This window comes from Nothoprocta perdicaria, unplaced genomic scaffold (genome assembly GCF_003342845.1).
Source record: "Nothoprocta perdicaria isolate Ctin4 unplaced genomic scaffold, notPer1 scaffold_30, whole genome shotgun sequence".
NCBI lineage: Eukaryota > Metazoa > Chordata > Aves > Tinamiformes > Tinamidae > Nothoprocta > Nothoprocta perdicaria.
In genome coordinates, this window is record NW_020455533.1 from 3175951 (window position 1) to 3248039 (window position 72089).

The following is a 72089-nucleotide window of genomic DNA, read 5'->3' on the forward strand; positions in this document are numbered from 1 at the left end:
ATTGAAAGAGGATGACAAAAGGCCCTTCTAGTTGTCACGTTCGAAATTTAGCTATTGGCGAAAAGGGAAAATACCTTAAATATGCAGTCAATAATATATTACTGCTCCAATTAAAATCAAGAAAAAGACAATAGGGAGCTTGGGTCTGAGATCGGTGTCAGCACCCTGCTCTTCTGCCATGAAGAGGTCTGCAGGTTGATGCTGATGTTTCGGGGTTAACTTATAATTACTTAGATGTTGTCTCGTGCCAATTTTCCCAGTGCATGCACCTGAGAAGTCAAGAGGAGCCCTTGGTTAAAACGAAGTTCAGTGGCCTTCAGGCTGACACTGGCAATGACATCACTATATTTAAGAGGCTTCAAGGATACATCTAGCTATAAGACCAGACTCCGTGGTTGGCTTGGGCTGTCCAGCTCTCAGGCTATACACTCTAGTGCCCCCCATCCTGGAAGTCCTGCCAATGGATTTGCCTCCAACTAACGGAAGTCTGAGCAGTAAAATTGTGGTTGTTGTCACTCCAGCTGCTGACAAACACCACCAAGGTGCAGCTTGGAGACAGGCCAGCCCACCTAAATTTAAATCCAGCCTCTGGGGCTCCAGGGACCCTAATAATAAAAGAGCCTTTCTGGGTTTAGCAATGTCATTTTGACATTTTTGCCTGACTTGGGTTAGAGGAAGCCTGAGGATAACTTTATCACAAAGTAGCAGATGGCAGTTAATGATGGAGATCAAACTCTAGGTTGAGGGTGAATAAAATGTGGTATTTCCTAATAATGATTTATGAGGTAAAATGCATTTCATCTGGAGATGCTTCAAACAGAGCAGCTCAAATTTGAGCTGGAGAGAGAGAGTAAAGACCATTGCCAGCAAACTGGGCTCTGCCTCCAAAGCCCTCTCAGGCCTTGAGAAAGGAATGGTATTAGCATACCTGGAAGCACCAAGAGGAATATTTACTTATTTTTACATTTAGCCACAAAACCTGCCAATGCTGGAAATACCCCTTGCAGTTACACTCTTTGCACATGTTGATATGTGCATTAGCCTGCTTTGATTTATTGGAGGATGTGTAGCTGCATGCAAATACAATATTTTCAGCATCACCTGCCGGCACTTAAGCCAGAGAATCTCACGAGCTGTTCAGTTTTGGTGCCATTTCACAGTGAATGTGACTAAATAAAGGAAAGCTATCATTAGAAGTCTTTGTGTCCCCCTATTCCTTTTCAGAAAAGTATATGAAGGGATTCGGTCCAGCCTACCCGCAGACAATCAAAAGCCAAGAATCAAATCTAAACTAGTTATCTAACTTTCCTCAGCAGAAGATGAGAGTCAGTTCAGCTAATTTATTTTAGGACAGGACAAACTGCCCTTTGGAGAGACCTATTTCTTACTGTTGACTGTATCAGACTAGCTGCCTAAGCTTGTTGATGGCTACAGTAGAATTATCTCCAAGCCAAAACACAACCTAGCCCAGCAAAATTTTAGATCATTGCTCTCTGCATCCTTTATCATCCACTACTAAATGTAAAATTTCTTTTCCATTGGCTATATACTTTGTGGAAAGACTTAAATAGGCCCACTAGTGCTTGGAGTTCATGTTGGCAGAACAGTTTATTCCCTTAGTGATCCAACCCAAATATTCTCCATCAGCAACATCAGTGCTGTGGAATCAGATCAAAACCCATCCCAGGTATCTGAATGCTGAGATAACCAATGTGGGCATGGTTATCTCACCCGAGCTCATCTCCCCAACAGTGTCTAGGTACCTCATCTCACTGGTTGTCACTTTCCTGTTTTTGTGCTTAATTAAAAAACAAACAAAAAAAGAAACCAAAAAGAAAAAACTGCTGCTCTTTCACAGTAGCCTGTTGTCTTCTGCTTGGGACAAGATCAGGCAGATAGTGCTAATTACAAGACTCTGATTTTTCAGACTAATGCTCTGAAAGGAGCATCTTCTTAATTACATTGCTGTGCACCATTTTAATGGAAAAGCACTTTCCATGATTATGCACTTTATACATACTTTCAGGTGCCCTTTTTTTTTTTTAAATAAGTTTACAACTTAACATTAGCATAATTAATAGCTTAGCATTAGTTTAATAGATGACATTAGCTTCTGACTTACATAAAGTCTGTGCTTGCTTTCTAGAAAGCCTCAGGATCAAGCTCTCTAGCTTTGAAGATGGAAATGTCCCCCCACCAAGAGTACTCACCTAGACGTCTTGCTTGGTGTCTCTGTGCCACCACGAGAAGGGATTTCTGTCACCGACAAAGGTCCCTTTTGCTTTACACCTTGCCATTACTTTCTGTACTGTTGCAAAGCTGGAAAATTGATGCCTTTATCTACTTATTTGCTTCTCTTAATCTAATATAATGTAACCGCTGAATACATTTGAGAACCTGATGATGTGTCTTTGGATCCTTCTGTGGGAGCAGAGTTATCTGCGTGTTTACTGCACTTGCTTTATAGTACACTTCTTTATGCATGACTGATTAATAGGCCCCAAGCTATACTCAACCTGCTACCCGTAGGAAATTGTTCTTTCTGTTGTCGCTGTCATTTTCTTTAAAATATCAAGCTGGTTTATAATTAAAGAGGCCCTTGAAGGTCTTGTTTCAATAAACAATCATTTCTTCCACAGGGTGAAGTTCTCGTGCTAATAAACAATTTAAGAGCAGAGACTATTTTTCTTGTCGCCACATTTAACCTTTCCTGGGAAATCCACCGGAGCAAACCTTGCAATGTGATGCTGACTAAACGCACCGGCTCAAAACTTGAGCACGTTCATTAACCTAGTACTAGGTCTGTTTAAATCTGCATATTGTGAAAGTTACAGAGGATTAATTGCTCACAGTTGTGTTTAGACATTTTTGTATGTCACACAGAAGATGGCTGAAGAGTAACTTATCTCCAGCAGCTTTATCCTTAATTACCTTTCTGTCTGATAAGTCCAAATTTGGGATTCAATGCACAGTGAAAATCTTCTGTATTAATTAGAGATTGTAACTTTGTTATACAATGTGTTTTCTGTGATAAACGGCTTTTCTTCGAATATTGAATGTTTTGGGAAAGGGCATTATCTTTGACAGTTTTGCAGTACTGCCAGGAAGTTATTCCAGATTTTCAAAATTGAAAAATTTATTCAAATGACATTTGGAGTTTTTTTTTCTTGTTGTTGTGACACATTAATTTTCTGGGAAAAAAATGTTTGGTAATTCATTTGAGTGGGGTATTTTTAATGCACTTTAATAAAGTTTTCAGCTTAAAGCAATAAAGAATCACAAAAATATTTGTACAAAACAAGAAATGGATCTGTTTCAGATCCTGCAACTGTTCCTATGAAACAGCTTTTTAATCACTGTTTTAATGAGCTATGTTTTGGCAGCAAGCTTAAATTTCTAAATATTTCATCGTAATATTTCTTTGGTTTGGGCAAGTTTGAACAGCAAGGTGTTTTATTTTTCTTTTCCTGTACTATAACCCAATGCAATTCTAGACAGATTCTCTCTAGTTGATCCCAGATGTCATAGTTCTTCTGAGCCATTGGAAGTATAAAAATTTACATGAGGTATGAATCTGCCCCAAAGACATCACTTATTTCCACATTCAAGCACTTTCTCTGAGAAAATTATATTAGCTATTATTATCCTCACATCTGTCGCATCTCAAATGCCTTCAGATACTGACCTAACTTCCCCCATGAATGCCACACGCTTGCTATTTTCTGCCTCTAATTATACTAATTGTTGATGTAATTCCCTTTTATAAAATGTTGTGCTTGCTGCATTTCCACTTTCTTGTATTACATTAAATAACCCACAGACCTACGGCCTACTTCAATCTTCACATGGCAATCTACACATGTGCTTTCCAGTCACATCAACGAAGCACAATTCTATCTATACTAGCAAGCATTGAAAAAGTCCTTCAAAGATCACGCATTCACGGTCAACCTCTACCAAAATTTCTTTTGTCGCATCCTCTTTGCCCTTTGGTTCTCTCAATTTTACAGCAGCCTGTTCAATTTGTTCGGGTTCTGTCCTTTTGGTGGATTTAGACAGGACGTTTCGTGCTTCTCACTGCCTCGGAGATGCTAGTTTGAGTTCCTAATGAAGTCAAAACATTCTCACAAACAGCCCCAAGGCTTTGGGAATGTCTTTGAGATGGGAATTTAGGAGAGTGATGAGAATTAACTTGCCCGGAGGCCCGTGATGCTGCTGCCTAGTGACACAGGTACCACGTACGGGTGACCACAGGGGAGCGCAGACCACAGCTCTGTGCTGGAAAACCTGCCCCACGCTCCCCATTTCTCCTACTTTATTTCATTCCCCTCTCAGTCCAAGCTCATCACACAAATATGCCAATAGATTTGCCCTAATTTAGATAAAAGCTTATCTACTCGCTTCTCTGGCCCTCCTTGTAACAACTCTAGGAGAGCAGCTTTTCTTTAAATTCTCCAGTCTATAAACCAGAATTTGGAAGAATTTGCAATACTATAGTACACACAGCAGCTCTCTAAGCAGTCAGTATATGATTTTAACACTTGTTGCACACAGGTGGATAACAGGGTTTGTTGCCTTTTGGTCTCCCCTCAGATCTGCACAGTGCTGGTTCTCCTCTCCTTACCTCCAGCAACACCCAGTTTCCATTATATTTCTGCATTATGCACAACTCTCATCATTTTTTTTTTGCGAATCAGCAATATTATAACTTTTATCTATCTGTCTCTAGCGAGAAGACACTACAGAACTTCCTCCAGGGCTCAGGTTGCTGACATGATATGAAACTCTTTGGCACTATACCAGTAACATGATAACCAAGTTTCATTCCTTCTAATGTTTTTCTCTTTGCGGCTCTGATCTTATATCTGTGTCCATAATCTGACATCCTGCCATTCTGCCATCAATCCCTGAACTTCTCCTCTTGGATCTGCAAGTCGGTTTCCTGCTTTCCTTCTCACCAGAGGGATTTGGCAGAACTGGATGTGTGCAAGAAAAGGTGCCCCATACAAGTTGGGGTTGTATGGTGCCCCATACAAGGTTTGGCAAAACAAAGTATATCCCAAATAGTTGCTCAACAGTGGTAGAACAAAGCAGAATTTCAGTGGGGAATTCACTAGAACGCATCAGAGTTACGAACAGACCAGCTACAGAATCGTTTTCATCCTCAGAGCTACAAGAGAGCCAAATCACTTATCACAGACTGTTAAATTACGTAAGAGATGAGGCTTTAAAAAATGAGATTTTTCTGGTCTCTCGTCTGATGTTGAGTACATTGGCAGCCAGCTTCCTACCAGAATATTAGAGGAGATTTGTAACAGCATCCTGCCAAGGACGGGTTGTACCAGCTGTCCAGTGTGAAGCTACAAGGAATTTTTATTTCTGTGGCTAAACTACAGTTCAAGAACATGGGGATTTCATGTACATTCCCTGCCAGGAGCCTCAGCAGGATTCCAAACGGCTCCTGTCTCCAGGCAGACTGGGCAGCTGAGCACTATGACAGATAACTATCATTTCTGGTTAAGTCTGTATATATATGTATGAACGCATATATAGAGACACGCACATATATAATGTATATACATGAAACATACCTGATAGCCTGGAAGAAGGAATCCCCAATATTTGCATTTTTTTGTGACTTCATGCAGTAAATCTTCCCTTTTCTGTTTAAAAAAATAAGAGATGGGAGAAAGAATCTGAGCCACCTTAGAGCTATGAATGACCTAAACAGATATTGAAGGTTTAAATCAGGACATCTTCTGGCTCCTTGACACCTCACGGTTTTTAACATCTTTGCCCCACTCCGCCCCAACCCTTTTATTTCTCACCCTTGTTCTCAGTTTCTTTGTTATGCCTTAATTATAGTCCCTCTAAGCCTGGACATAACTGTCTATTCTGCTCTGGCTGGCCCTTGAATACTTACAAGGGAAAAAGAGGCAGCAGCCTTTTCTGTACTCTCTTAAATGCTAATATCAGAGAAGGGCTGCATCAAATGCCAGTCATGTCCCAGCAGCAACTCTGAACCAGAAACAGGGCTGATTTTGATCCCATCAGCAAGCTGGTTTTCAAAGAGGAAGGGAGGCCCCCAGAAGACGGAGGAGGACACACAACCCCTAATTCCATAAACAGAAACAGAGGAGGAGACAGAAACCAGAGATCAGCCCCTTTTAACTTTGGTGCCCCAAGAAACACTGAGCAAATTATTAGAGAATCAATTTGTAAATGCCTGGGGGATAAATAAGCAACAAGAAATAACTGACGGGGATTTTTCAAGAACATATCATGTCTAACTTCCATCTCTAACAAGGTAAGTGGCCCAGTGGAGAAAGCAGTCGTTGTCACATGCACCAGTTTAGCAAAGCTGCAGATGAGTAATTCTCACATTGCTGCATGCACTAGTAAAGACCTGTTAGGAGGTTGTACACTTATAAAACACAAAAATAGGACAAATTGGGAGAGGTATGCACTTGGGAGCAAAGTGAGGTTGGTTATAGACCATAAATACATATAATGCAGTAGTTTTTATGTCTCAGGTCAGTGCTCTGGCTTGATCTAGAGACTTTTCCTCCATAACCTGTGACTAGCTCTGAAACACACAGCCTGTGCTCAGGGAATCTTCTCGGTGGGAATTTAAGTGCTTGCTGGCAGCACTTGAGGATTTGATCACCATGTCGACTATGCCAAATTTTATCGTCATGCTATCCTGCCGACTCCACCAAATCTTACTGTCATGCTAGTTCATTAAAGGAGACAGTAAAATAATCCAGAGGGGCGTTAGTTAGTTGATTTTTTACTCACCAGCACAAGATAAACATCCACCATTAACTACTGCAATTGTTATAATGATGGGTTTATCCATTAGGAATTAGCAACTGGCAATTAGGAAAATAAAGATATAAAATAATAAAATGCAAAATGCTATAGCTTTTTTAATTACTTTACCCTGTGCGTACAGGGGCCTCCCAGTCTTGCAAGGAGATGAATACGCTAGTGATTCCACACCCTGAAGATACAGGGGATTCTCAACCTCATGAGGAGTCATCTTAGCCCAGTGCCCAAGGCTAAGGGGAGCGGATGGATACTCACGGTCCAGATCCCTATCCCTGCTCAACTCATCACTGTTAGACTCTGTCCTTTACACTTTCCACACGTACAAAGGAGTACATATGGCGTGAGGATGGTCATCCTCACAAGGTCCTTCCACTATCACAGAATGGTTAAGGTTGGAAGGGACCTCTAGAGATCATCTAGTCCAATCCCTGTGCTCCAGCAGGGACACCCAGAGCATGTGGCACAGGGTGGCAGCCAAGCAGGTTTTGAAGACCTCCAGAGAAGGAGACTCCACAACATCCCTGGGCAGCCTGTGCCAGGGCTCTGTCATCCTCTTCAGGCAAGTTTGATCCCTTGTCAGGTGCTTAGCAAACGTATTAGTTTTTTAGTAAGACGAGTATTTATTTGCAAATGTTAGCAAAGTGGAACTGCGCTGCATCCACAAGACTTGAGAACACCCAAATTCTCACTGTCACTTTTCTCATAGGCTTTTCTGCCATCCATCCATCTGGCATATCAGCTCGTGCACCTCAACAGTGCTGTTAAGTTTTTACTCGCCCATCACAAAAAACAGAAATTCTGAAGATCCAAAGCTCTGGATTTTGCCCCAGGAAGGGTCAGTAGTGGAGAATGTGGCATCTGCTTATTTAGTACTTGATCACTTCTGCTTGTGAAATACTTTTCCTTCTGTGCCTAGAAAGATGGTTTTTCCCTCTGAGACAACTGGAGCATCTAATTATAGAGGCTTCTTGGGAGGGATACTTTTTCAATTAATCATACATAGATTAATTAGCTTGCTCAGTAAGGTATGCTGTGACACATACAGTCCCCACTCTATCACAGTGTTTCCCACTGTTGTCTTATATATAGATTATAAACCATTTGAGGCAGGGCCAACCTCAAGATCCTGTGTTGGTATATTTGCCCTGGGGGAATACTGCCCATAACCAGCACATTAAGCTGATACTACAGCGCAAACAGCAAAATAACTACAGTAATTTACCTATTGGAAGGCTCTAATGGCATTAGAAAGAGTTGCTGATCAAATACAACACTGATGAAACCAAATGAAGCATTTTTTCCAATCAACTTGCTTCTGTAACCCTTGCACGCCAAGCTCGGTGTTGAAGTATTTAGTTCCCACCTCCAAAAACTAAGATGCTAAGTATTGCTGTCATGGTAACAGGAGAAATCACTCAATCTTATTAAAGTTCCTCAAAGTATTCCTGAGTTTTAACTGAATATGGCTGTTGAGCTGCGAGAGGAATTTGACCCGCGGCATGGTGTGATGCCAGCAGATTTATTCATTCATTTTCAGAGTGTAGCAGGTTTGGAGATTTGTAAGGCTTCTATTCTCCATTAAAATGCAACTTAATGTGCCCGTGTGATGCTTTTCGCTTAACTTATGCTGAGATAGCTTGGAGTGCATCTAAAATGTTACATAATCATTTCAAAGTTCTAATTCGAATCCTTATCCATGGCATTTAGTAAATGGCATTTTTGTTCATGTAATTCACATTCTCCCCAACTAAGTAGTCATTCTAGAGAAAGCAAGTTAATCTTAAATAAAAAAAATCAGATTCTTAGTATGGGTATGTCCGACTTTGCTGGATGTTTTTATCACTTTATGCACACGGGGCGAGCCTGTGAAATATAACTGAAATGTCAAATGAAATGTATGGCAAAGCGATTAGGAAGAAACTTTCAGCATTTGTTACAGATTAATATGTTAATTACAGCACGTATTGTGGGAAAAGATTAAGTATCACCAAAGTAAATTTATTTTTAACCAGCTTTATTCCTCACACTTCATAAATTAACCAGCAGAATGCATAATGGAGAAGAATCCAGACACAGATATTGCTGGAAATTATGCAAAACTCCAAAGCATACAAAGTTGCAATACTGATAATGTCTTTGCTTTAAAATAAGCACTTCATCAAAGAGAATTATGCTTGCTCTGAAATGCCTGTTTTCATAGACTACTTCCAGGTATCTCTAGAATGTTTTGCCACAGTTACACCACCAAAATGGATCAATATTTTAAACTCTATTTTTGTCATGTAACATATTAAGAAAGACTAAATATTGATCCAGCACACAGCAGTACAAAAAGCCCTATCTGACATTAAAAAAATTGTTGAGAGAAACAGCAGCACTTGTAAAAACAATGTAAGCCAACACTATAACACAACACTTTCAAAATAACAACACATGTCATGAAATGTTGATGGCCACCCAAACTGCTTGCTTATTCTTTAATTTGTATCTAGACACAAGCTGATGGGAAAAAATGGTGTGTAAAATCATGGCCATATGAAGATATGAAGTATGTTTATTTTCAAAAACTTGTCTTTTTAGTAGCTCTGTATCTTATCTTCATTTTCAAAATACAGTCCACATGCTGTATATCATGAGCATCTCCATGCTTATTGGGATAAACCAGGATATATCAGAAATATAAAACTCATGTAGTTTATATAGCAGTTAATGGCATTTACATTAAGCCTAATGTTATACAGTGTTTAACTTACATTCTAGGCAAATATCTTCCAGAGTATGACAAATAATTTCCTCCTGTTGTAAAGCATTACTATTTTTATAGTAAAGAAGAAAGTAATACGCTGAATCAGAGATCCACTTGTCAAGAGTTATCCTATGCTGATTGATACGTATAAGCATTCAGATTAACAAAATAACAGCCAGTTCCAAGCTCCTCAATACCATGACTGGCAGTTTTGGTTCCCTAGTAGAAAACAATGCCTCTCTCATTTTGTGGGCTTAAAGACTATTTGCAACCTTTTTGTGGCAAATTAGTCATTAGATCCCCCGCAACAGATTAATTATATTTAATTTTTGGGACAGGCTTGTAATCAAAATTTACAGCTTTGATGTCTGGAGGCATACTGAGATGATGAGATCAGACAGGAACATCATTTTCACACTATTTGAGGCTCTGTTTCCTAGCAAAACATCAGAGCAATCAAAATCAGTAATCTGAGTTCTAAATATTTACTAGTCTCAATCTCTCTCTTTGGTGCTCTCCCTCTCGATAGATAAATAAGGCTTTCCATATGTGAGGGAGGTATCTTGTAGATAATTTGATTAATGTTGTTTATGGTTTGTTAGATGTCTCAGCTGAATCAGGATCCATTTGCTCTCTGTGAAGTTTTAGCACATATAATGACATGCCACAATTTTTTTTAACAAAATAAAAAAGCTGTTAATTTATCCCCTTTTACAAAATAAGGTGAAGAGACCAAAGGAAATTCTACCTCACCAATGTCCGCATAACCTCCCATGGAAGGTGTAGAAAATAGAGCTAGGCATTGGGGTAAGTTGTGATACCAACAGTAAACAACACTACTAGGTGCAATCACAATATATCATGGCACTGATAGATCTGGTGAGAGATGACATCTGGTTTAATGCTATATTCAAAGAGAAGAGTCCCATCAACTTCAAAAGTTTTGGTTTAGGCTCATGGAAGCCCTGCCAATGGCACTCCCATTGGGAAATGCTCTCCCCGTTGCTCTACTTCTCCCCAAATAGCCTTTTCATAACACACTGCTCTGAAGAATGACCAAAATCCTCATCAGACATCTGCAAAGCTGACAACCAAACCAACTTTTGGCTGCTTCAGCTGCAGCCTCTGGAGCTCCAAATTGCTGAATAACTCTTGACATATCCGGAAGGCCATTAAAAATCAATCCCCTTAGCTTACTGCAGGCTTATCAGGAGTTATTCATTCTGAAAGTCTATAAACCTAATGGCTCTCTCAGACAAAGCTAGTCTCTGCTATGCCTGTAGGAATTGAGACGTATGATGGTCATTCTCCACAGCTGGCCCTTTCATAAAGCGTTATGAGAAAATCCAAGTTGTTCTATGTGAAACATAAGTGAGGGCAAGCAGGTTGTTAAGAGGCAGGATTGCCATAACCGGTTGGAAGAGAAACCGTTGTTTCCTCATTAGGACTTATTTGCAGTTTTCATTTTAGATTGGTTTAAGGAGCCCTTAACTGATATTCCTTTCCCTTTAAAGCTGGCAAAACTAACACACAACCTCCATAAGTTGCTTATATTCTCACAGCTTTTTAATCGAAATGCAACTCCCACAGTACCTCATTAGTTCATTGACTATTGCATTAGTTTAATTTACTGAAGGGCTGTTTTTGCAACCTGCCTCACACATTTACCCCACTAAACATGTGCAGATTATCAGATAACTGCTCAATTAAACTATTGTTCAAACAGTATATTTCATTATATTAATGAGATAACATGCTACTTGGTGTATATTAACAAACATGACTTGCTTCACAGAAAGGTGTTTTTGGAAAGGTGTTTTGACTGTGACAGTCACACACTTCAGCCTGTTGAAGTCAATGGAGAACCTCTCATCAACTTCAATGGCCTTTGGATAAACTTTTAAATGAGGTGAGATTTCTTCAAGACTACATTTTTTAAGAGAAGTTTATTAAAGAATAGACTCATGTTAACCTGGTGACCTTTGTCTGGTTTCCTGTATCCAACGGTCTATAGCACACAAGTTTCAAAGCAGAACTCATCAAAACTGCAGAATTTTGTCCTGATTCATGCCCAGGGTTATATTTGAAACTTAGCACCACTTTGTAGGTTTTAATGAACTTTTTGCTTCAAAGGCCAACTCGGGCTGACTCACTCATTACGTGCTTCAGCTAGAATATCTTACAGAGAGCTATTGTTGGCAGTAAGGAAAGCTCACTTTCCTGCAGAAGAGTAGGAAAGTGGTAAGGAGTACAACTTACATTGTGGCAGATTTTTTTTTATTCTCTGATGGTTGAATTCTCTCAGCCTCACTCATACTGAACAGTGGCTTAATTTGAATGTAGTCAAGTGATTCAGCTTGGAAACATTTCCAAGTATATTATTCTATATAATTACTGTATTGCAGCGAGGTCAAGAAGACTCATCATAAACAGCTCCCCAGTACACGAATGCTAGTCCTACTGAGTTTACTAGAAGATGACAGCTGAACATGGAGATTAAATGCACAGAGCCATTGCACAACATGCAGTCTCACTGCACTCCTCTTCCACGTCAAACTGAGCTTGCCCACCTTGACGACAACCACATCAGATATCAGGTCGTCATCTTACTGCTAAGTCAGAGCAAAAAGCCCATGCCTTCCAGCTTGATGGTAGTGGTTTTGGCACATCCACATCATGTAGTATCTGGGAGGAAATTTATCCCTATGAGCATAATTAGCTCCTTGCTGCTTCGCTCCTGCTTGGGCTACAAGACTAGACTGTATTTAACCACCAACTAATAGCATGCCCTAAAACTTGGACACTCATTAGGCACTCTCATTTAAGCTGACATGGTTTAATCAGCTGTCTTTTTCAAATGGTACTGCACTAAATCAGTGCAAAAATCCCCATGTAAATACCTATTAGTTCCAGGAAGTTCCACACACCAATTATGAAATAGGTACATCATCTTCACTGTATCCTCATAATTACTTATCACTTGCAGTAGATGTAAGATACAAGGAAATACAATAAATTACCTCACTGTGTCTTCATCCAATTTCTCAACAAAGCAAACTCAGAGCCTAGACTTTTGCTTTCCAGATATTCTTACTCAATCCAGCACAAGTCATAGGACATTTTAAACAAACAAAAGCAAAAGCTAACAAAACCAAACATTCATCTTTGGTAGAACAAAGAAAAATCCAATATTCCAAAATATTTTGACAAATCTTAAAAGATATAAAATATTCAGAATCTTTCATTCAATATCATTTAAATCTGAATGGTATTTTAGGAAAAACAAAGAGAATTTACCAGTCTGAAGAAGAGACCCTGTGCAGCAATCACTATCCTATCACTACACTGCTTCAGTGACTTCTCTCAGACTAATTTTCCCTGTTGCCAGATGACTTGTGTTACTGCAGCAGTTGATTTAAGATCCTCTTGATTCTACAGTTTTGTTAGATCACTGAAAATTAATTACTCAAATTACCATGTAGATTAAAGAGATCAAAATAGAATTTTGCTAGCAAAATGGAAGAGAAACCGTAATCATCCACTGCAGTTGACCAAATGAAATAAGGTCTGAGCGTAGCAGCTACCGTCTTTCTTTTGGTGAAAGAAAAAGCCCTCCAGGTCATTTTCAACAGAAGCTGTCCCACTAAAGATAAGGATGCTATCTGCATGGATAGAATTAGCAGGATTTGTCTCCCAAATGACAGCCTCATTAAACAACTTTTCCTTGAGGGGCAGCATAGTAGAGTTTTATCAGCAAACCTATGAATGGGCATAGCTGATTTGGCAGATTGATGTAATTGAACATCGTGATATTCTAGCTACAAAAAACCTCTCTTCTGTACTAACAGCACAGAAGCTACAAATCACTTCTCCCTTCAAGCATCATGACTAGAGGCAGGCACATATCTTTTTCATCCATAGGAGATCTGCGACAGCTTCAGAGCCTTAGAGGTTACAGATGTATATGGCGGCTTAGGGAACCATGTGTCCCCAAGGTTACTGCTTCAGTAAACCTCTTTGGCTGAATAAATTTGTTTAATGTACTGCCAGCCCAAAATTATTATACAATCATTGCAGATTTTCTTTGCCCTGTGATGATCCATGAGTCCACCTGAAGGCAGATAATTAAGAATCTAAATTAGAATTTTTATTTCTGGCAGTTAATTTCAGTACGAGTTGATAGAGGATGTGGTGCAGAGCTACACGTATCTGTCCTTGTGAGTGAGCTAGCAGAAAATCCCTAACTGAATTTTTAAGGATGGCATAGCTGGATCTTTTACAGGACCTCATGAACACTGTTTTCATTTCTCTTTCTGTTAGAACTGCTAAAAAAAACAGAAACAAACAAAAACCACACACAGAAGAAAATTCCGCTTTAGTGGTAACCCTCATAACAGTGCAATTATTACTCCTGAGTATGCGTCCGCTCACGCTCATGTTACTGTTGTTCACCTTGGCCTTCCTCTTTATTAAATCTACCCACTTCAGACCACTTTTAGACTATGAGTTCTCTGAATCGCTTATTACATATTTGTCCAGCATATAGCACAACGGAGACCTGACTTGTTTGTTCTCTTCAGAATTGCAGTGTAGATAGTAAAAGTAATAAATAAGGAATTAAATATCTCCAAGCGGGACCACAATGCACAATCTGAGATATAGGTAATATATGTCTTCCTAGATAGGAAGGCCCACAAAGTAACGGATAACAGTGCATGGAAATCATTGACAAATGTCAGCAAAGGTATTTTCTGTGAATAAGAAAAATCCCAAGTTTTTTTCCTTTGCTATGTGAATAAAGATGATATTTTAACCATGATAATACTAAGAATTAATTTAAACAAAACTCTGAAGCAAGAATATGACTTTTTTAGAAATGCTTCTTTATGAAAATGAATTGTAATCACGAGAGGACAAATGCATCGATATTGATGAATCGAAAATAAACTTAAATAATGATACAGAAACATTCATATGGAATCCTCCTACTTTATTATTATTATTATTATTTTTGCCTTGGAATGGCAATTTGTCTTTGAACACTCTCTACATCCACAGACTTAATCAGTGGTTCCCGGGGAAAACAAAGGATAAAACTGTGGCCAAAGCTTCTTCAGATTTAGAAAGCATAAAAACAAAATTCTTCAATTTAAACCTAAAGATGCTTGAGAGTCTTTTCAAAAAGAAACCAAGAATCAACCGATGAAAGCCAAGGAGAGCTTGCGAACTTGCACCTTCTGCTGCAGTGCAGCCAGCCCCATTTGGATGATGGCATGTGGGGACCTTGGAGCTCTAGGGTGAAGTGTCTTGACTTCACTGCAGTCACACATTCCCGTCAAAACACAAGCAAACATTTTCTGGAGAAAATGTGGGAAATGCAAAAACAGCCTTCATGTATGACTTTTGAGGAAACCTAGGAGCCTATCCATTGAGTGCTCTTTTCTTAATATTCACTCCTGGCAACTCCAATACTTTACTCTTGATCTGACCCACAGTGTATTTTAGAGATCTGGGGATGCATTTTACAGCCTACAAAGCAAAGGCTGCTCTGGAATCAGGCCTCTGATAAGCAAAGGTAGAGAAATTCCCAAATGGAAACCCACCTCAGCTTCATACTTAACTCTAATTACATTCTTTCTCAGATATAGGCTTGCTTAGATTTTCACCACAGGTAATATAATCTGTTAACTGCCGATTAATTTCTTTTTAATCAAAATGTTTAAGCTTTGGCATCAAGTTTTAAGGTTAATGGATCCCTGAAAATTTCTTCAAGCCATTTAAAAAAGAGCACTGTGCTCAAGGTTTTAAATATTTAATTTTACATATTGTTAGCATCCCAGGTTCCCTACTCGCATTCATTTAATTTAAAAGATCACTGTCACTGCAGCTCAGAACTAGTAGAGATAAAAATCTAGTGGAAATAAAAACGTAAGCAAAGGTTTGATACTAATCCAAATGGACCAAATCTAGGCAGTTTGACACCGTAACACCAAAATTCCCAGGGAATTTGGATAGCACCTTCAGAAAGAGCAACATGAAGCACTTGGATATATCTTATAACAATCTGTACAGCAGAAAGCAAGGACTTGCTTATTGTAGCTTAACAACTATGAAGTACACAGTCAGACACATTATTAAAACAATCATAGAATAGCTGGCATTGAAAAGGCTCTCTGAAAATCACCTGGATCCAAACCCCTGTGCTCAAGCAAGATCAACTAGAACAAGATTGTGCTCAGTTGGGTTTGGAATATCTCCAAGGGTCCAATCTCCAGTAACTCCAAGACCGCAGCATCCCTCTTGCAAGCTGCTCTAGTGTTCAACCACCACATCCAGCCATCAGAACTGCTCCACAAAGCACAGTCCTTCAGTGGAAAGGAGAAACTACATCCCATTTTCATGGTTTCTTAAGATGTAGCTTTACTATGTTGGGAAGCTTAATGACAGTTTCCTAATATGTGTATGCCCAGTTTCCACAGACAAATAACTGCACAAGCTACAGAAACTGTGAGTCTGATCTACAGTTTCATGACAAGAAAGAGATATTCTTGTGTACTTTCCCAAACAGATATTCCTTTCTTACATCTTGCCTTCTACTACCGTATCAGTTCCTCTAAATAATACTAGGGAAAGGTAAAGAAGTAGAATCAACACACAAGTCAGCTGAGTGGGACTACAAATCTCATTGCAAAGATGAACAGAGACACAGGAGTACATGGAGAGTAACTAAATTAACACCATTTTGCAGTAATTTTTTTCTCAAAAGAACCTTATTAAAGTTCTTAGCCAGGAACTATGTTGCATTGAAACAGGAATAGAGATGCCAGAGAAAAATAACATATATTGCTCTGTTCTGCAGGTGATAGGCACCTGGCCAGAAGGATTAAAAGTCTAATAACCAGAACAAAGGAGACTTTCTTAGTGCTGCTGCTGCGATCTGAAAGACAATGACTATTCCACCTTTCTAAATACTTTTCTCTCAACTCTTTCCAGTTGGAATCAGGAACAAAACAGCCAAATTCCTTGGACACTGAATGTGTCGATACATTCTAGTTCATTGCAGCATGTCACTCATCCTCACTACTGAGGGCTTTCTGAAGACACATCTCGCACAAAGCAGGCAACAGTAGAAACCTTGGAAGAAAGCTGGAAGTTTCTCACAGGCCAGATCCAGCCCAGATCCAAGATTTGCTGATAGTCATCAAAACATTCAGATGCTTTCTGAAGCTTATCTGAGCCAAGCAGAACCTCAAGCCCTTCAGAGGCTTATCTGGCATGGGTTTCAACAGACTTCAGACAGTCATTGTATTGAATTTGGAAAGTGTTTTTCTTTGCTGTGTTTGGAATGGTAGCCAATGGAGTAGGAAGACTGCACTTCTGTTCCATATCACTCACGCTCACATGTTTGCGTTTTAGCTTGATCTTCTGCAATGGACTCTGTGCAGATGCAAAAATTAGGTGTGACATGGGGAATACACCCAAAGGAAACGGAGGCTACTAGAAAAAATTATTAGAATACCAGGGATGGGATTTCACTGTTAAAGGCTAAATAACGTTAATTTACTAGAAAGTGATCCAACCTTCACAGTCAGTGCCTCAGCTCCGCAGGCAGCACATCTGTTTGCTGTGGGAAGGTCTTGGCTTTGGGAAGGACTTGGCATTCCTCCTAGCGTGGTCAGCACGGGGTCTAGAAAGTGATGCTTCGCTTGATGTGGCAAGCTACAGGGTGGTAAGGATAATGATGTCTGAAACACCCAGAAAATAAACAAATAAATTCAACCCTTCTTTCTCCTTGTGACAAAGTCTAACTTGCTAAATTTACTTTTTTTTTTTTTTTAAGATTTATCAATTTTATCTTGCCTTTTTTCTTAATCTTAGAATAAGATATACAAGAATATGTGATTTTTATATCTTTATTCCACCAAATACCCTTTAAGTAACAGAGTCATCCATCAGTTTCAGTCAAAACTGACAGAAAGAAGTCTCCAAAGATAAAATTACTATAAGTGTTGTGAAAAGATGAGGCAGATAGGAAATGGGGAGTCTAGAAACATTCCTGAGAAAAAGGCTGCAATGGGAACCAAACCTTTACCGGGCACTACTTTATCTACTCTCAAGTCTTATCTCCAACGAAAGGCAAACTGATAGGAACTTTTCCCATTTGAAGCACCATTTGAAGCATCCAGTTGTCTGCTCCATGTGGACTTTGATGTCAGATCAGGGCGTATGAACATACTGCAGCCTTCAGGAAAAAATGAAGAAAAAAAATGCTCTGCTAGATCAAAGACAGGCACCACAGAAAGACCAGTCTCATTAGCTCCTCTGCACATAGGGCTACTTATTGTATTTCAGTTATTCCGACCAAGCATTTCCAAACAGTTATACGAGCAGTAGACTGCAGAACAGCAGCTCTGCCAGCGCATCTCCTCCCAGAGCAAACAGCACTGAGGTGACATCTGCAATGAACTGCGAGGATGAATTCCCATTTATCAAAGGCTGCCAGAGGAAACCTTACCTTAAAGAGATGATAGGTTTTGATTTTATGCAACTTTTTTTTTGTCACATGCAAGCCCCCAGCCTCTCATAAGCTTTCTTAAACCCATTGAATTCTGATTGATCTTTCATAATGCCAGTTTGGTACTATTGCCATACTCCCACCTCATCTCAACATACAGAAGCTGATACAAAAGCCTTAACACAAAACAGAGGAGTTTCATTGCAAAAACTAGTAGGTACACAGCTGGCAGCGGCCAACAGTATGTGGTAGAATAGCCACTGGTTTTGAGCTTAAGTATTCTGGCTACTAGTGGTAGTTTATGCTATAGGGCATAAGCTACGCTATAAGGGAAGCTTTAAGAAAAACAAACAAAAAACAAGAACAACAAACACACACTAGAAATACTCACATAATGTCCTAGTCATACCAGTCATGCCACAGGCTGCAAGGATGCAGCTTAGCAGATCACTGCACTTCTTTCTCTCTCCTATTGCTGCTCAAACGTGCCCCTCTTCATTTCCTGCCTTATACAAAGCAGTCTGGTGGCCATATGGGAACCAGCTGATATTTCTGATAGAGACTCTGTGACACCAAACTAGATCATAGCACAGCAATTGAAAGAGTAAGCTTAAAAAAAAAAAAAAAAAAAAAAAAGATTTCTTTTTTTCCATAGCCATCCTCATTCTTAAATCAGCCCTTCTGAAGTGATAAAAGGAATGTGGCCTTGGAGCAGAAGCAGAGCATGTCCCCATTGCAAAGGCTGGCAGGCCGGTTTGAAATCCCCCTGTGCGAGGCTGACCAGCTGTTCCAGCACAAAACCCTCCATCAGTGAGGCTCGTCTTGGAGCAGAGCCAAACACCAACACTGCGATACAGCAGCCTCTCCTCTATTTCTATCAATGCCAAAATAAATGAGAGAAAAGTTACATAATGAGGAATAAAAATAGATTTTTCTTTTAATGTTCTCTTGCACTGTGGGAGACTGAAGCCCATGTTCAGAAGGCAAAACTACAACTCTCTGCACTTCTTTAGTGAAGGGAGGTAAGAGAGGAATAAATACAGCAGGGCGAACGAGTTCTTCTCTGGAGTGTGGGCAGCTCTCCCTTCTCAGTAGTATGTCTAGCAAAGCTTGACTTGAAGACATGAAGCCAACCACTGCAGTCACTGCCCCCCGCTGACTTAGCAGATATAATGAAATATTGCCCTTACTGTGTGGCCTGTCCTGCAGCTGAATAATGCCTGGTGGGTCTGGGAGGGAATGTCCTCCTGAGTGTGCATGCTGAAAGAGAGCAAACTGCTGTGCAAGTGCACGGAGGACTGAGATGCTGAAGTCCAGACCAAGTTCAGACAGCCCCCAGCCTGCATCTATACCGCCATCCACCACCCCATTGCAGTGTTGTTGTATCACAAGGAAGACTAGGAGAGTAAAAGCTTGAGCCTGGTTATAGAGCAAGAGATAATGAATAGACTGGGCCTGACAATATAAGTAAACAAGCAACATGACTGTAAATACCTAGCTAAAGCAATAGGGCATACTCAAGTGAGTAAAGCACACGCGACACCTATTCGCCTGGGCTATCCAGATATTCAGAAAGCTTAAACAACATCTCCTCTCTTTTTTTCCTCTCTTTTTAGTCTAATTTTGCAAGACTGAGAAGCCTCCCTGGAATCTTATACTGATAAAAAATTACCAGCAGCACAACTGTATCTGTACCTGTAGAAGACTGGCCAAATAAGAGTACAGCAAGCACCACTGTTTGCCCTCATTCCAGGCAGACCACAGGAAACAATTTCTTCATAGCCACTATTTACAAGACCAGTATATGAAACAGGACCCAGGTCTTTACAGGCTTTTCAGGTCACTATCCATTCCCAAAGTCCAGCCAAGGAAAGAACATTTTATTTTTCACACGACCCGTCACCCACTCCTCTGGCATGGCACATGCATTACTCTGGCAAGAAGCTGATAGGAAATTTGTACACCGGTGCGTGAAATGAAAAAGAAACAAGGCTGAAAATCATCCAGCAAAATAGGAGTCAACTCAAGGGCTCTTTGGATACACATGAAGATGGGTTTGATGCCTTCACTTATGGAGGAACACAGAGCACATGCAATTAAAACTTGCACAAGTGAGTGTATGCCAATCATCCCCAAAGTAAAACTGTCACTATTCTGTCCATATCTTTAAAAGAGAACAAAACATGCATTTTGACCATGACCTCCTCGTCTTCCTGCTCAGAGCTTCTGCAAGGTTGACTGCATGAGCCGCTCTCATTGCAGGTGCTCTGAAGCATAGCACTGGTTTTAAAGGTTACAGGAATTTTTACATGATGCAGTTAAAACATAACCACTCTCCATCCTGCTTTGGGAATAATTGTGATTGAGAGGGAAAACAGGGGGAACTGAGGCTACAAAGAGGTGAAAAGAAAACACAAAATGCTGTAGAAGGCCTTGGAGTCCTGAAAGAAATTCTCTAACAACTTTTTAAAACCAATTTTTTTTCTCACAGGGTATGTACTGGACTCTTTGTTGGCCTGTATATGACAAAACAGTCCATTTCAGTCTGATAATCTATTTTATCATTTATGTCTCCTGCTTATTAAAACCCATCACTTCATTTATCATAGTCTGTGCAGCGTGCTTCGCCTTTTTCATTTCTTCTACTTAGGTTTGCTCTGTTTGCGTGCATCTGAACAGTTAGGGTTGTCAAAATTGGTTTTAAAAAGGGTCATGTTCAGAAATAAAACCAGAAAAAAAAAAATCTGGATATTGAGAAGCTTTACCACCTCTGTGCCACCACCCCAAGGCAATTTATCCATCTTCCTGTCTATCCCAGCTCCTGAAATACATGAAGCACAGCCTAGAATTGCATTTTAGCAGCAGGTTGGAGTAATAGATGCTACTAGGAATAGTGACATTCCTGATGCGTGATGTGCTGTGCACCACGGGGAGCTGAAATCTCACTTTGTATGCCTTATGGCAAGGCGTAAATTCCCGATTTTATGTGCTGATGTAAAAATCTGTTTAACAAATCCATTGGAGCAGACTGCCTGGATCAATGTTATGACAGGCACAGAGAATCCCAGTGGCATTCCTATGAGAAAATATCTGAACATCTTGATTCAGAGCTATGTATTAATTTAATATGTTCATGCAAACACATGTTAGAATGAAGGAATTCCTGCTTCCATCTGCAGAAACTCAGTGTTTGGTATAGCTGTGCTATCTGCTGCAGCTACATGAGCTCAGCTGGAGTTGGTAAAAGGGTATTTACTGTTCCCATCACAGCAGCTCTGAACACATTTTGTGGACACCTAATCACCTGCATTCATCCCCCAACCAACTCAAAACGCTCTATAGAGTTGATGTGTGTGTACTGGCAGATTACACCACATTTTTTAAGCATTCACCGGTTCCTTCAGTGGCATTCGTCATTCTTCTTGGATACTCAGAGAAACAAGGAGGAAATATAGATGAAATGTGTTGGTAGTTTTGAAAAACAAGTAAGCAGGAATCACCCTGAACCATAACTATATACCATGCTAGAATTTTCTCATCAAACATACCAAAAAGCCCTAGAAAACATATTTCACTACAGAGACTTGAAATACACACAGAACTGCTTGCACCACAAAGGGTCTTTGGTCTAAAGGTTTTAGAACAGATAAGGAAAGCACGAGGAATGGGCAACCATAACAACTACACACACTGAATATGCATATTATCTTGCTACTTGGCAGAGGATGTTATTAAAAAGTAGTTAGCTACAGCCCAAATATTCAGACCTCATTCCATAAATTTTACAATTGCTTTGTGTGCACCGACTTGAACTGACAGCTGATAATCTAAAGCACTCAAGGATATTGCAAAAATCATCAGCTCTGAGATATTCAGAGGAACTGTACATAGTATTAATTATTAATCAGTCAACAACCAGGCAGCAGAAACAGGCTACATGCATAAGAACCAGAGCTACTTACATTAGCTCAGTATTACAGGGGTTGCAGAAAGATGATGCGAGTTGCAGGACTGTCTCAAGTGTATTTAATTCACAGACACTCCGCATACATATTCCTTTTTGCATTTGCTGCAGTGGAAAAAAAACAATACAGTCTTTGAATGTTCAACTTTTCTCAGCTAAGAAAAATCTTGAAAGCCCTGGATTTATCGTGGATTTAGTTCTCAGGAAAGAGGCTCTGAGAGAACTTTCCTCTTTGTCACAAATCCTACAAAGACACGACCTTGCCGTTTACAAAGCCACGGAGCACCTGAGAAGGAGAGCTACCCTCTGTGCAGAAGGGGCTATGAAAATGTAATGGAACAGGCTTTGCCAAGGTGAGAGTGCACGAGCTAAGAGTATTTCCTTGGAATAAATCATCGAGACCAAGAACAATGCAAAGTTAAAAGCATGAGTTTTCTCAACCATGTGAAAGTCGGGCAGTTTTTTGTGCTTGAGAGAGCATGCACATTATTCAAATGTTTTATTCAAAGGTATTATCACCAGGAGATTATCCATCTAAGAAAACACTGTTCCTCGTGTCAGATGTCATTCGGTTCAGGCCATAAAATATCAAGCGAGGCTAAGACTCAACATAGAAATTAATGTACAATCCAGTGATAATTACGTGCTGATGGCTTGCAATGAAATCAGTTGCTACTCTACTATCTTGGCATTGCCAATGAAACAAAACGCTCTTCCCAACACGTCAGCCTAAAGGCCTATCGGGTCCTTCGCCTGTCAAGAACTGAAGCCTTAGATTAATTGTCACAATGTTAATCTAACTCTTTGGCCAATTACACTGCTGCTTGAATGATTATGGCTCTGATGATTGTATAATTGCGCTGCAGAAGCCCCAAATTCCCCAACTGCAAGTTCTCAAACACTCCAAAAGGAGAGAGGTAGAAAACCATTTAGTATGGCATTAACACAGTGCATCAGAGTCAGAAAGTTCTTAGCCAGCAGATCCATTTCAGAGGCAAAGATGGATAGCTGTGTGCACCAATTTCTTTCTCTTTGCTGCCTGCAGCTCTAACAGCCTTATGCATTCGTGCAGCTTGCTTAACCACACCTGCCAGTCTACCAAAGAGAACAGGACAACTACTGTTGCCTGTATTTCATACTAATGTATTCCTGCTCTTTTTGCAACATCCTTCATTGAAGTGTACTACCATAAGTCCTTTTAGATGTAATTAATATTTTTATCAAATTATAAGATGTTAATCAAACATGAATTTACCTGTCTTATAAAATAAGAGATTATATTTTCCTGTTCAGGAATGCAAATTCTACATATAAACAACATAGGCAATGTTAAAAAAAAAAAAAAAAAATCAACACCTATCCATTTACCAGAAAATAAATTACTTGCATCCCTAGAGAGTGTTTAATCTCAATTATTGCTCAAAGAAACCATGCACCAATAACAGGCAAACTGAGAGCAGCTTCCTTTCCAAATAGCTCTGCTCCTGCAAACAAGTACTTTGATAAATAACAAACTAGACCCTCAACAACATAGCCCCAGACCTACTCATTGGAATGGGAAATGCTCCAAAGTGTTCAGCTCCTTGCATTCATACTACTGCATTACCAAAGTGGTACCTTAGTTAGCACCAAATGGGAACAATGCAGACATATTTATTGTGACCACTAGAACTTAAAAGCGTTGGTATTTGTTTGATAGCTGAATTCCGAACATGCAAAGTTCCATATGCTCCTGTATACATTCAGATGCATTTAGAAAGTCAAAATTAGGCAGGATCAAGACATGCCAAGTGAACAGCTACTGCATCCACTTCAGTGTGTACTAAAGTGGGAAAAGCAGAAGAATTTTGGACAACTGTCTAACAAGTAAATCACTCATCAGCTCTCAAAAAAGAGAAACAAGATTCTATATACTCTTTACAAAAAAGAAAATTGCCTCCACCAGACCTACAGCCCAGAAGTTCATCAATCACTTGACCAACTGTTTTGAGACCTTTAGAGATCATCTAGTTCAACGCTTGTGCTCAATCAGGGCCACCTAAAGCACACTGCACCAGAAAACGGTGTAAAAATCTCATTCGTGCTTTGGTGGAGTCCCTCATTCACTCAAAGCCAAGAAAGCACTTCATGGCACTGTAGCACTGTGTCCAGCTGGCCGACAAACCTTGGAGCTTTGGCCAACTAGCAGGATAGAAAAGATGCTGTCAGTGCTTTAGTAGGTCACCACAGCTTTAGAAGGACATTTCACTTCAGATTCCCCATGATATATATTTAGCCTGGCAGTATCTGATAGCGTTGGTTACTTTATTCTGTATATTTGTTCAACAGGATAGAAAAGGAGAACACTCCCTACAACCAAAGGAGAAAATTAGTAGTGACTCAGAACTCGCGCCAGGTCCATAATGACTGTACACAGATGTTAGCAAAGTGAACTTGAAAAAAAATATGATAAAGGCTGAACAATCAGCCATCCCCTATTGGGTGGAAATATTCGAAGGAGCTAGTTGAGTGGGAACATGTGCAAAATGAATGAATCGTGCACAGACCCCAGATGCAAGGGAACATCTGTGATGATGATGCTGGCATTGAGAACTACTTGCATATTCATGCTATCGTTATCATTCCCGCTTCTGTATGGCTCCTCATTGTGAAAAAGAGTTACAACTCTCGTGTATTTACAGTCAGTGGCTTTGAGATCATTGGGGCATCCAGTTAACAGCAGAATTGACGTTTTTGGTCAAAGCAAACTAGTTACAATGCAAGTGGGCAGCATGCCTAGCAGAACCAGCACTGCATCCTACACAAACCTCCTGGTGGCCATCTTGGTCACCGTTAGCAATCATCTTCCATCCAAGTTGCTGTAGACAATAAAAAAATCAGGTTTAAATACATGTTTGCCTCTAGAAGCTCCATAAGCTAGCACTAGCTTCACTTCTTCAAAGCTACGAGTGCTTGTAAATGGACTCAAGGTCATTTACACCCATGCCCAAGGCTCCTGATGCTGGCATAGGAGAAAAGCAGCTATGCAGATACAAATCAAACTCTTCATCCTTGCAGCTGTAGCGTGGCTTTGAAGCAAATCAGCATCAAGTGTCCTTAAGAGGATGAAGATGTTCAGCACTACACAAGGTCATGTCCCCAGATGGGGAGCTCCAGGAAGGGGGCATCTTGTCCTAATAGCTGACTATTGAAGACCCCACCACAAATAAGTACAATCAAATTAGGAAAAAAATATCAAGCAAAAACAGATACGCGGTGTGGAAAGACAACAGATTATGAAAACGCTTGGATAGCTTGAGTTAAAACAAACTCCTCGAATCTCCCAGCTCTCTTATATATGTAACTATCACTTCTCTATAGCTTCTCACCTCCTACAGTTTAATAATACTTGCACAAATTGCTCAGAGCACCAGATATTTGTATAGCAAAAATAAACATCAGAATGTATACCATTCCCACTGTTTGTATCTCTGCTACTATTTGCATTCATTATATTCACATTTGGTTATGAAGGTGGCGGGGAGGATGGTTCTACGTTCACCAGATCAAAAAACAAATACCAAATAAGCAGCTTTTCTATGACCCCATCTCCCACAGGTATATGCCATCCCTTGCCAACACTACAGTTAAGAGCTTCAACTTCCATACATCCTTCCTCTGGAATTCTGTATTCTGGAAATTCCATTAGGAGCTTTTGACCAGCAAACTCACCACTGCAATAGTTACTGCATCTTGTAGCTAAACATTTCCTTGCTCTGGCCATAATGTTTTGACCTATATAAAGCAGTCAAGAGGATGCATTAATGATGTGCAGAGGAAATGCAGAATAAACGCAAGCCTTTTAAAAATAAGTAGTCTAAATAAAACAGTGGTATTATCCTGTCCGATAAGAAACAGTGAGCTGATTAAAGGAGTCTGTGATTAAGGAGGGAAAGCAGCTGCCTAATTTTTATAAAACAACCTCTTACCCCCCAAACTCAAGAAACAAAAAACACACATTACACACATCCTTTCCTTTCTCCTAAAACCAATTTACTCCAATTTGCAAGAGTATATAGCCAGTGCCTTACGTGACGATGAGCATATAAATTCCAATTTGTTACACTGGGGCACAGACTGGAGCGTAAACAGAACCATATTAGGCAGGTAACACAGATATTAACATAGCCTTAAGCCAGCTTACAGAATTCAGCCTTTTTTTTTTTTTTTTTTTTTTTGTGTGTGTGTGTGTGTGTGTGTATTTGACAGTACTCCTGAAATCCAGAATAACCCTGATTGAGAGGAAAACGTAACGTTATCCTCCTTTGCTGCAGTGCCTTGGAGAGCCCACCAGCCTCACACTGCACTGCTTCTTTCTCCCCCCGTCCGCTCTTATCGATCTGTTGTTTCTTCTTCTGCACATAGACAGGGAGCTTTTGAGGCCAGAGATCTTTATGTTCAGCGTGGTACCCACAGCTCAACCTGTGGGGCTCCAAGGCACAGCGATGATACAAATAGCTATGTCTACTATGCTGCTAATGGCCTGGGGACACTCATTTTAAATCCTTCCTTTAAATAAGATTTTCTTATCAAGTTTTACAACATCCCATGCAATATAATATAGCGCTTGTTAACCTACATCTTAAAAGATTTCCCAGAATATTTTAAACCCATTATTAATACGGTCAGTTAGGGAACAGGGCTGCCTTTACTGACCAGCACAGCAGAAGCACAAGCTTAAATAAAACTTGTGGTTTTACAGGGGATTCTCTCTTCTGAAAAGAGATGCTGCTGTGTCCAAGAAGACAGTAAAAAGGGAGTTGAAAGGTGACAGACTCCAACGCCTGATCAGACTAAACCACTCCCAATTTGTCTCAACACATCTCCAAAGCTGCAGCTTGTCAAAGTCACCTGAATAATCGTGGTATAATTCCAAACTATTTCCCTCCCTAAAAAATGGAAAATCTTTAGCACACAACTAATACTGCTGGCAGTGACACAGCACATCCATTCGCCCTCGCGCACCGGAGGAGGTCTAATAACTAATATGCCCAATGGGCTCAAATAATTTAAAGCCCTTATTTGTTCTCAGGAGTAACTCGTTCTGGCTAAAGGTTTCACCAGTTCCCCCATAAATTAAAAGCCTAAACGTAAAGGGAGGGAGGAGGTGAGCTGAGGAGGAGGCATGAGGAAGAGAAATTCCATGCGGACTGGGTGGTTGACAGCTTATTAGGGCAGCTTCCCCTGAAGGGAAGGTGCTGTTTTGCAGTCATATTGAAGTATTAAATTTTGATAACTCTTTAATCACTTCAGTTTAATGAGAGAGGCTGCAGGTGGAAGGGGAATCTATCACACCAGCTCCAGTCCTGCAGTGAACATTGGACATGGCACAGAAGGTTGCAGCTCTGCTCCTACAACTGCAGCTCACAGAAAAGAGTTAGTTGCCATGCAAAAATGTTTGATTTCCCCAAAGAAGCCTCTTTACATGAGCAAGAGACATCCCTCGCTTCCCAAGGGAGAAAAAAAAAAATGCTGCGATGTGCCTGGATTCCAACTTACGCTTTTTTAATTTTAAAATCTGCTATAAAAGATGATTTCAGAAAAGCGTTTGTTGCAAGTGTCAGTGCAGACCTTTGGTGGATACAGTGCTTAGTTTTTAATTTTCATTTAATAAACTTTAGCTATTAAAAATCCAAATCCCCTGTGATTTCCATAACCTCCCAGGCAGTGTTTTTATTACTGGGTTCTTATATTTTATCCAACAAAATCTCCAAACATCTTTATTTGTAAACAAATTGTTTCATGCAATTCAGATGAGCTGAAAGTGAGATAGATGAATAGCCAGAATCAGTAGATCCCATGATCCAGTCTTAAAATTCAGGCATCGCATTGCTCGTACAGGTACCCACACTGACCAGAAATCTGAGGCAGTGATGCCCCAAGGAAAGGGAGAGATATTTTTACATTTTACATATTTTACAGTATTTTGCAATCTGCAATAGTGGCAGAAATTGCTTATGCTGCTCCAGTAGAGCTGCTTGCACAAGCCCAAAGCACCAGCCCATTTCTAGGGCAGTCAGTCGCCGTTGCAAGAGGATATTGCTCATTTGCTTCTGCTCACATTAGAGCCCAGTAAGCTCATTCTGTGCAGAAAACTTCCCATCAAGACAATATTACAAGGACTGTAGCTGCTGCCTTTCCCCAGTACCAATTTGCTTCTTGGGGAGCATGGATTTGTAATGCAATACTTGATGCTGGGAAAGTGCATTCTTTGGAGACCACATCCACATGGTCAAAAGCCCTTCTACCACTTCCCACTGCTGCCAAGGCCTCAACTCCTCATTTATTCATTTGATAGATTCGTTATGTCCCAGGCATCATTTGCTGTGTTCCAAAATACCGAAAAGGTATCATAAAATTTTAAAAACTGAGTAATTGCCTTCTCCTTTGTGCTGCCACATAGAATGGTTAGCAGTCTGTCAACCATAAATCACAATATGATCGTATCTCTCTGCTGTGTAAGGAAATTATATAATGAAATTTAAGGTCTCACAGTTTGCTCTTTCTAATAATAACACTTAACCTCTTATCAATAGCCTTTTGAAAGTAGGCATGTATTTACAAGAACAATATTATGGTGGCTAAACCATAATTTCAAGACCATTACTACTAAAATACCCACACGCAGGGAGAGAATTAGGATCCTGCATTACTTGCTACCTGGTGGTTCTGATCTGCCCATCAAAACTACCCCAAACTTACTGTACAATAATTATCTAGTAACATCTCCTTCCAAAGTCCTTCCATCTCCTCGTCCCACCAGGGAAGGTTAGGACACCAGTTCAAGGGCTCTCACCCTATTCAAGAAAATGAGGGAATTAAACCTAGAATGGTTCCTGACACTAAGGAGAAGAGTCATGGTGAGCTTCATCCCATCTTTCCCAAGCCTCATTGCAAAAGCAAAGCCCCAAAAAGAACAAGACAAACAGAATATCCATTTCCTTTCATATTTAAAAATGAAAATATACACCTGGAACTTGACTACACTTTTTTTCCTTTTTCTCACAATCTCTTCCTGCTTCTGATTGCTTTTACAGCCCCAGTATCATGCTTGGATACTGCTGGTTGAGTGAATACAATTCACTTTAAGAAGTCATTAGAAGTAATTTTAACCATCTGACCTTCAGTCTTTCCTTGCTTGTAGCAAATCTACTGATTTCTCAGTGGCAAAGCTTGTTCTTTTGTTTTATTTCAATCACCCAAAAGAAAAACCTTTCTTCACTTAAAGTCAAATTTCCAAAGTCACTCTTGTGTGCAAAATGATCCTTTTTTTATCCTGTCTTATCTATATCATTTCTTTTTCTCCCCTTATCCCGCCTTGACGCAACCAGACAAATTCAGTTTCTTTCCCTTTCTGTGCAAAGCGTTGCAAACAACAGTTCTAAAACCAATTAGAAATCAGGGCTGTCATTTGCAATCCACTGACTGAAAAGGAAAAAAAAATGAAAAAGGAAGCAACCCCACACTGCCACGCTGTAATGACTCCTATTTTAACACTGATGACTTCTTCTGGAGAGAGCTTGAAGTGCCTTTTAGAATACATATGCTCTCTTGCTTTTATTTTGCACAGAATTGGTTTTAAAACGGTTGAAGCCTCTTGGGTTCTCAAGAAAGAGCAATTCGCTTTCTTTCCCTCTTCTCACAAATAGGAGGCCGTTTGGTGTTGTTTTTCTATGAAATTCTGCCTAATAACAGCAATCCTTCCCCCCACTTTCCTGCTGTTAAGGCCACCCTTCTCTCCTCCCTTTTGTGTATTTCTCAAGATTGAGAATCTTTTACCTTTCTACCCCTAGACAAATTAGTTCCAGGCTTTGCAAAGACTATCCAGCTCCCCACTTAGACTCAGAGACAGGTAGTGAGACAGGATACACCTCCACCCAACTTCCCACCAGTTGGAATTAGGCATGCTGCTAATAAGAGGGCTCTATATAAATCCAATGCCTGGATTCAAACCCACCACTTCCCCATGGCTTGATCCTCTCTTTGCATCTAAACCCAAGCACTTCCAAAGTAGCTGTTTCAACACCAGCAATAACCATTCCTTTCAGCTGGCCATCTATCAAGGATGAGTACGATCAAAACTGGTCCTCCAGGGAGGAAGAAGTCATCTGAAGTCAGGCTCTCCATCCCACAATGTTTTTAGGGAGGATGAGTCCACCCATGGTTAAGTGGAGCACCTGGATGATGTGATGCCATTTCCCCTCTCTTGTTTGCTTGGAGATGCCAGGATTTAAAGTTCTCAGCCTCTTATCAGGACTCTACATTTGCTGTTGATAGCTTTTAGTAAAAGTTATTATTAAGCAACTTTTCACTTTTATCTCTTATCACTTTCCACTCCAGAAAACCTTATCACTCCTTTCACTAAGTATATGATAATTGGAGCTTTGCAATTACAGGTACAACACACACAGATTTAATGGACCAATTTGACAAGCTAAAAGAATTCTAGTTCCCTTATCTATTAGCGTTTTAATAGTACTTCTTCCTAATTAGTCTGTAGTTATAGTTACCAAAGTAATTGTCAATGACTATAACCGTAAATAAAGCAGATCTGTCGGAGCTGGCCTGATCTCACTATAGATCAGGACCTTCTCCAAGGAATAAAGGAAAGTTGTAAAGTATTAGGGAAATTGCAGACTCGGGACAAATTAACATATCAGTCGTCCTCTCCATTTGTATGATACACATATATGTGTGTGTATATATATATAAATATATATACACACATAGAGGGGTGTGCGTGTGTATATATATATAGTGGGTGTACTTCATTTCTTAAATTTCCCACTTTTTATTCTCATTCCTGTAAAACTGTGTATTTTAAGAAAGGGAAAACAATGCAATGAAATGAACACAAATTAAACAAAAACAAGGAGGGAAAAAAAAAAGAAAAAAAAGAAAAAAAGGACCTGAGGGACAGAAACTTAACACCACAAGTGCATGGTTGTGTCTCCTAAGCAGAGACCTCCCATAACATTCATTTAACAAACTGGAAACTGTCAGGCAGCATTTCTGCTTTGGGGCTGGGTGGAAGAGGTAGGGGTGCCGAACAGCCAAACTGGTTCAAATCCATTTTCAGCTTTCTGGAAAGACCCTATTTATCAAACCACTGCCAAATTCACTAAGTGCAATTTCCTCAGAGCAAACCATGTCCCAGATAAGGCAAACGAGGGGGCACCTTGCACAGGTGGGGAAGCAAAACTGGCACAACTACTGAAGCAACTTTTGCCAGCGGTGCAGAATCCAACTGCCAACAACCATAGAATGATTTAACCAATAATTGTGATTCCGAGGCAGTTAGACATGCTTATTTTCCCTGTCCAAATGTCCCTCTTCCCTTGACCCCTTTCTCTGAAGCAAATATTGCAAGATGATTGTGCTTCTCACTGATAAACCTTTCTCCTCTTCCTGCTCTTTATCCTTTCCAAATTAGACCATTCTAATCATGACCCTACTGAATACATTCAATTATACACAATTATTTGGATATTACTTCTGTTAATAATTTCCTAATGATTTCCATTGCAAATGCTACAGGATGTACAACTTGTGCTATAGCACAGATACTGAACTTGAACCAGACCACCACAAATTTCAATATCTTTTGTCATATCCAACTGGAGACCAGAAGCAAAACTACCTCATTGAAAACAATTCATCTTGACTTGCAAATTCATATTCTACCTTACAATAGAGAATTTACTGAAAATGAGTATTGGAAAGTTCAACCTAAAAAATGTCATCTCCCCCATATTAACAACGCTTTCATAGTTTGATACAGATTATCAAAAATATTCCCATAAACCACTCCAGAAAATGGGATGGTGAATTTTATCATTTTTCTCGCACTTTCAGAAAATAAGCAGCTTCCCATTTAAAAGACGACCATGCTAAAAAAAAAAAAGAAATACAGAAAATGCTATTTTTTTCCTCAAGTATTCTTAATCTTAAGAGCTATCTTCCAAACAACTTTTCCCAACCTAACATAAAAATGCGAAGGAAAGCTTTCCATCCAGCTTCACGCAAACATTCACAGGGAGGACAGCAGACCAAATGCACCATTTCCCAGTGCAGCAGCTTGAGATTTACTTTATTCTTTCGGCATGAAGACCAGCAAGGGTTTACAATCTGCATGTCTGTATTGCTTACGGGCAGTTACAGGCTATACAGATACAAAAGATGGCCCATGCCAAGGATCTAACAAGAAAACAGATGAGTTTAGACAGATAAGGGAAGGGAAGGAGCATCAGCAGTTAACCACCATCAGGTGCTTTCTGACGGCATGGTAGCAAAGTAGAATTTTTAAGGAGATATTTGAAAGAGTGCTGTGATGTGGCTCTGCACAAGAGCAAGGGAGGATTTTCCCAAGGATGCAGGAAAATGAGGAAGAAGCATAAATTTGTGCTATTTGTGCTCTGCTAATATTTAACAGCTGGAATAGAGACCGACATCTGAGCTCTTCAGAAGTTGGAGTTAACTGTCGGTAGCTTGGGCTTTGAGCTATGGGTAAAGACACACAGAGGCACATATGAAGGACCTTAAAAGCAAAGCCAGGAGATTTGATTTGATGTGATAAGGGGGAGGCAAAGGGGGAAAAATAGAGCAATGACGTGGTCCAAGTGCTAGATAAGGAAAAAGATCTCTCCAAAACAATGGGGACAAGTACAAGCAGAAGGGAAGGATATTGAAGTACCTGAGATATGAGCACGGCTGAGCATCAACTGCATAGATGCCTAGGACAGGCTGTGCCTTTGAGACATTACAGAAAAACAAAAGTGAGTTCAGGCTGAGTAAACGAATTCAGAGAAAAAAATTAAAAAAAAAAACCATAACATTTCACTTTTGAAATCAGTACTACAATTTTTTCTTTAACAACCGACAGCTTGTTCCTCCTTAATTTGGCCATTAAGTCACAGTTAGATCTCTAACTGTGGCCTTGAGATGGAGCATCGTGCTCACATGAAAAAGATTTCTCAAACTTAGTTTTCCATTTCAATCCGAAGAATTACGCATAGAGTGCAAGCGAGGCACAGCAAACTCAAGGGAAAGGAGAACATGAGAGCAAATAAAAATAGCATTTGCTGTCTGATGAATATTTCCTTACCACATCACCAAGGAAGAAAGAAGCTGGTAGCTATGTTTTTTTTCGGCCCCAAAGCAAATTCCCATTTGGCGAAGAGGAAAACTCCTTCCTCAATGTTAAAGAGGCAGGAGGCAACACTCCTGCCCAGCAAACAGCAGTGCACAAAAAAGAGTGCACTGCACAAGCTGCACAAGAAGCTCGACGGGATGCTCAAGCCTTTGGCAAAATAATACGACAAGTAATTAGCCACGTAGAGAAATCACCCCATGTTGTACTTTGGGTACTAGCACGTCCCCTGCAGTCACTAATTCTTTCCCTGGTGAGACTAGAGAGAGGGTTTGGGTCCTGTCTTTGCTGAAAGTGTTGCAGTAGGTAATGTGGTTTATCCACATGCAGCCATGTCTAACAGATGCACATGCTTAGAATAAACAATAAAGCCAGAATCCCTCCAATGACCAGCTCTCTGGGGACAGAGTTTCCACTGCCTTAACCCAAATCATCTCTGTCACGCAGGAGGCACTTTCTGGAAAACAAAAACCTGACAAAACACAGACAAAGCACTCGGGGGCCTCTGCGGCAGTGGGCATCTCAATGAAGCCAAAAAACCAAAACATAAGCAACAACAAAATCCACAAACGATAGACAACCCTTGATATTAAGCTTTGAATAGAAACATTTCTCAAAATTTCCAGGAATTTTAATAATTCAACACCTCCCCCTCCAAAAAAAAAAAATTCATAATCTGGTCTGTAATTAACATGCAATGTGCCGAAACACTTTTTATAAGAATTTGAACCTAAAGGCACACCTAGTAATTATCAGAGGTGTTTTTCAAACACGGTAAAAGTTCAAAGAGAATTTTTAAAGCTTGCTCAACACTCCAGGTTTAATTTTTTTCATGTCAGAGCTTCCTTTTGAAATGGATTTGCACTTTTTTTCTCCTCTGAGCTAAAAATCAAACATATAAAATTTCATCTAAAACATTTTAAGTACTTCAAAGACAGCTTATTTAAAAGAAATACAAATTTGAAATGAAACTTTATTTTAAAAGCAAACCATTGTATTATGATAGGACTGCAACCAAACATTTTCACCTTATTGAAATTCCTAATTCCTAAATGAGTCTGTTGAAATCAGTATGCCCCACAAAAGTCTCTAATGCAGGGTAAAACATTTACTTCATTAGAAAATGTTGATAGAGATCAATTGTTATGAAGTTCAAGCATAGCCCTTTTAAGCAATCTGTGGCATTGATAAGCTTTAATCTTAAAAATACTACTCAGCTACAATTAATCTTCAGCCCTATGCAAGAGAAGTCCAAGGGATGACAGGCTCTTGGATTTCGGTATCAAGGACAACATACTCCTCCCTGCAATCTTTCAAACAGGTCCCATGTGTGACTTCAGACTATTCTTCTCAATATCAAAGCTGCAGCTCGCATCCCTCCTCCCCACACTGACCTTTCAAAATCAGTAAAACAGATATACAAACAGCACTGCAAAATGCAATTGTCACTTAAGTGCCTATTGCTCAAGCAGATAACAGGAAGAAGCATTTGGGGAGATGTCACTTGTGTTTTACTGTACGAGTCCCAGGAAGCCTCATCTGGGCATAAGACAAAGTTCTGACCATGTGCAACAAAGCAGAGCTTTGCTGCCAGGTTTTGCATCCAGTAATGATGTTTTGCATCCAGTAATGGCATCCAAGATGTTTCCCATGCAAGGGGAGGTTATTGTCCCTATTGCTCTCTGCTGGTGCTGGCCAACACCAGCCTCCCACCAGCAGCCCTTCTGTGTCCCTTTGCATCTACGAGGACGGTGTCAACCTTTTTTAAGGAGTAAAGGAATGTTTTTTTCCAGGAAATGGTTCTTTTTGTCACCTTCTTTCCTGTCCCCATGATTTATGCTCCCAGACGTGGTTCATGCTGCACGCACACAGCTGCACCACGCTACTTGCCCAAGGCTCCCTTGGGCATGAAGCGAAGTTTGAGGAATGCGTTCAAGTAAACCTGCAAAGTGCATGGTGAGGCCTAAGCACAACCAGAAATAACCAGAGCTATTTCTGAAAGTGACTGATCTTTTTTTTTCCTCTCTTCTCTACACATTGATCTGCAATTATTCTCAGGAAGCAAAGGCCTCACAGGAAGCCTACACACGTTCTTCAACACTCCCGAAGTTCAAACAACAAGTAAAAAAAAGATCCAAACACTTGTTGCCTTGAAATAAAGCAGGAAATGTAATTAAAGACTTCAATTACACTTGGCATTTCTGATTCTCATGCAGGAGGAGGCCACCTTGCCAAAACTGGCAGAGCAAGGCTCCCCAGAGAGAGGCTCTGAGCTACATTTCAGGCCTCTCTATTAATCATTTCATCATCATCAAAACAGCTCTATTTAAGCACCCTGTTTAATGATTAAATGTTACACATTAAGGTCTGAATATTCAAAGAGATCTGGTTCAGACTTTGTTGATGCCTTGTGTGACTTTGTGTGCAGGTTTCCCCTCCAGTTTTGCTGCACTGGGGGCATGGAGTGGTTTGAGTGCCTGGAGGGTTGAATTTTAATGCCAAGAAGAAGCCCTGGAGTAGACAGGATTTAGCCCCCATTCTGAAAACTGGAAAACTAATTAGTCTTTTATCTGTAGTTCAACAAAATAGGTCATGGAATGGAGAACCTGACTTTCATGTGCAGAAAAAATATCATCTGCCTGGTCAAACAGAGAACCTATTTTTAAGCTTTATTTCAAGCGATTAGCAGACAACTTCAGCATGATTACTGACAAGAAACTACTACTACTATATTTTCATCTTTTTTTGTGGGGGGGCGGGGAAGGGGATAATAATACAAATATTTTACTAGAAAAACACAGTGTGTTCAAATCACATTCACCATCATAGATGAAGGAGACTGGACATTAAGACTACAATCACAGAACCCAAATCATTCTTAGAGCTCTTTCCTGAACCTTTTGATGTTCTATCCAGTTAATTCTTCAAAAGCAGTATCTCTTGCTGTAATCTAAATCTACTTTTTGACTATTTAATATCCTTACTTACTAAGCGGGGCAAGGCACCTCATTTTGCAAAGCTTTGCCTTGCAGCAAAGCTGGGTACAGAGTTCGCATGTGCCCAGAACATGCTCGCATGTTGGTGCCAATTACTTTTTGACTAATGCCGCCCACACGGTGCAATGTGATGTTTTCAATGGTGATCTGCTCTGCTAGGGGACAGGATGTGCTTAGTAGGTCAGGACAGTTTTTACTAAAGACACCCTGCTAATGGGTCCTAGAGACATGCCCAAAGGAATCCAACAAAACGTGGGTGGACAGCACCAGTTCACGAGGCAGACACTATGTCATGACTCAAATATCAAAAAGCTAACAGACAGACATCTTTGCTTCTTATTTCTACTGCTTTTTGGCTTTTTTGTTTTAAAAATGCTGATCTGATAAAAGAAAGTCTCTATTTTTTCCTGTATGGAAAAATGCATTAATTTGAAGTGCTTACATTTTGGCTTAAATATCAAGTGTGTTTGTGTCTGCATTTTAAAGAACAGGTTATTTTCTACCAATCATTCCCCACATTAGCATCTGTTGTTGCTAACAAATGAATTGGTGAGAAATGCAGTGTATGTGGAGTTCTCCCTCCCCCCAGAGCTCTAATGACAAGGAAATATCATATCACAAAAGACAGCAAACCAAACAGCACCAGGATTTGATGGAGTAGAAATAATCACTAGGAATGGTGCACAACATTTTATGGAGCTAGATCCTTCAAGACCAAATACCCCAGTTCTTCCAGAAGTCAATGGGAGTTATTGGTGGCCAAGTTTATGCAGGGATGTCCATGCAACAGCACAAGAAAGTTTATGAGCCCATGAGCGCTCAGTAAAGAGTCATGTCTAATCTACTCAGCATTATCCAAACACCACCATCCAAGCAGAAATCTCCAGCACCTTTATGTATATAAGCCTCTGGATTAGGTCTAAAATCCATAACGGTCTGAGTCTGCTAAGTTTACTTGGGTCACGCTCTCGGGATACACTTAAGAACTGCATCTCTGAGCCCAAAAAAACAGCAGACAAAAACAAACAAACAAAGAGCAAAACAAAGAGCAAACAAATCCTCAAAGCTTGAGGCAGAAAACTTTACCAGATATAATGGCTAAATCACTTAACTGCATGCTCAGTGAGCAAAATGAGAAAAATGTGTTATCTCACACTTGATTGGAAAGATACACTAAAGTTCAGGCAAAAATTAATCCCAGAGAGTCCATTAGCATTTGTTTGGAACTGTTGCAGACTAAATTATCTCAATAGTACCTTTGGGTTTGATAGTCCTTAAGAAAGAGCAGCTCCTTAGGTCTTAACTGACATCTGGTGGCAAGCTTGACATTTTCTGATAAACAAGACGGAAAATTCAAGTCAAGGACATCAGGAAAAAAAGAAATCATAATAAAAACTTATAATTAAAAGCTCCTTTACTATTAGAAGTGAAAAGGTACTGTTTTTTTTTCCATTTTCAGGTATTTTCATGTCTATATTGGGCACATTTCCAGTTACAAAGGCTTACTAATACCGCTAAGTGAGCATGGGCTATTATACACCAAAATATAGAGAGAATCAATTTAAGAATTAAATTTTAAACTTGAGATAATCAATTAATCTTTCCCCATCCACTTTTTCTCCAAATCAGGTCACTCATGTAAGCATTTTATATGACATAAAATGATAGTTACACATCCACAGCTGATGGATTGCCCACCTTTTTTTTTTTTTTCCCATTTAAATTACTGCAACAGTATTAGAGGCACGCAAATAGTTTGAAGCTACTTTCTCAGGGCTAGCACAATTTAAATATGCTTCAGTGTGTCAACCACCTGCCAAAACTTCAGCTGAATCAAGCAGTTCCAGATCATTGGAACTCTAATTATTATAAGCACAAGTGGCTCTTGGAGCAGCAGTGAGCTCTACATGACAGTGTTGGCAAGCACTCTACAGTCAAATGAATTAAACTCCACTTGCTGATTCTGATTACTAGATCATTCGCTATTTTCTGATCATTTAGTTTCACAGGAAATTAGTGTCACTGCTGAATGTTTTCAGCATGATAGAAGACTGGAGATTTTTTTTTTCTGGTCTGTTTTTCTTAAACATACTCAAAGCATGCAAATGCGTAAGTTTTCCTCAATTTATGCTGGTGGAGTAATGACCGAGTCGGTGCCTTTTAAGAAGCCATGGTCAGTGATGATGCAATAAGCAATTTTTATTACATATTCCTTCTCAATTGTAAATGTATATTAGGACACATTAGTTGAAACCACCTTTGGTCATTATGGTCCCCCCCCTTTATTAATACCATTCACATTGTGCCACAGGAGAGTGACTATAACATAAATAGCTCTTTTTTTGCCTTTGCTCTGATCAATATTTTGTTGTAATGTGAGTGGTTTGCAAGTCACAAAAATATGCCGGGCCACAATTCATTTTGCCTGCTAAATGAGAAGCAAATCTTGGCACATCAACAGGATGGAAGAGAGCTTTCCAAGGATCCCAGGATGAGGATGATTTAGAGCTATTGATTGAGACATTTTCAATAAGTTTTTTAAATTTAATTTGAGATGACATTAGAAATTATGTGGGTTTTACCCGAAATTCTGAATAATTTTTTTCCAACTTGAGATGTTATTAAGGAGACTTGTGTTCAGAGTTTTAGTCTGATGTCTCAAAAGTCATAACATCACTTGACAAGAATGACTACAAAGCCTGCAAGTCTTTGTGTAATGGAAAATAAATAACAGATCAAGCTCTGGATAAAGTGCACAACAAAACTGGACCGTCTTCTTCAGTTGCAATCAGCCAGTCAAGACTAATCCAGAAATTTAAAGGTAAGCACTTCTCTGGCCTGTGTTATTCTAGCAGGTAAAGAACTTTGCTCAAATTGCAAAACCAGTTTAAGTAGTTTCTCGCTTCAGGCATCTCATCCTCAGAGCAGAGCAGAAAAATGTTACAGAACAGACAATAAAATTACAAATATTTTCCTCTCTATCATGGTATGATTCAATAACCAGCATGTCTCAGCATTCTCCAGGAGCCTCCTAAACCCTCTGCTTCATGCAGTAACCAGGGCTAAGATTCTGCATTCAGCCTTACAGGAAAAGGAGGGCAACTCAGGCCTCAGTGCACACCTGGAAATAATTTATAAGCCACAAGGGCCACTACACACTAAAGAGCATAACAAAGAAGTCAGACAATCACTGTGACAAATCCCCAGGGAAGACCAGGAGGAACTTGCCAGTGATGGTCCAAGCTACAGCTTTAGCTTTGCTTGCTCAGGAGAGAAGAGCACGCATGCAATAACCTGGACTTGCGACTGAGGTTGCTTTCTTTGGGCTGCCAGAGCCTGTCCAAAAGCCACATTGCTATGAAACTGCTTTTTTTTGTTGTTGTTCTTTAGCAGGCTAGGAGAGATAGATCTGCTTCCCAGGCAATCACTTCTGACTGCAGTATAGACACTGCTTTAGTCCTCCCCAAGCGTTCCTCAAACAGCTCTGAAGTAGGACAGCACTGAGAAAAAAAAAATAAATAAATTCTCAACTGGTTTTGAAGCAGGGAGGATGGCATGAAGCACATTTCATCTGCACAAACATGCCTTATTCATGCATCTCTCATTCTGTGCTCCGCGTCTCCTGCGACAAACTAGTCTGACATCCATCTGGTGCGAGATAGCGGGGTACAGTTTCACTCCGCTGTAATAAAGTCCCAGAGCACTAATCCCCTAGGAATGCAGCAATTATCTGCTCCCAGACAGGTGTTAAATGCTGCCTTCCAAAGAGATTATCCCATCCTCTCCTGCTCGCTTTTGCCCTCGCTGTACAAAGGACGATGGCAAATAGACGATGCCACTATCTCCGTGGGTAAAGAAGAATCATTAGCTCCTGATCCCACGACAGGGATCGAGCAAAGTAAGTGAAGAGCCAGCTTCATACTACCTCGCTTACCTTTTTTAAGCAGTAAGATGTGCTTTTCTACAGAAAGCTTTGAAAATGCTTTTTTTTTTTTCCTTTGAGTTTTGCTATTTTTTTTCTTTACCCTTTATTTCACCTCTCAGGTGTCATTATGGAAGAGTAGAAAAGCATAAAGAATAGTAGAAAAAACCCTAAAACCCAAAAGAGATGCAGACAAATAACTTGGTTTTGTTTTCCTGAGATAGAAATACAGACATACAGGTAAAGGCCCCCTATTAGCAGAGAATGACAGATGCTTTGAATAACTGGATAAGTGATCCTTTTCCCAGCAGCTTCCAAACTTCCACCAGTCAGCAATTTAAGTGTCAGCGAGCTGGAGGTGGTCCATCCTTCCACCAAAATCACAGCCATTTCAAACTAATATTTTAAGCCTGGGTTTTCTCCTGCTTCTTTTTCCCCAAAAAGTTCTGAAGAAAGAACTGTCTGTCTTTGCCTAGCCTCATCTTTCATGCAACATCCTTGCTCCCATACAACACAGTACTCTCCACCCATCCATCAAACTAGGATGTAGAAAAATATTCCTCTACAAAAAATCATCCAAATCATCAGGCTCAAGCTCAGGTGCAATGCCTGCTGCTGGAAAGGGCTTGGAGATGCTCTTCCTTCTCTCCACCAGCCAACCTCAAAAATCTCTATAGTGGTTAGTATAGAGATGCCCCAAAAACAAGCAAATAACCCAAATCTCAGCTTCAACAGGACCTGCCCTATGTCCTGCTACGGGGTTGTCCCTGAGACCCTGGCCCTTTAGCATTGCACTTCTGCATTTTAAAAGGAAGAGATCCCATGCATGCTGCCCTGCATTATCTGGACCACAGTATACCTGCATTAACCCACGTTAATGATTGCTATTGAATTCACACAAAATTTGGCTGCTGTTTAATGCAAGGGTGAAACCGTGTCAGTTAGAGAGCTTGTAGAGAGAAAGATCAATAGCAAAAGTAAATGAGAAAACAGGCTTGTTTAGGAGTCGTATGTTCTTTAGCTGCTAAAATAGCCAAAATGTCTCATTAGCCATCAAGTTATTTTTGAAGAAAAACAGCCCACATATGCGGAAATACTGGCCTTTTTCTCCAGATCTATTTTGTTCAGGACTGTAATTCAGGGGAAAAAATGGCAATCCACACAATCAGCGAAGCAGAGAGTTTCAGTACAAGTGCCTTTATTATTGTTATTAAGGACAGAGATTATATTTCTTTCTGATAATTCCTAGAAGTATCTTTTTGATCATCTGAATTGCATTGTCAGGCACAAAAAGTTCTACTATTCCAGAATGAAAAGCAGAAATAAGATATTAAAATACTAACAGAGAAATATTCAGATTAAAAGAACATGCTCTATTTGCATCCATCTATACCACTGCGTTTCTTAAGGCAGATATGAAAGAAATATATATCAAAAAAGGAACAAGTGAAGGTGAGTAGAGAAAAAAAATCAAAATTAATTTCAAGTTACTAGATTGATGAACAGCTTTTGTTTTAGCTTGTGCATTTTGCACAGTGCCAAAAAGGCAGAGAGCAGCAGCACTTCCTATCGGTTCTATCAATGCAAGTCTATCGTGATCAAATCTCCTCACGGAGTGGCTATTAGTCAGTCCCTAGGACTCAAGGGTGATAAAGGAAAGGAACTTCAAACACAACCATGTGCTAGAAAAGAATCCTTGATACTAATAGGATACGTGAGAAAGGAGATGGCAAAATAAATATTTGATTGCTGCCACACAGCAACCTCTCATTGGAGCAAGGGAAGAGTATCAAGGCACAGGCAGCCTTATTTCTTTGTATGAAGAAAAATGAGGTAGGACAATGATCTATAGCAGGCAGTAGTCACCCAGTCTATTATTTCTTCCTAAGGAAGCAGCCGCATAATCATGGCCAATGTCTTCTGCAGGTCTTGTCCCTTTGCACAGCTCTTACTCAGCCAGTCTAGTAGCTAGTCTAGTCTGCAGGCGAGCAAAATGCAACACAAGACAGCCAGAAGCCCAAGATACCTGCAGAAGCCAACATTATCATGCTGCAAATCATTTGCTCATTTGATGTCTATGAAATATGTAAAACAAGTGCATTAATATAGCTAAATATAACTGCATAGAAATATATCTGCTTTTCTACTAGCGTCGCATCACAATTTTCTCACATGCCTTACAATATCTTCCAGCATTTAGCTGTAATTCACATGCTTTCCTAACCATGTCTCCTTTGCAGATGTGCACTTACTCCAATGTAGGTGTTTAGTCCTTCTCGACCAGAACTTGCACTCAAATTTGCTGTTACTCTTGGAAAAATTCCCCACAGAAAAGTCCCACTCATCTGTGCTTTGGCACCTGGTGGTAGGTATGATAATTTTATAGCCCTTTCCTAATCAAGTATTGTTCTTCTTTTTCTGAAGCCAGCAAGCTCTTGTAAAACTAAAGTGCCTTTCTTGCATTGAAAATGGAGGATTGAATTATCACTAATTTTCCCCCCTGCTGCCTAGCCCTTCTGTCACTGCACTAGAATAAATTGATGTCCGTGAGCACAATAACATTAAGAAGAATGCTGAAATATTCCCCTTTTACCTGTAGGTTTCATCTGTCACTGATCTGGGTTAATAAGTGACAGTTATCATGAGCAAAAGATGAGTACATAGTCTGAGGACTATGAGGAAAGGATTAGATAAGACTGAACAGCTCACCTTAAAAGGTGAGCTGTGCTTGCACAAGGCATCAACATGATGTCTCTTCACAATAAATTCTTGACATGGGATCTCAAGATGATTCAGCGTATGGTTTCTTATAAAGGATGCAGAAAGTTAAAAACAGTGGAAGTTGAATATTATGCAGTATTAATAGCCTCACAAAAGCACATTATTCAAGCCTGCTAGTCTTCAGAAACACCCCAGCTTTAGCAGCATCCAGTTTTTCAAAATTCTCCTTTGAACCATAGAAACTTAGGAGCATTTCCCCAGCAAGAACATATTCACTCAGCTCCGTATCCCTGTGCACTGACATCAGCACACATTTGCTTTTTCCCTGAATGGATTGCCATTCACAGCTTCAGTAATCACCCTGCTCAAGGTTAACTGCTGGTCTCCTCTGTAGAGGTGCAGCCAGGCACACGTTGAGAGGCAACAAACTATTCGTGGTTAGTCTGTCAGAAAGAGAACTTGATTTTTAAGTGGTATCAGTAAAATACCATTGCACAAAAACAGTATCAAGTTTTCTTACCAACTGAAGCAAGCACAATTTCGTTATCAAAAGTAGTCTAAAGCCTGCATTAAAGAGAAAAAAAGGCCCCAGGTCTTTGATCACAGTTATTTGGAGTTAGATAAGGATGGGCAGAAGGAACGTGATGCTTTACATGGGGACCTTATGCACAGCACACCAGAGAAGGAATTTTCAAGTCCCTCTAACAAAAGTTTGTGCTCTAACACTGGTATTTGTATTAAAGACTTCAAACATCTATGACGAGCCCATTTCAAGAATCCCATGCTGTGGATTAAAAATCCTGGCTTCACCGAAAGGAGAGTTTGCATCTGACCTCCACAGATCAGGGATTTCATGCTATTTGCTTACGACAGAGAAATCCTTCTGCAGCTGTCACAGAGCTGGTCAGACTTTTAGAGCTTTTAACAACTTGGATTAAAATATCTTTGGAGTGCAAGTGAAGAATTAGTTTTACTGCAGCTGATTTTAATGGATGAGTTTAATTAAGATCGTGCCGGCAGTTCTGTGACCTTTGAATCAGCAACCAGCATCAACCATTTAGCAATAAGTGATTTGGGAACAAGCAACTATCCAGGATGACCACAGGCCAATTAGGACACTCAGTATTTGACTGATGTGAACAAAATTGTACAGGAAGTCCCATTATGTGAACTACAGAAAAACGACCAGATCATTCAATACATAGTAACATATGTTAAATATAGATACTAAAATCTGCTGAGAACAAAAAAAATATATATGTAGGTGCTATGCTCTCTCCAGTAATTCTTTAATACTAGCACATTTAACGGGAAATGGGTAGTAAAGAAGTCTGAAACAGGATATGAAAAAAACCTTCATATATTCCCAGATGTCATTTTAACAACAGCTGATATATTACAATTGTATGCACTTTTTAACTGCAAGTAAAATAGCCATTACACTTGTAACGTTTTATGTGCAATGTTATTGGAGAGAAAATGGCTTTGACAATATATATTTGAAAAATTGTTGCTCCTATTCACAATTCATGAACACAGTCTTTCTGCGATATATCAAATCTATAGCCAGGCTTCCATCATATTACCTTATAGGCACCAGTTAAACAGATACTCTGTAGTTTATAGAACAGAGAGAAGAAAAATTCCTACCAGAAAAGCCATTTTCTCTAGGGGGTAAAAAAGTGGATTTCATTTAAATTTTTTTTTCCCCCTCTTCCCTCTTAAAGTCCTGAGATCTAGAGATAAAGTAACTAGTCTAAACACAGTTGTCACCAGTAAGGCCCTGAATTCAGAAAGTGTGGATCCATTAACAGTAAAGAGTGAAAATTGTGACAGCATCTGATTTCCATTTTGTTCAGCTGTTACTCCTCTTTGCCTGGCCCAAAACACAGAACAATTCACAGGTCTTTAACAGACAAGAATAAGCACGGCATACAAGCCCCCAAGCATATGGACTATGGTAATGCAATTAACTTAAAATCCAACTTCTGCAAAAATAGTATAAAAAAAAGTTGAAGAAGGGATTTAAGATATTGTTGAATATTCCCAGGTTCTCCAAATCATTATCTGACAGACTTCAGAGTGTGACAGCTATTAAAGATGGTATCCAAAGTGCTCTCTGCCCCCAAAACAGGAGCAAGAGTCTACATCCAGACTAGGAGACAAAGGATAACCCCAGCTTGACTCCTACTCACATACCCATTGCACCAGTGACACTGCTGGCAACACAGAGCTAGATAACTCTGTTGAGATAAGCAGGATTTAAAATATCTTCCCCTTTTACTCCAAGTGCCATTTTGCTATTTGACAGCACACTTTGTGTCATTGAGCTTCTACATTAAAGTTCTCTGGTTTTCCACCTGACTACACGTAGTTAAGCAGGGATTTTTATGCTACACATTAAAAATAAGAACGCATTATCTCAGCCATTTGCCCATTAAAGTAACTGCATTATCTCCTTCCTGTGATACTGTATCTCTAGCTCAAGAATGCATCGTGAACCTGGAGACAGCCAGTATCTACCCAAAACATTTCTCATTGAATCAGCTGAGAAAATTCTCACATATGCATATTATATATGTGCATTTGTATGTCAAATACCTGTGCACATATATATTCACACATGCATCAATGTGTCATGTTTTCCATTTTTATCCATATTTTATGCATGCGTACATAGTAAACATAACAGCAGGAATAACCTGTAAGTGTCAGCATACCACAGAAAGGGCTGAGCTTCAGCATTTGCATGGAAATGTCAGCCTGAGCACCGAAGGAAAGGGATATTTAGATCTGTGACCTTGGTTTAATTCATTTCTACAGCATTGATTGCAGCCACACACACAAAGCCCACTGGTGCTCTCCCAGACACATGCAAAGGCATAACTCTGATGCACACAAAACCACCTCATTCCATTCTGGTGGTCATGATATAGGTGTTGATGATAATGGCACTGCCAGAGCAGGTAGAAAGAGGCTTTAATTTAACTGAAATTCAAACAGACAGATTTATGCATGCTATTACCTCTAACTACACACAAGGAAGAGAGCACATTTACTCAGACACACAGCATCATCACTAGCACTTGTTGTTCCACTTTCAAAAGAAAACAAAATAAAATCTAGCTAGCCTAAATCAAGGGAGGTAGTGGCAGTAACTTTTTAAAAACAACAGGAAAGAAGTTTCAAAATATGTGCACCATAAATAAAATATACAAGGGGAAGCTGCAAGTACAGTATTGATCCCAGTCGTAAGTTGAGATGTAGAGAACTGCAGAGTTGGCACTCACAGTCTTCCGAATTGACAATAAATCCCTAGTTTTCCAGTACACAAATTACCATTCTGCACAACTTCAATTGGAGGAAAGTCATTAATTAGGGTGACTTCCTTATGCAGGGGGTAAAGGTAGAATTATCCCACACTGCTCCACGGGACCTTCTGCAAAATGAGGGTAAAAATCATCTCTCAGTAAATACAAGAGTCATTTAAGAGAGACAAAGAAAGGAAAGTAGAATGGGTCCTCTAAAACATGTGGTAGGCTCTGCTCCCAATAGAGAAAAATGAATGCTGCAAAGACAGCCAGAGTATTTGAGATGTACAGTAAACATAAGCTAGCTCTCCACAGTAGCCAGAAAGAGTGATTCAAATGTTGCACCCAGCAAACCGAGATGAAGGTATTTTATCGTGCATTTTCTATTATACTTTACTGCAAATAAGAGTGAGAAAAGCCTGCAGCCTTGCATAAATTCATGCAATATAAAGCAAAGTTTTACATTTTTTTGCTGGGTAGAACTTTAAAAATAAACACATGTACACACTTCATTTTTGACATGTTCCCGATGCCCCAGCAAAATACCTACAAACAAGTAGGCAGATAAAAGAACCTAAACTGGCAAGAAAACAGACACGCAGAACAGATTATGACTTAAGGCTGCTAGATTTGCTCTGTAAATTCGAGCAGAACTGACACTTCCCACATTAACTTTTATTTCCATTCTGTCAAAACTTTCACTGAGCCCCACTTATGCATCACCTTTCCCTCACAGTTGAGTGGTAGAAAGCTCTTCAAAGGTAGTCACCACCAAACTCAACTTGTTTCCTTCTGATCAGACATTAAACACAACTGTAGTACAAGTCAAAGCTACATGAAAACACAACTCCTACTATTTTCTGATAGGATACAATATTGCAGGGAAGGAAGTACTCATTTCCTTGCAGGCAAATTACCCTCAGATTGGATCCAAACATCACCAGGAACCTGGCAGACCCCAAAAGTACATCAGCTTGCCTGGATCCAACCCTGATGTTCTTTCACTGAAAGTTCAGACCTACTTTAGCCCAAGCCCTAGAGAATTATCCATCACACTGATGCTTGATGCTCTGTGACACCAGATGGGTATTTTTGACGGACAGAAGCTTTGTATATACCACAACTCGGTTTAAGAGCCCACTGATAAGTTGCTTTTGCTAGCAAACCTTTTATAAAATTCCCCTTGAGTGCAAGAAACATTTGACATTACAGCTGCTCCTTTATTGCAGTCACCTGGAAATTGTCTCAAAGGCTACTCTAGGCTTAAGGTCAAAGCACCCTAGATTAGTCTAAAAATATATTAACTTTACATTTAAAACTCCCATTTTATTCATAGAAGACCTTGAACTTTAAAAGGACTGACAAAAAAACAGTGAGAATCATGATAATTCTTTCTCAAACCAACAACCTTGCCCAGTCCTTCAGAAAAGGCAAAAGAGATTAACAATTCAAATACGCCCGAGAACGTTCTTCTCCATATCCATATGTCTTGAAGTTTTTTTCCAATCCTCTCTCCGTAACATTTTCTCTATATTAGGGCAGAATCATACTTTAAATGCATTTCTCCAAGGCCTCAAGCCATTCTCTAGAAAGATATATGAGGAAAGGGCACGGGGAGGGAGGTGAAAGCTCATACCACCAAGTGCCAAAGTGCAGAGAAGCAGAACTAGGAGAAGGTAACGCTCCAGAAAAGCTCCTTTGTGGAGGCTCAAAAGAAATCTAACAAAATATGTTATACTACATTCATAAATGTAACAGAGATTTGAAGAGGTCTTTCTATCACTGTATAATAGGCTGGATGGGTTAGGCTGAGAATATTCTACGGTCTATCTTACAATTCTAGCAGGCCACAAGACTCTAAAACTGTTAAGCCTACCTGTTCTCTTAACTTTCTTCAAAGAATATCATTGGAATAAAACAGACCCATTGAAACCACTGTAATTCTTTTGTCAAATTCAACGACCACACATAAGGCCTCCCATGATAAATGTACAGAAGAAATAGAGTATATGTTTTTTCCAAGATATCTCAGAGACCTCATGGCTAAGGCACAAAATGGTAAATTCACAAATTAGCTGTGCGCAAATAAATGACTATCTAGATAGTTTGTAGCAAGCCCAATATACAATATGAGGGTAGGGAGGTTGATCTAGGAATATTTTAAGGGAACTGAAAAATGCTTAAGGATCAAAAAGCCTCAAAATAAGTTATATAAAAATGAGTTAGTTACTGAAAAACAGCTCACCCAGAAGTTTGTGTTCTTGCTCAAAGTCAATAATTGAATTTACCTACAGAGCACGGTGGTCACCTTTACCACCTATGTTAGTTTTCTCTCAAAGATCTGTCTCCACAGGACACAGCGCAAGCAGGAATGTCACCCAGGCTGAGTTATGGCAAATCAAGATGAAAAGCTGCCTAACAACAGAGGCCTCTGAATGGAGAGCAGGGATTTCTTTTCTGCTTCGGGCAAAACCAACGGCAAAGCGATGCCAAAGCCTCTTCAATGCAGCACAAGGACAGATTTCCAATAACTCAGTCCAGGCCCATACAGGGCTCTCCATGGCAAAAGCAGCAATTTCATCCTGAAGAAATGTGGTCAGTGGAGATACTAGCACTACTGGAAAGCTTTGGACTAGCCAATACATTCAACACTGGCTTCAGATCCTCCCTTAAGCACAGGATTCTCTTGTGAACCACAAAGCAACAGTGAAGAGAAAAAAAAAAATCAGCTCTGGACTAAATCCCCACCTGCTTAATTAATCATTGTACAGGTTTTTATCTGTATTTTAACATCAAGGAGAAGACAAACCACCATACTGCAAATAACAGCGAGAAAAGCCTGGAATGGGAAGAAAGAGGGAACCATATGGAGGGGAATCATTTATCAAGCATGTTATTTCATTATTATTTTTAAGTCTTGGAAAAGCCACAGTCCCCTAGAATGACCAACTATGCTGCTTAAGTGACAACACAGCAGATCAGGTCACTGTGTGGCTCGGGATTCCTTGTATGACGATCCCTACTCATCTATAAGTGCTGCCAAGTCACACTTGGAACACTGAACACCTCATGCTAAATGAGCTGTCACCAACACTTCTGAATAGACATTCATTCGCAGCTTAAAAAATATTTCCAACTGGATGTCATTGACTTAAATCCACATACGTATTCCAGAAGCTTTTTGATCTTGTCAAAACTTGCGCTGAATTGGGCATATTCTACATCAGGGAGGGGAAATTCTACCCCATCACAAAAGAGGAGTTTTCCAAAGCTGTTGGGCTGCACTGGTCTTCAGAAGTAAATACCGGGGGGAAAAAATGGATAATGCCCCATTTTCAATTACTTCCAAACCAAAAATAAGGAGTTAATTGTACTTTTCCTTGAAGTATCCTATTATTTCTAATAAAAATGACCAAATTCAGCATATTCCAAACAGCTACAGAACATTTACAGCTTCACTGAAATCATGGAGGTGGTTCCCTAAATGGAATTAATGTTTAATTATTTCAATAATTGGGAAATTAAAAGAATAAAATCTCTACAGGAAGAGAAATGTAACATTTATAGATGGATACAGAGAATGTTTCTATAAGAAGTTCTCGTTCCCCCATGTTTCCGAAGAAAGCTTCACTTCCTCGTAGCTGTTAAGGCAAGCCAGAAGTATATAAATACTACTGGAAAATAAATACAGATTATCCTGCTGCAGACCGTTAATGGAATAATGAGATGTTGTTAATATGTGGAGAAAAGAAAATGTAAGATGCTCACATGGTTTAAGAATGATCGACATGCAGAGGAAAAAATACCTATATATTATTTGCTCAGTTCATTAAAGTTATTAAGCAAAATTTTAAACCTTTAATCCAAATATTCAGTCTCTAGCTCACAAGAAAACTATAAATAACTTCTCTTTTGTATGCCTAGGAAAAACCCTTCAGAAAAAGCTGAGGAAAACAAGGAAAAAAATGCAGGCAGTAAAAGGTCTAACAGGTATTTTGCATACTGCTCCCAGCTTTAGCTTCCAGATTCTGTTGACTAACTATGTACTTGGCAAAATGTAAATCTTACAGGTTAGCATCTATCTTACCTTTAAGGGGCCACTTTTTGAAAAGAATTATCCATAGAGCATTCCTCTCTCAGTTTATAGCTCCTTCAGCCTGCTTCAACATATATAACCTTACACCCCCCATGCAGCCCATGAGTCACACCAAAAGCATTATCCTGAAGAAGACACCAATAGATTTCACCTGGCAACCCCATATGTTTTTGTTGAGGGAAAGTATTTTTTAACTGAGCTTGATCAAAGCTTAAAAGCACTAATGCCTGTGGACTGGGCTAGAATCACTTGTGAAAATACAGGAACCATGAGAGTTGTTGCATCTAGGTAGTAATTCATGTGGAAAAAGAATATTTTACATAAAATAATGCTTTTATTTTCCTCAGAGGAGGTATAAATTTGTTTTCTATATACATATGAAATAGCTAAATGCAAAACATTTATGAATAAAAGTATCCTGATGGACTTATAAAAATAAGCAGGAGCTTAAGAAGGCAGTTAGAGTATAACTAACACCGATAAAAAGCCAGGGAACAAACTAGCTATACAAGAAACATGCATTCATTAAATTAGCATTCTCCTTTTTCATAAATGCAAAACTTGGCAGCTTTGCATCATTAAGTTATGCTTTCCTGAACATACCCATGAGTTCTGATGTGTTGACTCAACACACTTGAGACCTTGCTTGAAGATCTTGCTGTGCTTTAGAGACTGCAGTTGAGATGCAGCACAGAATAACTCCCCACACTTACAGCAAGAAATGATCCTAGTGTGAGTTTTGAGGCTGTCTCCAGAGAAAAGTGGTTTTTTTCTCTATCCCATATACTGTCTAAATTAAAGAAACCGTCTCGGCGCACCTCACTAGGTTCCCAGCTGGTGTAAATCAGCACAGCTGCTTCCATTTCAATGTAATGACTGCAGCTTCCCTCCACCTGAGCTCTTGCTTAGGGTCTGCAACTGATGGACCCATTTAATCTAGTTGGGGGCAGGGACTTGAGGGAAGAAGGGGCCTGAAAACAATTTCAAAACTCTGCAAAAATTCTTTAAAAAACCCTTTTCTGTTACTAAACCTACTGGCACCTAAAATGAATGAACTGATAAGAAGACTTAGAGGAAAGTTTTATTTAGGTACAGTAAATATTCACTGCTAGAAACATCCTCTGCCTTTGCACTAGGTTTTGTCCATTAATGCCAAGCAGAAATGCTGAGGAGTTAATGAGCAGAAGGACAAACCAGCAACTTCTAATGGGACAGTGTTTCTCAGTAGTCACTGAGGTTTAAAATGGTTTAAATTCCAACACCACAGCCTGAGCCATCCCCACTGCAAGGTAAAACATGTTGGCTTAAGCCAATTTTGGCAGAGAAATCCTACAACAGGAGGCTTTTCAATTTGCAAAGTCCTGCAGTAAATCAAAGAGAAATAAACCACAAAGCTTAATACATGGATTAATATCAACTGTGTCTTGGACTCACTAACCTGTAGGAAATGTAGCAACATAACTGTTTCTGTGGCGTTACTGCAGCAAAAGCTAAGTTTTAAACAGCAGACTGATTTAGTAGTATTGGGCCAGGCTGCAAGAGCAGACTCTCTTGAGAACAAGGTTTCAAAGGATCAGACTGTAGAGGATATGTAATGCAGAAGTAGTAGTCTATGAAATCCTTCCAGCACCTGTATCCAATGCAAAGTGGGTACAGAACGATCTTGTGTTAGTATTTTGACATTTGGTTGGGCTGCAGAAGAGCCAGGCTCAAAACTTGCTGCACCTTCCCCATTAACAGAGCAACCAGATGGTTTTTCTCCCGCAGGAATCACCCTTGTGCTTCAGGAAAGCAGCTTCGCAAGGAGGAGTTTAGCATGTTTTGAAGGCAGATTTTTTTCCCACTTTTATTATTCTTCCGTCTCTCTGGGAGGATGGTGCAGGAAGCATTTAAGTAAATAACTAAAGCATGATAGCGGCTGCAAAGAGTGACATTTCTAGCTTCTCTTTACAGGCATCTGTCAAGACTCAGGTTGCAGAGAATTGGAAAGCTTGAAGTAGTAGTATTTCTGTGTCCCTGTAAGACAGAGCTCCTCACTGTGACTAGCTCAACGTCAGTTTATAACTTGGAGCACGAAGTCTTTTAAATCCTCTGTAATTTTTCAACTTTGAGTGTTTGGAGGAATCTTATCATTGAAGAAATAATATTGTTATTGCACATGCTCCAATTTTCATTCCAAATCCATGAGCTCATTGTGCTGGCTGGACGTGTCTAAGTTTTTGACATTTCAAAAGGTGAGACGTAGGAGGTGTCAAGGTTGTGTGCTGCCAGCTCTAGGCATCTTGCAGTCACCTGGGCAGCAGCAGGAGGCACAGAGAGGCATAAACATAACTACTTGCGTGACATTAATCAGCAGAGTTTATTAAAGGACAGAAGAACATTGCTTAGCCAGTATATCTAATAAAGGAAACTGCCTGGCGTGCAATAGTATATTGCAAGTGACGGTCTCGCTGCCCTGTCATATTGATAAGGGTCTGTCACATCCAATATTGCAGCTTCAGAAGTGGCCTGATTCATGATTCAGAGGAGGAAAGTCATTCCACCTTGGCCGTGCACTTACTTGCCTCTGTAATCCACTGTATACCCAAGTTCCCTGATTAAGCCGTGATACAGAAATGCTTGTCAAAAAATAATCCTTTTGTTTAAATCCGCGCACTGTGATTTCCTGAACCAGCTACACACTGTCTATAACGTACATGCAGAGCATGAACTTCCCTCCCTTGGCTGCCTTAGTATAAAGTCATAATATTATTAAGCATTTCATCTAGAAAGAAAGTCAAGACGAGCTGTTGTGCTGATACAAGCCAGGCGAGTTAGATTACTTGCTGTAAAATGCTACATATGATTTTTGCAGGAACTCTTTTATGTCTCTAAGCTAAGCGCGTTGACAAAAAAAAAGGATTACTGCATGGTAACATATAGTCTTGTTTACCATATCACCACCTGACCATGTGAATAATAATGTATGTGGCTTCTATAACCGTTCTAGTCAAGCTGCAAATACAGCTCATCAACTAAAATAGTATCTGCATCTGTGTGGCTTGAGAAATGCTGCTTTCAAAACGTAACCTTCAGAAATCAAGCCAGTAGCTCCCAAGCAGGAGGGAATCAAATGCTAATCGCATCAGCCCAACCAGGAAAAAGGTTATTATTAAATGTTTTCATATATATTTAATCTAGGAATGGATTCAAAGTATTAATCAAAGCTATATTCGGGCTAGCATTGCTCGCTGCAGCAATTTCATTCCGTATACATGTGCAGAGAGAACACAAAAGGTCTTGGCATTTGAAAGACTGATAAAATTTAATTTGTATGTTTGTCTGATAAACACTTCAGAGGTATCAAAATGTAGGAAAAAATATTGGTTTTCGTGAACAGTATGGTTAAAAGTGAATAAAGCAGGTTTCCCATTGCAAACTGAGCCTGCCTTCTTGCTGGAGGTAGCATATTCCAGAAAATGCAGGTGTGACCTGTGGCACACAATGTCACTGGGAAGACCCCAGTTCCTTTTAGTGTCCAGGGAGGCAATTTCCAGGCAGCAGCCTAAGGCACTGTTCAAATTACACTCCTATACTAGAATCCTTGTTTTTTTTTATGGTTACTGCTTTATTCAATGGAGGAGGGGAAAAGAGACGTAACTGTCTTTTAAAGAGCAGTTTCAAATAAGTGAGTAGCAAGTGTTGGTGTTAAATGCCGTAATAAATTGGGGGCGATTTGATTTGATTTGGCTTTGGTGATATCTAAAGGAAATGAAAATAAAGTTTGCAGGAAATGTGTCGGTTCCTCATACAAATCAAAGCAGAATGATTGTTTCAGTAACAATGATGGAGTTTGCCATAAACATTTCTGTTGGGAAAGCATTATTGCTCTGTGCTTGCTGCAGGGAATGGCTGGAGAAAATACACGTATAACAGCAGATATTAATTTTATGAACTATGTTGTTAAGGATGTAGAAACGGTACCTGGGAGGAGGAGTGGGATTTGTCTGCATGTGAACACAGTGCAAGAAGCTGTGTACAGAGAGATATTCCAAGCAAAATCAATGAAGATATTCTCCTGTGAAATCCAAATGGAAACAGAGCAACTGTGAGAAAAATAAAGATGACATTAACAAAACATAATCTTTAAGGTATTGCTTTCCTCATCTGTTTCTACAGAATAAACAGAACTAACATTTCTCTTCACCGGTATTTAGGCTTCCAGCCATTTTCCTGCATTTGTATTTCATGTCTGTATAATATGAAACCTAACAAAAATATATTAAAAAAGAGAGAAAATAAACAAAACTGTTCAGACTCTATAGCTACAGCATCATTCTGTCAGCCTTCAGATTCTCCAGGAGCAAAAGCTGGCAAATACTTTTATATTACACATTATACACTGACACACATCTACATAAACACAGCACCTTAGCAAAGCTTTCTAGTCTTTAAAGTTTTTTTGTTTGTTTGTTTGTCCTAGAAATATTCAGGCATTTCATAAAGAGAACGAATTACATCCCAGTGCATTGTGAATAACAGGGAGTCAGCACGTATGAATGGGTGGTTTTCTGAACGGATTAAAGGTGCTCAGAAGGTCCCGAGGAGGGAGAATCTGAGGAGTCGTTTGCAGAGTTGGCACTTGCACTTTTTTTTCTCAGCTTTACTGAAGATTTACTCTGTTATTTACTTATATCTATCTGGATCTCATATCTATATTTGCATGCCATTAAACTGAGCAGGTTTCCAAAATATTCCTATTCCCAGGACACATCCTCCACATCACATCTCACAGCAACCTATAAATCAACAGCTCCTAAGAAAGAGGAAGGGGCACAGAGGTCAATGTACTCAGTAGCTCAGGTCCCTCCAATGAGTCCTCCACTTTCTGCTTGTGGAAGCTGAGCTCTGTATTTGGACATGCCAGCAGCAGGAGCACAGATTCACACTATGGCATTAACTGTAACAGCTTATACACTAAAAATATAAATAAAAATAAGGAAAAAAAGAAAAGCATGGGAAAAAAAGCCTCGAAGAATAAAAACAAATTCAGATAACACTTTTGCAATAAGAAAAGATTCCCTTTCAGGAAATTTCTGAACAATCTCCTCTGTTAGCTTGTTTGTTTGGTTTTTTTAAGTCACACTGGTAAAATTAACAGAGTTCAAATACTTTCTTATTCCTGCAACATCTGTCCAGGAAGTATTGGTACATGAAGGTGCACTGCTTCATGCTTCAGTGACAAACCCACTCAACAGGGCAAAGATGTTTCCAGCCTGTCCTTGTTCCTCTGCCCCTACGTGTCTCACCACAGGATGTTGTTGTGATTGCATCCTATATCTGATAATCCCATCTGATTGGGAAACAATCCCATTTTTTGAGGAAAAACACGAATGCTGAAAACACCCGTAGTCCCTATTTTGCAAGCAATTTCTCTGCCATAGAGCCTCAAACAATGCAACTTTCCTTGGCTTTCAAAGATCATGTTTTTGCAGGACAATCTCATCTGAAGCTCTCCAGCTTTTCCAAGCTTTGGCCTTTCTCTTGCAGGTTCCTTGCTTCACTAGCACTTAATAACATCAGCTTGAGAAATGTTATGCAAATAGAGACAAACCTTGGATTTTTCTTTGTCTTCTCGTTAGAAAAGAAGGGACATCCCTCTGTTCCTGACCTGTTTATAGCAGTGTTGGAAGTAAAACATAGCTGGAGCTCCAGAGGACTGCTGGCCTTGAGAGCACCATATGCTCTAGCCTGGCCCTGGTCACATCAATGTGGTGTGATGGATGAAACCCAAATGGAGCCTGTTTCCCAATCTGTGCTCTCACTGTGGAGGTTTTTCAATATGTCATCTGGCTCAGTTAAAAGCGAACTAAATCCCGTTTCCTTTATTTTCATTGAAACACCACTCGTGTCCGTGCCCTTCCAAAATAATCATCAGTATCAGTCACTACGTGGAGCCAGGATGAAAAGCAAGCTGCAGAACCAATAATAACAGCATCCATGTCAAACCACAGGTTAAAAGTCTCTTACCTGTGAAAAATCAGGGACCTCTCACTCTGCATCATTCAACTCAGCCAAAGGGAATAATTTAAGGCCCAGGTGTGCGATAATAGGGAAAGGGAAAGAAAAGTGCTGGTTATATGAAGCAGGTGTTGAACATTGTTGTAACGGAGGCCAAGTTAATAACATTCTTAATGAGCAGTAATAAACAGTCAAAAGCAGTAAAAAAAGGAGAAAATAATCTCCAGAGTAATCACGCTGTACTTAATCTATCCTGAGAGCAAAGGACATTATTGAAGCGGTGGGGAATTAGGTGCGAGTAGTGGATCTCAGAGTAATTTAGGACTGGAAAATAGGGCAGACCAACAAGCTCAAGAAGACTCTAACTCCAAATTCAGTGAAAAGCAGTGAGCTTCCAAACATCAGCATGCAGTATCCATGATCCCCCAAGCCTTTGGTGTTAGCTGGCATAAACAAAAATAATTCCCCACCAACCTTTTGTCTCTTCAGATGTTTTATTCTCTGCTGGACTATGTGCAGAACCTGGGCCCAGACAGATTTCTGCACAGAAACAAGAGCAGAGGGTCCTGGATGCAGTTTCCTCCCATTAGCCTTTGCCTAATGCATGGGCTGTTGTCTGCTTTGGTTCATTTTGTGACTCTCATCTTCATGCTGTCATGAGCAAATATTCTCAAGCTGGCAGTGAAAAAGAACCATTTCTCCTGGTAAATAAAAATTGGTCCTTCTTTCTTGCTGCACAAAATTAAATTGATTTCTATGCGTCTGCGCGATTTGAACAGTATTAAACAGAAACAAAACAAAAAATACACACAAAAATTGACATTCACCTACCACCTGTTATAAGAGTTATATATTTTTGTTGTTATTAGTGTGCTTAATATTTAGCATGTATGTTTCAGATTTTGCTTTCAGCTCTGATTTGTCCAGAAATCCCTCTTTTGATCCTCGATATATTGCTGATAATAACAAAGAAACTGCTGCACTGCTCTAATGCTCTGGCTCCTGGTTGCCATATAATATAAGAGAGCTTGCTCTGTATGCTATTTTAGAGTTTTCATTATCAAGCATGTACAAAAATCTCCGACTTTTCCCTGAATAGAGTTTTGGGATGCTGAATATGGGTCTTTCTCAGTAACTTTAGGGTGAGGCCAAGGTACTCAGATCTTCTGGGAACCAGGACACAGTGATTAACATTGATTTTTCAGAGGAAAATTGGGGCCAAACTCAGCAACTAACCCTATCCCCATCCCAGTGGCACAGGAATACCCTCATCAGCCACTCTCAGCAGTGCACCAAGACAAACAAACATTAAATACCTAATCAAAGCTATTTGCCCATGGAAATGCCCCAATTCCATCCACGGGATATTATTCAGGACGGTTTTTCCAAGTCATTGGTCCAGCTCCCATTGCCTTCCTCTTTGATTTTAGCTGTAAAGATCTGAAAAGAAGTCTAAATAGGGATTCTGAACACAATCAACAGCTCTTTGGACAGACAAGGCATGTAATTACATGCACAGTTCTCCTAGTGCTTAGGTCTTTGCCTTTACCCTACGCAAAGGTGTTTTATGAAAAGGAGGTGAACTTCATATTATGTTTCATTGTGTCATTACATTGCCATTATCATTAAAGCAGAATACTTTTTCATAACTGAAAAATGATTTAGGAACTAAATAGCTTGACATGGTGTCATATCTTATTCTAACGCCATCTAAAGAGGCATCCGTACTCCACACACTCATTTTTCCAAGAAACTACGCAAAAAAAGTGACAGCAAAAATGTTTAAAGAGAAATGAACCCACTGGAAAAGCATTAAAACACAGCGAAGGTAAATGTAATTGTTTTTAAACCTAATGTTTTTGTAAGATAAATTCCACATTGGACGGGCTCTTTAAAAATCAATTTGCACTTGCTTCCTCTATAAAGATTTATCCCTGAGAAAAAAAAAAAAAAAAATCCATTAGTATTAAAGTGCTTAAAAACTTGGCAGACTATCTCCAAAGGCATCAATTTCTAGTGCTAATTACCACTAATTATTCACTCAGCAGTTGTAAGTTGCGTTCAGTCCCTGAGGGTGGAAGAGAGATTTGTCTCTCTCTACAGTGTAGCATGTTTCATATATTTGTTTTAAGAGATTTTCCATCCAGACACCAAAATATTGAGAACTTTGAGTGAGAACTTCCTAGATTGTCACCAGGAAGGCATTGAGATTTCTGTGTGCGGGATAAAAAATCCTGGAGTTTCCTGTACTTGCGGTGAAGGTTTTTATCTCGCTCATCTCTATCTGCCACGTGGTGGAAATTGGACCCCATGCGTTGCTTTAGTGCCTCCATGGACCTAATTTAGCAGGTTTCCGATTGCTCGGGCTAAAGGTCTGGTGTCCAACCTGGCTGCTGAGCAGCTCTGCATAAATAACTCGGAGCTGATTATTCATGAGTGCAGTTAGCAGCAAGGCTGTCACCACCTCGGTCTTCAGAGCACGTACATCTGGACTCGCACCAGACCCTCCACGTCCCTTGGATCTCGCTCCTTCAAGCAGCATGAGCAGCAAAGAGACTTGGACTCTACACAGCCTTTTTTTCCCCAAGGTTAGTGAAAATCTAAAGAAAAGGAAAACTTTTCAGGGAACGCAGATGCAAAAAAGCTTGCTTAGAAACAGGAAATTATTTAGTTGGGGTCATTTCAACCCAAATGAATGACCTTAGCTTTCCCTAATTTAAGGGTTTCTCTTTCAGATGGAAAATTCATCTGAAATGGACACTTTTTTTGCTTAAAAAAGTAATTTTAGTAATAGTGAAATTGAAAGTAAATGAACCTTTGTTCTGGGAAAAAAAATTCTTCAAATGTCGCAATTTTACAGCTTGCTCTTTTAAATACCCTTTATGTCCCATGCTTTGTTAGCCAGACAAGTAAACACTTGATTATAAACTCTCCCTCTGCCCCCCAAAAAAGAAAAAACGAGAGAGATTTAAGTTTCTTGATGCAAGGAGGAAGGAAGATAGGCCAGACTAGAAAAGCTGTTGAGGAGAATATTAATGCAGCATGACACCCCCTCTGCTCAAGAAAAAAAGATAGATGTGTGTGTGAGAGAAGCAATAAAAGGTCAGTAATGAAAGAAATATATCACTTGTAGAATTGACTAGGCTTTACTTGAGATTTATAATCCATTCTGCGTATAGTAATTTGTGACTCTTGGAGACATAGTGCCCATTAGACATGATATTTTTGTAGAGTACCACCCAAGAATAAAACACAGGAAACATGAGCGAACTCACTCTTTCCTTGATTTAATTTTTAACTAATATTCTGCCATTCTAGAATGTTTTACTTGGTACCATTTACTCCCAGTCAGCAAACAGGAAAATCAAGATCCAAGGGGTAAAACGACTTTGTCCAATGTTAGACAGCGAGTCGATAAGAGAGGCTGGGAGGGAATTTGCTTGATTCCTTAAGACTCCTATCTTCCATGTTCAGCACAACCTGTCACAGCTCCCAGGCATCTCTGTAACTTGCTTGGACCTGCAGAAGTTCATGTACATGTGCAGTCCTACCTTGGCTATCAGACAAGCTAAGCTTAGAACGTGAGGTTCTCAAGAGCCTTAAGTGCTTCTCAAAATCTTGGTCTAAGTTTCAATAATTCATGCAGCACAGCCCATGTTGGCTACAAAGACAAGGTGGTAAGGAGATATTTTACTATAATCTCTTAGAGAGGCCAGAGTCACCACTCTGGTGTGAGATTTGCCCTCTATGAGTTAAACAGGACCCACACTTGTAGCTCTCCCACTGACCAGGCTTGACTTGAGATTTATAATCCATTCACTGTGGTATTTTGTGACTCCTTGGAGACACACTGCCTGTTGACGTGATATTTTTGTAGGATACCACCCAAGAATAAACCACATGAAACGAGAGCAGAAATGCAGCAAACATCCCCTTTGCAGGGATTCTTGCTCACTGTTATCACAGCCGTGATTTCCTGATAGGCTTCACAGTAGTCCTGATAAATCAAAGCGTTGGCTGATACCCCTTGCCAGAGTGCCAGCAACTGCACTGGAGCTGCACTGATTTACAGCAGCAGAAACCAGAGCCACTGACTGTAATGAAAGTAGCAGCAGAGGATGGAGCCATCCAAAAAGACTAAAGGCACATTAAACACCTGGCAGGTTTATTAACTTGGGCTCTGCTAACACAGTAACAACTTCTGGTGAGCTTGGACCAAGGTAGAGAGAACTTGCATTCCCTTAGAGCTCCTGGGGGTCAAACTCTGGCTCTACAACATGCTAGGTAAACATTCTCAAAGTGTATCAGAATGTCAGTCTAAATTCATATTCTCTCTCTTTTCATAGGTCTAATTATTCATACATTTATTATTTATTAAAAAATGAACAAGTAAAATGAGACAAAAGCTGTGCAGTTTCACTGTTTCCATTAAATGCTGACATTTGATTTCTCCCTCAATGACAAACGCCCAGGCAGAGGTGCAATCTACCACACCAAACCATTGCCTTCATGCAGAATTCATGAAGGAAAAGTTTAAAGGATCTGATTAAGAGCAATTTGCATTTTTCATTTTTCTCAGGTCTTTCATTTTTCTCTCTTTACCTCCCAGATGTTAGACCACACCTTTCAGAATAACTCTTGTTTTTCTTCGCCCCTTGGCTCAGAGCAAATATATCTTGCCTTGTTAAAGAGTAATTAGATATGCTATTAATCATTCCATTATTAGGAAAGGACCATAAGTGACTCCTGAGTGTTTTGAAAGTCCTTACTGAAGAAGGAAAGGTGGAATAACAATCCCCTATGGATATGATTTTTTTTTTTTTTTTTTTGAGCATTCTGTAGGACTGTTATTTAACTACAATATACATTTTGTTCTGGTCAATGTGGATAAATCAATGTGATTAAAGAGATTAAACTTAAGACATTGCTATAATTGAACTGACAGTTCTACCCTATGTGGGAAGTTGCTCTCCTAACATTTTTGCAGCTTCCCTTAGCAACTTTTTTTTTTTTTTTTTTTTTTTTTTTTTTTTTTTTTTTTTGGGCTAGGAAAAGCTAGACTTCCTCATGGTTTACACGCCCAACAAATACAGTTTTCAGGAAGTTAATTATTTTAAAAGACCAATTTTTTTTAAATAACTGCTTCTTACACAGTCTTGTCTCCTGCTCTATTGAGCACTATAAAGCATTTCATAGAGGACCAAACTTATAGAAGTAGTGAAATTGCATATAACCCCTAAGGACCTGGCTGACAAAGATACAATTTAACTTGCAGTTTAGAACTATGGGGACTTTCTCCAAAGAAAATAGAACTGTAGGACATGATTTGAAAGCACCATAACAAATGCAATTTAGCCTATACTGACGTGATGTGAAATTATATAAAGGTTCTCAAGGATCCAATTAAAACCTAGCCATATCTACCACATTCGTGTGATCTACAGATTCTTGCCTATTTCCACAGCAGATAATAAAGAAAAATAATAAAACAATAAATTTAAAGAACAAGGAATTTGTTTCCTAGGACTAAGTATGGGTATATAAGAGGGCATAAAGAGAGGAAACTGTGGCTTGTAACACTTCAGCTTCATTGCAGCCTGTTAGTCAGCAGCAATGTGATCAAAAAGTGCATACATTTTGCTAGTCTACAGGTTAATGCAAATAATACAGATGCGAGATGAGTATGGACATAAAAACTCAGTTTTGAATAGGCCTATTGCTCCATTCATTGTTCCGTTCCACAGACAAGCCTACTTTAGGCAAGCAAAAGCTTAGAATCATAGAATCCTTAAGGTTGGAAAGGACCTTGAGAGGTCATCTAGTCCAACCCTCTGCACATGCAGGATCAGACTTTAGGGGGCATTTCCACCAAAATTTGCTTAAAGAGACAATTCACTTCTGGCAGCCAGAAATAGCCATCAAAGTCACCAGAAATATCTTCCCAACATAGGAGATGCAAGGTGTACCTTAAAATACAAGGAGATTCTGCTTACAGTCTGTATCATCCTTTCCACCTAGAAGCTCAAAATGACCAGGGGTTACTGATGAAAGATTTGTCATTTTCCCTGCATTTATAGCTGAAAAGGAAACTTTAACTTCCTACAGAAAGTCCTTGTTTACACTGAATTCCCCAAAAGCTGTCAAAACTACTATCCTGGCATTATATTGAATTAAACTCTTCTGTGAGCCTCATAAAATTTTAGCACTGGCCTGAGCCTGAAAGAAGAAAAAGATTCGAAAATAGGATAAGATTCATCAGTCCAGAGACAGCAGGAAAACATTAAACCATGAAAGAGGTTTTCATGTCAAGAGACAACCCAAATGCCAGGATGAGCACCATTTCCTCTGGGATCAATGATGAACTCTGATATGCAAGAAAAAAAAGTGTCTGCGGGGGCCAGCAGAAGGTAAAATCTGATGTTTAAAATATCTTTAAGTAAAGCTAACTCCAAGCCATTCTCCTCCCTTTTTTTTTTTTTTTCCTTCAGTTTTATCATGTTTTATGAAATAAAGCAGCATAGAAAATGGCTTATTTCAGCTCTTTGGCAAGTGGAAGAAATTAACCATTTTTTCCCTTTGCTGTCAAATATTTCAGAATCATGTACATGGACAGAGAAAAACAATATATCCCCAGGCAGAAAAGCATTTTCCTAAAGATTACAGTAAAGAAGACATCAGACATGAATCCAAGGCAAACTTGTCTTTATCCATTACAGCGCCTTGCTCATGCCATGGGCCTAGAAGAAGATGCCATTTACCACTGCCAATCTCTTGTGTTCATTAGAGATCAAGCAGCTGCCAGAGCTGGCAGCAAACATATGAGAACAGGTATGGGCTGTGTGGCTTATCTGAGCTCATCCATATTAATACCTTGTTTCTACAGCGCAAATTTTAGGTGCTTCTTGAAAATGCCCTTGGTGTCATCACCTCCTAAACCTTGCCAGGTAGTTCGCTCCAAACATTTATTACTTTCAGACAGAGAAGACGTTCCCCTGTGTCTTTATTTCAATTTAAATTCTATTTGTGCTCTTTTGTCAAATTTCCTACATTGAGTTATGAATAATGCTGACATTAGCTCTACCATTATAGAGTTTGAGCTCCTTAATTAGATCCCCTTATTCAACTTCTTTTTTTTTTTTTTCTCTGAGGTTAAGGTTTTAAACTAGTCCTCACAACTCATTCTTTTAAATCTAGAGGCAACAATGTCAAAGCTCTGCTCTCATGTTCCTCTTTTTTTCAAGTGCCATAATATTCTTGCCAATGTAATGCTAGGAACTCATTGCTTTGACGGAGGGCTGCCCACTCCCACACTGCAGAATTTCCCCTGTGATTCAGCCAAGTATTTCATTTGCTCTTTTATTTGTCTCATTGTAGATACTTATAGTAAGAAATACCCTAATTTCCACAGGCCTAAAAGCCAGCTCTCATTTCAGGACATCCCCTTCTATCGCTCTCCCAGCTCTTGGATTTGTTTTATTCCTTTTGCTTTTCCCAGCTGTCTTCTGCAACCCTCCCTTTGTACATAAACAGGCACCTAAAAATCCTCACTTTTGCTGAAAGAAAAGAAATTGTCAGGAAATATTGCCATGTCTCCAGGATTTTAAATTAAGGGGAACCAGTTGTAGTCTGAGAAGTACCAATAAAGATGCTCTTTCTGCACATATCATCAAGCAGTCTTGAGGTAACTTGTGAAATACTAAATTTCAAGGTCACTTAAAAATGAGCAAATTCTACAGCAGCCATCAGAGAGAGAAACTGTGACTGAGCTTTCAAGTGCCACGGGATAAGGATGGAAGGAAGCTAATGTCTGAAAGGGCAGACATCCATCCCTGAACTCTCAGCTTTGCCTGCTTGAAAACCCAGCATGACAGCAATACCACAGGTCTCATTTGCCATACCTGCCCTCTACATAAAAAGCATCTATTCATCGTTGCTATTTCTTTTGTCTTTTCCTCTTGATGCAGATTCTTGGAGCTCTTAGGACAAATCTTTCTTGCCATAGGCAACTTTCTCAAGGACACCTTGAAATGTAGACAGTCAGGTGCATTCATGTCTCAGCATGCTGGGAGTAATGCATGAAAATATCTTTTCATGAAGAATACGACTGAGTCATTTAACTGGTCCGTCCATAAGCTATGGTAGGCAAGTCATTCCTCTCCACTATTAATCCCCTCGTGGGTTATATCTTGGGAAGTGATGCTAAGACAAGATAATGTCCACCCTGCAAAAGATTCAATGATGATGATTCTAAATGGTGGCTACAAAGGATCAGTTCCCTAGGCTATTTTCTAGCTCTCACAAAGCAAGGAAGAGGAGAGGGGGATGAATATACGGACTATACTGTCCATCATACCCAAATCCCCAAAGGTCTAGCAGCTCAGCACTTATGCAAGATGCTGCACCAAAAATCAAACGGTCTCATACTGTTGCAAAGCCACTTTTGAAGCACAAATTGATTTCACTTTTCTATTAAGAATGAGGATCCTTGGCAGTCTGAGAGAAGGGGAAAAAAACGTAGCATAAAATGATATGCTAAATCCCCCAAGCAGACGCTAGCAGTAATGAAAAGGGACAAAGCCACGGTTCTCTGGCAGGAGCAAGGGCAGCTGAGTGTGACATCGCCCCTTCCACGACGGCTGCCTCCACGATGGATGCTCAGAAGAGGCTTGACATGAAGACACAACCCATAACGGGCCTGGAAAGCCATGTGGAAATGCAGAGCCTATCTGCGTCCAGCAGCCTCAATATGTAAATCCATTTATATTCATTATAACCTAATCCTACCTCCTACCTGCCAGGAGACACGGCAGGAAATGAAATGAATCTACCTAGAAGGAACAAAAGACAGTATGTGATTTCTCTCCATGGAAAGCGATGACGGGCTGAATTTGCCGTTCATACTGGGAAATGGAACTGAAGTGAGAGCAGCGGAGTCATTCCTGCTTGTAAGACCACTGAATTTGGCCCTTCGCTTGTAGATAGAGAGGCAATCAGCTGTCACCTGCCTCCAATGCAAGCCTGAAACACAGCGCACTGATGTCAACTCAGAGGAACGTTCAGAGCAACAACCAGGCCCACGGACACAAATGCATGGGTTGCTCCTTGCAATGCACACTGGAAGACTAGAAAAAATACTAGCAAAAGCTAACATTTTTGGTGGGACAGTCAGTGTTGTGGTTTCATCTACTCACCACGTTCGACAGTGATGTGCCCTGTTACATTTTACCCAGGTATTTTGCACACTTTTCAGGAAAGTCAGCTTGACTTTGAGCTCCACCTGTAAGGAAAGAGGTTTTTGCAGCAGCGGCTCGGCAAGCTCTGCTCCTCCCCAGCAATGGAGAGGAGCCAGGAGGCCTCAGCACAGGTGGAATCGTAGCCAGAAATCGCCCTCCCAACACACCATTGCTCAGGAACGCCTCTGCAAAGCCGTTTCTTAAGCTATATCATGTAATTATTGACTGTGCAATTCTGTAATGACTGTATAATTACTCAACGCCTGTGCTCAGAGCAGGTCATGTTGTTATTTTCTTTAACGAGGCTCTTTTGCCTTCTTTCGGCAGGCACATCCAGCAGAAACCCTGGAGTTTGACAGAGAAACAGAGCTACTGTGAGGATGGGAGGGAGACTCCGGAGCAGCTACAGATGGGAAGACAATTTTTTCCCTAGGGAAAATGGACAAAATGCATCAAGGCTGTGGCAGTCCTGTGAGCTCCTGGAGATCCTGCACTGAGAATAAGCCTGAAAAGGAGGTGGCTGCTGCAAATGCATAAAGGGATGAATGTTTAAAAATATTTTCATTGATATTCTGCCTCATTCTGAAATGTTCACATTCTAAAAGCCCATAGTCCTACATTTTGGAAAATCAAGCCTGCGGGAAGCTCTAGGAATGGTTGCTAGAAGGAAAAAGAGGCAAAGGGACCCCAGGAGGAGCTGATCCTCTTGTGTCAAGGCATGAAATTAAATAAAATACACACATACCACTCACGTCATAGCACGTAGGTGTTTTCCTCCCACTGACAAGTTTCCTGCAGCCACGAGCCCCTCAGTCACATCAACCTGTCCATGAGGACAGCTGAGGCTTCACCCTCGCGCTGGGTGCAGATGCTCCCTGGTCTGGAGCCTTCCCTCCATCTCTAATTAGCACAGGTAGCTCATTTACTGCTCTCTAATCAACCCGCTACGCATACTGTCCTGGCGTATCCAGGCATCGCATATTTGAAAGTATAATTGCCACAGCAAGACAACACAAACTGGAAACATTATCAAATCTTATTTTCTCACCTCCCCCTTCCAGTCGAGAACCTGAATAATTTAGTGCGGGTTGGCAGCTCCTGATTACATTTTTGCACCTTTTAAAATTGCCTAAATGAAATTTTAAGTAATTTAAGCAGCAAGTGGAAATGACACATCTTTGTGTTTTCCTCGCACCGGGAAGAGTACTGCAAGTGTCAGCTTTGAGCAGCCTCCAGTGAGATTCTGCTGCATTTTCCTTCCTGAACAGTGAAAGGCCTGACACTGCTCTTGGGTGCAGAAGGGAGAGCGCTGAGGGGCAGGAGGGTGGTACAGCTCAGTCAATGCAAAGTAAAAAAAAAAAAAAAAAAAAGAATAGAAAAAGAAAGAAAAAAGAGAAAATAATGATAATTAAAAAATCATGCCGAGCTGGCTGTGTTGCTGGGGGTAACGAGGGCAGGCAGTCTAATGATGGGTGAAGTTCATGGAAACGGGAGATTCAGATTGCTGCCTCATCTATATCTTATAGGTTGTTCACTCCTGGATCTATCCAGGGGACTGAGGAAACCGTAATGCAGGTAATTGGCACTGCCCTAGGAAGGTGCATGCTCTGCTCATGCAGCGGTGGAAACTGGAAACTCACCAACAAGCTGCTTCCAACCTTGTCAGCAGCAACTTTGGGCAGTAGTTTTATTAGCAAGAGGTCCCTGTTTTCTGTATGCAGAGTGAGATGAGAGTCTCTAGCATTATATAAGTGAAATCTTTATAATTTGTTACTCTTTTTAAAGTTTTAGATTCTGTACAAACTAGGCAGATACTTTGGGGTTCCTCAGTTTAGCAAAAAAGCTCATGAAAAGGTTTCCAAAATGTAGCTCTGTAGTTTAATACAAGGACAGAGATTTCCTTGTGGCGCGTCTGCTTTTACAACAGACATCACTAAAAAGTTAATCTGACACTTTTTCTTCTATGCAGAAGACTCATTACATGGTCTATAAATAGTGTTTGCTTTTGGTGCACAAATGAATTTTGCCTTCCGAGCTTCTGCATATATCCATAATACAGAGACCAGGGGGCTTCAGTAATCTAAATTGTCCTTCTACTTATAAGGGAGATACATAATGTGATCAATATTTTTTACTCTATTAGAAATGAGTTTGTCCAATTACGGATAAATAATTTATATAATTTGAATGTGACATGCCCAGAGCAGAAAAGAAAAGCATTCATTTCTGCATATTTTCTCAAATGTACAGATTTTAAATGAATTAAAATGGAGGGAGAAATGACTTAAGTCTTCTAAATAAACTTGAGGAATAGCTAGTGTGCTTTGTCCTTGCTGTTAGTTATTGATTAACAGTGGTGATATTTTGAGTACAGGGTGAAAAAAAAAAAAATCCCTCATGTAAATCACATAGACTCAATGTCTTCTGCAACTGCAAAATGAAACTGAATTTTGATCCTGGATAAATTCTGGTAGCAAAAGAACAAAACTGGCAATACATGCCAAGACACACGTAAAACACCACTGAAAAAATAAATACTAGAATCTGGATATAGCTAGAAAATTAAGTAATTTTAGATGGACTCACTCTTATTCTTTTTTATGGAAGTCCCAACTTTTCACATGGTGACAGAATACTTGGTGTGCAGAAGGCCTTGGACATTGCAGCTTCATTGAATTTCGCCCTTTTGCAGCACCTTTCATTGCAGGGTCCCAAGGACCATTTTTTGAGTCCGGATTGCATAGCTATGCCAATGCTGTAAGGCAGCTGATATTTTTTTTCCACAGGAAAAAAAATGTGGTCAAGATAACTTTTTCTGATTTGTCATTATTATGACTAATTTTTATTCTCTGTTAAAAAGGGAGAATCAACAACCACAACTTAAAACAAAAAAATCATAGGATGTTATATGAAAGATTGTTTCAAACAGCCCCCAAAGTTATTCCCATTTAGTGCTAGGCAAAGTCCTTCAAAACATAAATTACACGTGAGCCGTTATCCCTGAAAATCTAATTCTGTTATTACCTCTTCTCATACAGAAAAATGAAAAGAAACACAGAAGAAATGAATCCATCAGAAACTGAAGCATGTCAGCACGAAGCGCTGACATTTCAACTCAATTCTGCAAACAAAAGGAATGTTTAGAGAAGGAAAGAATTTAGGAGCGAGCAATGAAGGGAAGAGACATTCATTACAAACACTACCTGGCAATGCCAGCCCTGGTTAAGTACAGTATGTCACTCTCCCCACAGTTAGGTGCTATTCCATTTAAATTGAGCTGAGTTATGACAGTCACAGGTGGATATTTTTATATAGTGCTACAGAAATATAATCAGCCTCCAAGAAAACTCTGACTCATGTCCCTACAAAGTAGGACAGCAGGGGAGACCCATGAGCAGCGGCTGGGCAAGCAAAGCCAGCATGTCTCAGCAGACTGGGGCAGAACCTGGCATGAAAAGCAGCTTCATAACTCTGAATTTCCAAATACACATTGGGGTATTTCTTTTTTTTCCCCCCCTCCACAGAATATTTATTTCAGCCTAATGGAATATCTTCAGAGATATTTTTGGACCAATGCACTTACAAATTTCTCAACTCAAAGCACATCAGAAAAGAGTGGACACACCTGTCTGCCCAGCCTGTAGTTGTAATGGTCACATTCCTCACCCTCAAATACAAAATATAGAGAGGAGAACAATAGTGTTAGTGTCCAAAGAGGCAAAATGAGCCAGCATGGACGATGATCCTCCCACTGGAGGACATCAGCAGGTGGAAACGATGTTCCCCCTTGCTTTGGTTGCTTGGGCAGAGCGTTTCTGCACACGGAGCTCTCCACTCAGAGCCCATTTTCTGCACCATGCTGCACAATGACATAGTTATGGATGTTGGCATTATTGCTGCTGAATTTCAGGTGATTCATTCCCACAAAACAGTGAGCATCATTAAACCAACTTTCAAAGTATTCCACAACTCCTCAAAGAGACCGGCACATCGTATAGACTTTCTTCAAAGGAGTCCCCTAGGCACTACTCAGAATTCTCCCTCGTGACAGATATTGCTGCAAACAGCAGCTGCTTTGCCTCCTCCTCTATAATCTTAGGCTCAGAAAAAGTGATAGCTATGAATCAGTGTGCTCTCTGAAATCCAGGGATAATGAAACAAGGAATAATTAAGGTGCCAGAAGTACCATTTGGCACATATAAATTATAAGTAATTTTTGAACATGGGTTTTCCCAGCTCCATAAAACTTCTGCTCTTCCCCAGTGAAATTGGGCCAGTATTGCAGCACAGGAGCTGTGGAACAAGTTCTCATAACAATTATATTCTGCCGTGTTTCTGTTTTGACTTGGGAACAGCAAGGTTTCTGATGGAAGAATGAAGTTGCTTATATGTGTTTACAGACGGCTGTCTATTTGAGTGACAGACATATGTGCTGGAGCAGCGTTAAGTGCTGTCACTTTGGTTTATGGAGCAGTTGCTTCGGAAAGATTTCATTTTAATGCTAAACAAACGAGATCAAACTAAAAATAAGCAGGGCAATTAGAAGGCAAACATTGTTTTCCTTTCAATGCTAGAGCAATGTTAAAGCTTGAAGGAGCTGTCATGCAGGCTGAGGTGTAAAGAAGACAATAATGAGACCTGTATTCAAGTTTAGAAAGAAATGGAGGCTCTTACCAGGGAAACTCTTGAGTGTTCACTTACCAATTTGCTTGAATGAGATGCCTATGACATCTGTCTCCTGTCACATCTTGTCACCTGAAGGGCAACCAACCTGTATGGGGCATTATTTGACTCGGTGGAGGAAATCCTACAGGTGATGGAGATAACATGAGGTATGAAATGAGTATATGTCCAGAAATACACACACAATTATGCTATGGGATAGGTAAAGTATAGTAAGATTGTTATCTGCTGAAGGGAGCTGTGATCCTTTGTCTTTCACCAGCAAGAAGTGACTCATGCCACCCCAGAAAAAGGTCAGCAAGTTTTTAATATTTTGCAGAGGGGTTACACAGGAACAAAAGTAATTAGGTGCCACTGCAACAGTCTTCTTTCTCTTATTAAATGTATCTGGGGAAAATCAACAGAGCATTTCTGCACTCTTCAAGAGAGATTGTATCCCCATTCCCAATCTGTGCTGTCTCTGTGGCTTCTCTTGCTAGTTCCCAGTGCTCAGTTAGCTTCAGCTCAAACACAACACAGGAAAATATTAGCATACCCAAGGAGCCTACTTAAAGCAAAATACTAAGGATTTTTTTCAAGCAAAAAAAGCATGAGAGAAAGAAGGGCTCATTCAACAAAACAAACACATCTGCCTTTTAGTTGGTCAGGAAAAACAAAACAAATAAAAAGCACAAACGCAAGGCAGGTTCAGTAACAAGTGACTGGCTTTCTACCTAAAAATTGATTTTTGCAGGGTTTTGGCAGTGGAATAGGCAGTACTTTCTAAGAGCACGTTCAAAAAAGCCTATCAGAAAGTCAAAGATCAGAAGGAATGGGTCACCTTCAGTTCCAGAAAAGGCTTAGGAGATTTCTAGACTACTGGAATAAAGGACACGTGCAACAGTGCAAATGTCAAGTGAGTATTCGGAAGGATTGAGTGAGATGACTCAGGAAAGCATCCCAGGCAAAAATCTGAGAAAACTCATCCGATAAAAGGCTAAAGGGGAACATGAGTCACCATGGTTCTGTAGAACAAAGTTTATATAAAAAAACTGGATTTAAAACCCTGGCAAAACTGCACTATGACTTATGCAAACTCCTTGAAAAGTTATGGCAGAGTATCGTAATGCACAATATTTTAATTAAATTTAGCACTGAACAATCGTAAAGCAAATATTCTGCGGAGTAATAACTGACCAAATGGTGGATTTTACAAACTTATTTTCAGAAGAAAATTATTATGGGAAAAATAGAATTTTAGTGCATCACTTTCTACTTGAATCTTTTCATCAGTGATCCAGAATTAAATCTAAAATCACGAGTGATAAAATTGGTGACTGCTGTAGCTATTGCTTGAGGGTAAAAAAGGTAAGAGCCAGATGCCCCTGAGCAAAGTTGCTTGGTATTTGGGAGGATTCAAACAAAAGACTTTTATATAGAGCCAAATGCAAAGGGACGTGGCTGAACACAAGGAAGATGGACCATGCCTATCTCACACAAGACTTATTCCTTGCAAAGAAATGACTCTGAGAAGGACTTGCTTCCCTGGGTGGATATGCAGCTGAACGCCTGAGTTTCCAGGAGGCAGCTGCACCAGAAAGAACTAATGAAATCTTTGCAGAAACAGAGACAATGTGAGCAGAACTGAGAATGAGATTCTTAACTCACACAAGCCTCCCAAATCTGATGCAGAAATTCTTCTTGCAGCTCTGGTACTTGTATTTGAAAGAGAAAGACTAAAAATACAGTTTGAGAAGATCCTTCACAATAAGGTGCTTAAACAGCTCACTCTTTTTAGCTTATTAAAAAGAAGACAAAAAGTTGTCTCGAGAACCAAGAAGATAAAAATGTCGTGTCCTGTAGTCTCTTTAATCTGGTGGTGTAAAAGACCGGGAGATAAGAGA